General features: G+C 37.0%; 2 protein-coding genes and 2 long non-coding RNA genes across 4 annotated transcripts in view; 2 read left to right on the top strand and 2 right to left on the bottom strand.

The window, feature by feature from the left end:
* LOC110719400 (guard cell S-type anion channel SLAC1-like) overlaps window positions 1-1,192 on the bottom strand; it is a 3,770-nt gene extending 2,578 nt beyond the window's left edge. The window contains exons 1-2 of the mRNA XM_021898331.1: window positions 612-1,192; window positions 421-491 (exon numbers count right to left, since the gene is read on the bottom strand). Of these exons, the coding sequence (XP_021754023.1) occupies window positions 421-491; window positions 612-1,056 (516 nt within the window). The 5' untranslated portion in view covers window positions 1,057-1,192. The remainder of the gene's footprint in view (window positions 1-420; window positions 492-611) is intronic.
* Window positions 1,193-4,976: 3,784 nt separating this feature from the next.
* Window positions 4,977-7,183, top strand: LOC110719402 (probable sugar phosphate/phosphate translocator At1g12500). Its single transcript, XM_021898336.1, has one exon. It carries the CDS (start codon window positions 5,703-5,705, stop codon window positions 6,774-6,776), a length of 1,074 nt encoding a protein of 357 aa, XP_021754028.1. The 5' UTR covers window positions 4,977-5,702; the 3' UTR covers window positions 6,777-7,183.
* A 9,722-nt stretch (window positions 7,184-16,905) lies between these two features.
* LOC110719403 lies at window positions 16,906-18,747 on the top strand. The gene is made up of 2 exons (XR_002511086.1): window positions 16,906-17,738; window positions 18,552-18,747. It is a non-coding gene; the product is annotated as an uncharacterized LOC110719403 (long non-coding RNA).
* Window positions 18,748-31,732: 12,985 nt separating this feature from the next.
* Window positions 31,733-41,380, bottom strand: LOC110719404. The gene is made up of 7 exons (XR_002511087.1): window positions 40,288-41,380; window positions 40,056-40,096; window positions 35,068-35,304; window positions 34,852-34,975; window positions 34,469-34,761; window positions 34,247-34,363; window positions 31,733-32,245 (listed from the first exon to the last, which is right to left on the bottom strand). It is a non-coding gene; the product is annotated as an uncharacterized LOC110719404 (long non-coding RNA).
* Window positions 41,381-60,948: the final 19,568 nt, after the last annotated feature.

Consider the following 60,948-nt stretch of genomic DNA (forward strand, 5'->3'; position numbering starts at 1 on the left):
ATTGGATTGAAAGAACAAACATTCCATTTGGTAGGTAGTACTGAGTAATGGTAATGAGTACACATCAAAGAATTTAAAATCTTAACTATCGGTTTCTTTTGGAATGCCCTACACATATACCGTGCTAAACATACCATCTATGGGACGTATAGGACATACCACCTACACAATATAATCAACTTTAACATGTCTTTTGGAATGCCCTAGACATATACAGTGCTGAACTTACCTTCTATGGGTAGGACATACCGACATACCACCTACACAAACAACTTTAATATCGATATGATAAGAGGGCATCATTATGCAAATTTTATATATTATGGGTACACAATCTTTAAGATCAATGACATACTCTACAAGTTAACAATAATTAAAATATCATACAAAGATTGACAAAATAATGTGTGTAAACAATACCTTCACTTGATCTAGCTCAGGACCTCTGAGAGCAGCAAAGTATCTTCCTGCAGGAACAGAATCATCTGCACCTTGAGAGTGTTGAGACCCATTATTATTTTTATTGTTAATACTATTATTATTATTATTATTATTATTATTATTATTACTATTATTATTGACATTGTTATTATTATTAATATTGTTATTACTAACTTTAATCTTCTGATTATAATCCACCTCATTAGTACATTCCTTTTTCATGGGCATCAAAGAATTCTGCTTAGTAAGAGATGATTTTGTCTTAAACATGCTAAAATCACCCTTTTTAACTTCTCTAACAACAGCACCACTACTTTTTGCACCTAAACCTCCAAGACTTCTTCCACTCCTACTAAGAGCAACTCTCTCATTTTGTTGCGTCCCTTTTAAAACAGAGAATCCTGTTTCAAGAGATACTTGTCTACTTAGGCTACTCCTGTTTCCTGCCCTTCTTGCTGGTTCTTGATGCCTTACCGGCCTCGCCCTCCCTCGTTTCTCCGGTTTCTGAGCCGTTGTTCTATTCAACGTCGTTCCTTCATCTTCTTCTGACAATACTTCTTGTATATCTATCAAATGAGCATTGGAAGGTCTAGGATCAGGTGGAGTTTTGTCCATCTTAATCTCACAAAATTATTGGTTTTTGCTCATAAGTCAAAACCTTAATAAATTACATAAATTTTTTTTTTGGTATGTCCTTAAATTATATGTATGTAGTCTTGCATATATAATATAATTGCTTATTTGATAATGTGACTGTATGCAAAAGTTTGCTCTTTAAGTTGCTTTTTCAATATGGACCAAAATGTTGGTTTCTAAGCGTGAAGAAATTCACGGGAAAAGGTGAATAATTTTTTATTTTTTTTTAAATCAATTGGTATAACATGAATTTTGAACCATTAGTTTTAGTTTTTGGTTTTGGTAGATGAAATTGAAGGGTTTAAAGGATCACCTCGTGAAGCTTGGCGTGTTGAAGATCTATGGTGCCAACTTGAAAAGGGAAAAGGTCTTGATTGCTTAAAGAGGTTGATAGAACTCCATAGAAAAGATTTCACGAGCTGTGAGTTATTTGAAAATTAAAGGTTGACGACAAATGTTTCAAAAACCTAAAAATGGCTCCTTTTGTCGAATCAAAATCCTCTGTCCCATCTTGCTCGTCCTAAAAATAGGTCTGTTGTTAACAAATATAGTAAAGACATAAAGTATAAAAATAAGTTGTTTGATTTTCCTATAAAACAAGAATTTGTGAGTTTTGCATGCAACTAACCTTTATGTGTGATATCTCAGATCTATATTCCTAACATTTTTTCTACACAATAAATACTCCATATAAGAAAACAGTATAACCTATACTTGTAAATTTCATTCTCTGAACATTGTAGCTAGGATTTACCATATTTTGTTTTGTTTTGTTTTATGATGCAAGTAGAAGGCTATGTGGAGCTGACTTTGCACAGCTGCACAGATCCCACCCAACTCGGGTTAGCGGCGAGGCTTCTTAGAAGGGAAATGCTAACGTAATCCTCTTTCCCCAAATAGTCTTTGTACGGGATTTGATCTTACAAACTCGTCATGATTATGATGCAGCTAGAATAGGTTTATCTTTCTTTTATTTGGATAAAAGTTAAATTTACCGATTGAATGACGATCAATATTCTTGCATTTGGTGTTTTCTACTCCTATATTTCCACATACTTGTTTAAATTAAATTTTTATCACAAAATCTAAGGAGCATTTGTACTTTGAAGGATACTCGAAGTCTCGAATGGACTCATGCATATACAACGAGGTTTTTTCAATTTACAATGAAACACTATGAGAGATTAATTAGTGGAGCAAATTGGGGTTTTAATGTGTAAGACCTTGTTCACTTCATCTTACAAAATTAATTTCAGTTCAGTATAAATAATTCCTGTTAAAAAAAAATAAGTTCAGTTCAGTAAAATTCAGTATCTTTAAAGAAGAAATACAATAGAAAATCAGTAAAATAATTTAAATTCAGCAAAAATAATTTAGGTTCAGTAAAATTAATTTCAATTCAGTAAAAGTAATTTAAGTTCACCAAAAATATTTTTTGTTGAGTAAAAATAATTTCAATTCAGCAAAAATAAGGTGAAGTGTACGGGGCCTAACAAAGGGATAATGGATTATGCAGGATTTCTATTTATTTTCAAATTCCTTGTATGGTTGTGTAACGAGGAAAAAGTTTGGTTATATAGGCCTGTTTTATATACCTTATTCAAATAATATTCAATAAAGGTAATTTAAGTTTAGAAAAAAATAAGTTTAGTTCAATAAGAATAAGTTTTAAGTTTAGTAAAAGTAAGTTAAGTTCAACAAAAGTAATTTAATTTCAAAAATAATTCCAATTAAATTAAATTAAAAAAATTTAAGTTCAGTAAACATAAGGTGAAGAGAACACGACCTTAGGGAATTGATCTATTAGAGATAGACTTAATAAATGATGAAATACACTTTAACAAATTTTAAACGATGTTTAAATTCTATTTTAGTGGATTGTTTGCAATTTTTATTGTTTAATTGGTTGTATGTAGTATGTAATGCCGAGGACATAGGAAATGAGGGATGGTTAGTCCCTTTATCTCCCCATAAGTGGTTGGGGGTTCGATCCTCATCCTCCCATTCTTGTGATAGGGTGGGGAACCCCGTATCTTACCATATAATGGTAATTTATTAACTCATTTGAAAGGTCTACAAATAAATAAAATAAGAATTGAAGTAAGCTAAATTTAGTTTTAGTTATACCATACACAATGTACAACAAGTCTATACCATAGTCGAAAGATATCTTAATTGGTTTATCGCCCAAGATTGGCGGGTGTAGGATTTGGTGTGTTGAAATAAATAAAATATCATTTAATTTGTGACCAAATCTATCATTGCAAGCTTAGATTTAGAATAATAATGTAGGTGTGGGAGTCAACTAGTTGTTTGCAACTAGAAGTGATAAATGAGATCTTAAGCTTCGCCACTTGACATGGGTTTCGGATTTTAATTTAGCTGTGTGCAGTAGACTGTGGAGTATACACCACTCACCCAATAATTAAACTAAACTTTACATCTGTTTATCATGCAAAGATTCCTTGTCACACTTGATAGTTGATACACATTATTTCATATACTCAATTTAAATTAGAAAATATTAGTCTTGAATTATTACTAGTTTGAAAAAGAGTCATAAAATTTCATAAGAGAAGTACGTATTTGACTTCAAACTTTTTTAGGTTTATTTATGGATATGGATCTACTATGATAGATAATTTTTACACGAAGAGAGTACCGATATACGACGTATAGTAAGTAAAGTTCGGCTAAACAAAGAATATTTTTTTTATATATATTTAATTGTCATAATATACAGATTATTATACAGAGTATCTAATAGAATGTATAATACAGGACTAAAGTTTAAAGAAAGAAATAATTGCCCAAAAAAAAAAAAAAAAAAAAAAAAAAATTAAAGAAAGAAATAGTTAAAGTAAGATAAGCTAAAAACCGATGAAAGGAATAAGATGTGATCTGTAAATGCGGAAGAGCCTGAACACACCAAAAAAAAAAATGAATTTTCAGCATAATCATGATTCATGACTATTAAAATATGTACAAAAGTCAACCGTACACAATAACACACTACTACAATACTCTACTAGTTTGTTTGTTTGTTTTTTTTTTTTTTTTTTTAATTTTTTTTTAAGATAAGATGAAGGACCCTACTGAACCAACACCTCTCACAAGTTTAGCTAGTCCAGCTCCGTAGGTTTGAGAGTAAAGGGGGAAGATAAAGGAATCCCCCTACTTCCAAGCATTTTGTAGTTAGTGAGGCTTGAACTTGTGACCTCAAAGTCACAAGGTGAGTTCTCCACCAACTCCACCAAGCTACACTGAATTCTCTCACTCTATTTCATGCGAGTACAAAGTATTCGCTACTTTATAATTTTTGGGTCTATAGAGAAGTGCACCTTGTTCATAATTTACTACCTTACAAATATTACTTTTTTGATGTAACTAATAAGAAACAGATGTAATGTTTTATATCCCACTATCCCAGTGTACCTACTACCTAGTGGTACGTAGTAAGTGGCTAAATGCACTAAGAGGTCCTTTTTTTTTTCATTTGATAAATAAAGCGCAATCCAAAAGAAAGAAAATTGGTTAAATGTGTCAATTATTAACTTATTATAAATTTAAGCAAACATTAAGAGGTATTTTTAAAAGATAAGTTGTATATGTATTGAGTAATGATATACTCGGGTATATGATTGTCTTTATACAAGGCGAGGTCGGGCCTTAGCATTAAATCTCATGTCCAAACCTGTAAAAAAAGTAATGGGCTTGTCAGGCTAAAGCGGATTTTTTCAAGCTAGATTCTGGTTTTTAACTAAAATGTGTTATCTGGCTTGCCTAAACCAACACTTTTTTTAGGCCGGGCCAAGTCGGGCTAATGGGCAAGGCCATAGACCCATAGTTAATCACACCTCTAATTAAGAGTAGTTTTTCACCACTTAGTAATTTTTTTTAATTAGGAGTAATATAAGAGAATTAGATGAGTAGTGCAAAAAGTCAAAACGTACGAAGGGAGTTTAGTTCTAAATGTACAACCATTTGTTTGAAGATACAAAGTTACATTTCCAAAGAAATGACAAATGTCATAAGAATCCAATTCTTGGAAACATAGTAGAATAAGAATAACCCATTTGGTTGACTTCAAGACTACCAATTAAATGATCTATAGTGAATATGTAGAAAGAAAAAAAATTACAAATAATTCTTCAAAATTTTAAACTTATTTCAACCAACCAAACCATTAGGCATGAGAAGAGTCTCCAAATTTCCCTTCCCAAAATCAGCTTATACCAAAGTCTTGTATATATACACAAATAAAACTAAAAAAGATTCACACTACATACATTTTGACAAGAGCAAATTTCTACTACTACTACAAAGCAGTGAGAGACTGAGAGAGCTGAGAGACAAAGACAGAACACAAATTCAATATCTTAGATCAGATCAAGTGTATGTCAAATAAATAATCATCATCTCTTTATTTTTATTCTTCTTAAAATAAAAATAAATAAAATAATAATTAGAAAGCCACCTTCATCTACAAGCCTACTTCACCGACAATCAATCCCCCACAAAATACCAACAAATTTTATCCCCAATCCAATCACTCCTCTCCACCCCACTTTATCCCTCCCCTCATACCCTCATTCCATCTCCCTACAATCTGATCGCCACCACAAATGGTGGTCGAACCTCCCACAAAATGGACACCCCGGCGCAACAGCAACCCAAAACTCGACACCTCCCCGGACCAAATCCTCCTCGAAATGCCCCAAACGCCACCATCCGACGCTCGTAACAACATCCACCACATCGCCGCCGTGTCCGCCACCACATCAATCACAACCCTGACAATAGTCCTCGCTTGGTACTCCTCCAACATCGGCGTCCTCCTCTTAAACAAATACCTCTTAACCATTTACGGTTACCGTTACCCTATCTTCCTGACCACGATCCACATGATTGCATGCACCTTCTACTCCTCCTTCGCCATCCACTCCCTCCGCCTCGTCCCCGCTCAGTACATCCAGTCTCGCAAACAACTCCTTAAAATCTTCTCCCTGTCCGTCATCTTCTGCTTCTCAGTAGTATGCGGTAATGCGTCACTCAAGTACATACCCGTATCCTTCAATCAGGCTATTGGCGCAACCACCCCTTTCTTCACAGCCATCTTCGCATTCGTAATCACTTGCAAGAAAGAAGCACCAATAGTATACTTCTCCCTCCTCCCTGTCGTACTCGGCATTGTCGTTGCTTCCAATAGCGAACCCCTATTTCACCTCTTCGGATTCTTCCTCTGCGTGGGGTCCACTTCTGGGCGAGCCCTGAAGTCTGTAGTACAAGGATTACTTCTCACATCGGATTCCGAGAAACTCAACTCAATGAACTTGTTAATGTATATGGCCCCTATGGCTGCTGCTGTTCTGCTTCCGTTTTCGCTTTACATCGAAGGGAATGTAGCTGGGATAACAATCCAGAAGGCGAAACAAGATTGGTTCATTGTTTTTCTGTTAGTTGGGAATGCTACTGTGGCGTATCTAGTAAACCTCACTAACTTCCTGGTCACAAAACATACGAGTGCGCTCACGTTGCAGGTGTTGGGGAATGCGAAAGCGGCGGTTGCGGCGGTGGTGTCGGTCTTCATATTTAGGAATCCGGTCACGGCGATGGGAATGGTTGGATTTGGGGTTACTGTCATGGGTGTTGTGCTTTACACCCAAGTTAAAAGGAGATCTAAACTTACAGCTCATTGAATTGTTTTTTTTTTTTTTGGGTAAATAATAAAGATACCAAAGACAATAACAAAAAAAATAGAAAAAAGAGGAAGAATTATTCTTTGTGTTTTTAGGAGTATTTTTTTTTAAAGGGAGAAAAATTAACTCCATTTACCATCATAGTGTTATTATTATTATTACTCTCCATACTTCAAAGTTGATTAAATTTGTTTTTGTTAAATTATTATATTATATTTGTGATTTTTTTTATTTGATAGGGATATTGTTGTTATTCCAAAGGGAGAAACAACTTGTGATGAGCATTAATAGAAAGGAAAAGGAGATTCCATTTTTTTTTTGCTAGTACTTGTATTTTGTATAAGGACCAATAAAAAAAAAGTTAGCCAAAAAGAAGAATGGCATTAATGTCTTCTTCCTTTTTTCTTTAATTTTTGTTCAATATATATGTTGTTTTTAGCTTGTTGTTTCCATTTCTTTGTTGCTTCATTATTCAAGATTTATTTTCGGTTGTTGAATGATTAGAGAACAAGAGCACAATCTAAAACTATGGAAATTGCATAAACCTATATCATGTATAGATTATTAGAGAATTAATTAGTTGTTGAATGGAAATTATTCTAATTAAAATTGTGTGTTAGGTTGTACTTTTATAATTTTAAATCTAAAAACACCAAAACTTCATATGTTTAATTTGCTTGTAAAGGAGTAAACTTTTTTTTTTTTTTTTTTTTTTTTTTTTTTTTTTGTATTTTCGCTTTTCTAGTAAATGACTTAAATCAAAGTAATTTTTCAGGAAAAATGAGAAACATATCCTTAGAGAAAGTTAGTTGATAGCATTTTCTTTTCAATCACTTACAATCCTCATTTCTCTTAACTAGTGTGACACACCACAAACAAGAACAACTAATACAGTAAAGTAAAAGAAAATTTATAAACTAAGATCATACATTTTCACTAAAAGTGAATTTGAATTTGATTATTAAAAAAAAGAAACAATTAACCATTTAAACTTTAATCACACTATTTAGTAATCTTCCAAAAAGGTCCATGTTAATATTATCCATACTATTATCCAATAAGTTTATTCTCCTACAAGGTTTATTTATCAAAAAATAAAAATAATAATTTTTTTAAAAAAAAGGGTTAACTCATTATGAGCCTACCAAACAAAGGGAAAATAAAGTATGGAATAGTTGAGTGGATGAGATTGGTAGCATTTAATAGGGCCATTTGGGACCTACACCTACTATCAAGTGGCGGCCGTCTTAGTGTTAATCTAGCAGCTTAGTTGTCATTGTATTGACAGAGCAGAGTGATAGAAGATCAATGGACAATTAGTTGGCAATTTCACAATTTAATTACCCTTTTTTTGTTGTTATTTTAATTAAATTACTAGAAAGTGTAATATTTTCATATTGGTTTCATGTTTGTATAGATAGAATAAGAAACATCCAAACTTGTAGCATAGTGTATTCAGCATAAGTAATAGTGGCATCTTTTTATGGTAAAAAGCCAATGTTTGTGTTCAATTTGTCGGCAAGCAAAAGACTAGGTAATGGCCGGATATATAAATTATTGTGCATGAATTAGAATTGACGTTAACGCCATGGGACAATTCGTATTTAATGTAGTATGGTATAGCACTACATGATTGCAAATTTGTCACGCCTCGTTCTTTATAGTTCATACCTATATTCAATTACGAAAATTAAATAATTTTTAAGATAGTATTTAAACTTTGTTTTTTCGTTTATATGTATGTAGGATTGTGGGGTTTTGAATCTGAATTTTGTTATTAACACATTATTAGATGCATTACTAATCTGAATGTTGAATGTGAAAAGTTAACATTTAATTGATTTGAAAATCTTATTATATAAATATTACAATGGTAAGATAGTACACCCTATAGTTTCATTGATTTTAACTATAGATGCCATGGTTATATGCTGAAAGAGTGGAATCGTACTTTTCTGGTCTTGCTTCCCAAAGTAGAATGTCCTGAGGCAGTGTCTCAATTTCGCCCCATTGGCCTTTGTAATGTCCAGTATAAGTGCATAGCTAAGTGTCTTATCAGTCGTCTTCGTTTGGTGCTTCCCTCGTTGGTTTTAGATTTCCAGAATGCCTTTGTTTCGGGGAGGCTTTTATCCGACAATGGCTTAATAGCTCACAAGCTTCTTGCTTTTATGAATGCTTCGAAAGCTAGAAAACGCTTTTATGTAGCTTTGAAGTTGGACACGAACAAAGCTTATGACCATGTCCGTTGGGATTTCTTATTTCGGGTTTTGCGATTGTTTGGTTTTTCTTCTATTGGATTCACATTATTCAACAATGTGTTTCCACAGTGTCGTATCAGGTTTTGGTCAACGGGAATCCTTCGCCTAGCTTCAAGCCTCAATGTGGTCTTCGGCAAGGCGATCCTCTTTCTTCATACCTGTTTGTTCTTTGTATGGAATTTCTTTCTGCTATGTTGTGTAAGGCGGAGGAGCAAGCACTTTTTAAGGAGATTCATATCTCCCGGGAGCTCCTTCCATCTCACACTTGTTCTTTGCAGATAATTCGTTGTTGTTTTTTCAGGTTTCTCCTTCGGCTTGTGATCAGGTTCTAGGTTTTTTGTAGGAGTTTTGTGCTATGTCTGGTCAAATGATTAATTTGCAGAAGTCTTTTGTCAAGTTTAGTCCAAATACTCTTTCTGATTACCGAGATCATCTAGCTAGCTGCTTACATCTTCGGAACACTGACAATCTTGGATCCTATCTCGGTCTTCCAGTAGATTTGGGACGTAAAAAGGTTTCGGACTTTCAATTTCTGGTGGACAAGGTGTCTCAGCGGCTTTCGGTTTTTAATGCTCTCTGCCTTTCGGTTGCCGCAAAATTAGTCATCATCAATTCAGTTTTAGTTGCCTCCTTCAATCACATTTTGTCAGTTTTCAAGGTTCCGTCGTCGATTTGTCATCATGTTGATAACATACTAGCTCGTTTTTGGTAGTGTTCCTCGACTGCGACCAAGGGTTTAGCTCTACGGTTTGCTTCTTTGCTTCATCTCCCTAAGGGACTAGGAGGTCTAGGTATTCGCAGTTTGGAGTGTTTTAACTCGGCCATGTTAGCTAGGCAGTGTTGGCGCATTCATCATTATCCCCAGGCCAACTCTTAGTTTTGAAGGTTTTATTGACCAAGTATCCATCTCTTTTCTCCTTACCTTCAAGTAGGATTCCTAGATCCTCTTGGGGTTGTCATGGATTGCTGATTGGAATGGACACTATTGCCAAGGGTATCGCTTGGAAAGTTGGCTCTGGCTCTCAGGTTCGCATAGTTAAAGATGATTGGGCTCTGGGGGGGGCTAGTATAATTCAAACATTCTTATGGTGGGTCGGATGTTCCGACTCATGTTTCCTCTATTATTAATTCGCGTTCTTACGCGTGAGATCCTTCACTGGTTCACTGGTTCTTTGATAACAAGACGACATTCCAGATTCTTTCAGCAGAACGCCCTTTAAAGCTGATGGACGACTTTATGCACTGGAAGTTTACTCGGGATGGCCAGTTTTCAACCAAGTCTACCTACGCTTTGTTAACCCGTCAAGTAGCGGCTTTGAGTATCAGTGGGCAGGCTTCTAATTCATGGTGGAAATTTTTCTAGGGTTTACCACTTCTTCCGAAGCTGAAGGTTTTTTGTTGGAAGATGATTCGCAATGCTTTGTCGCTTTCGGATTGTCTCTATCGGCGTGGTTTACCAATTAATCCAACGTGTGTGTTCTGTCGTAGGGAACCAGAAACGCCATCTCATCTCTTTCAGGACTGTGCTTTCGTTAGTACCTTCTTAGTTTCTCGACCCTTAGGCTCGGATGGTAGTAGTTTGGGTTTTCCGCCGTTTGAGGTTTGGTTTATGGAGTTGATTTCGGGTTTTAAAAGGTCTAAGGATTGGAAAGGTTTAACTTCTTTGGTTTGCATTCTTTGGGCTATTTTGCTGGCTCGAAATCAAATCATTTTCACTCAAGCTCTTCACTTTTCGGCTTCAATTTTCCACATTTCGGAGGATTGGGTGATGCGTTGCGAGAAAGCTGGGGTATTTGCTTACCGACATTTTGTTCCGCGTCAACCTCGCTTTTCTTCCTTAGTTCTTGTCTCTGGGTGCTTGTGTGGTTCCACTACTAATTCTCTGGATTTCTGCTTAATTTTCGATGGTGCTTGGGATTCTCAAGATAACGTTGTAGGGATAGGCTGGATTTTTCGGGATATTCAGTCCTCAGAGGTTTTAGGGGGTGGCTCAAGAGCTTGTCGGTCTTCGTGTGCTCTTCAGGCGGAACTTCAGGCGTGTTTATGGGCTCTTCAGGCTGCCAGTCGTCGGGATACCTCCGTCTTCTGATTTACACAAACAACACTACTCTTGTTTGCCTTCTCTGCCGCACTTGCTCGGATGATATCTCGTGCGCTTGGTTTTTGTGGGATACTCGTACTCCTTTTTTAACTTGTCATATCCGGAAGGTTCCTCGGCATTGGGTCTCTCCTGCTCATTTCTGTTTTGGTCTTTCTAGTTTTCTTTTTGTTGTTGCTTTTGTTTTTGTAGTTCCTCTTGTAAAAATAAAAAATAAAAAAAAATATGCCATCTACGTGACTACATCTACAAGCTTGAAAAAGAAATGAAAACTAGGTGACATTTTATGGTCACCAAATGTTTTTCAAGCATCGACGTACCAAACATTAAGATGGTATGTGTCTATATCTCCTTTGTTATATCATTGATTAAGAATTTTATTGTTCATGTATTTGACTGATTGTTATACAATGTAAGAACAAATAAAACCTCTAGCCTCTTAGGCTAAACATACAAAACCTCTCTTTATTTTGTCATTTTTTGCTTTAAAATTAGTTTTTCTTTTATTATTTTAATACAAGTTATCTTTCCAGTTAGAAAATTAAAGCTTTTAAGTTAGCTTTTAGAGATTTTCATCTTAAAGAAAGGACCTGAAATTGGGAACTAAGCTATAACTTTGACTAATGTTAATTTAGAAACCTCTAATATCGTTAACTTGTACTTCGTACTCCGTAGTAAGTTAAAGACAAAAGTTAACGAACGTCTTGAGGGCGTTGGATAAAAGTAGAAATATAAAATTAAAATGAACCTTAATTATACCGATTGACGCATAATTTTGACATGCATTCTCAAATTAATACCACTTTGGGAAGTATTTTAAATACTACCTCCGTTATATATTAGTTGCAACTTTTGAATATTTTATATCACACAAATAATACCCCAAAGTTACAACTAATACGTAATGGAGGTAGTACTTATCTAATAATATCTAGGGGTGTTCGTTCCTTAAGCTAATTAAACTATATGAGCTGCCCCGCATCTAACTGACTAGTCAGGTGGTGAGAAGTCACAAGTGAGTTTGGGCATATTTCATGGCGTAGGGCGTAGGTCATCCATCGATCTCAAGGCCGTAGTTCCTTCCTTTCTTTCCGTGCAGCAGATAAGTTTTTGGCCAATCAGAATTAATTTGCAAGTCAAACATAACATTTTGGGATATGGTTAATTTTTGGTAACTGAGATTTCATCAAATTACTTTCTGTCACGTATGTAATTATAATAATTTGGGTATTAATTACTGGAGTATTTACATTAGCAAGTGAATTCTCATACTACAGTAATAATTTAATTCCTATTTCAATTCCCGTTGATAATCTCATAACTCATAAACAATCAAGGAATAATGCTCCTTTTTGTGATTCCCATACCTACCTCTTATTCCTCTAAAGTCTAAACAAACTATAGGTAACAAATCTATGTTTATGTTGTGACTAGCAATTATTTCCGTGGGTTATTAACGAGCATGCTTAGTGAAGATAGTTATCACAAATTCGAGCTCTACCATTTACATATGCTTAGGAGTAGGCTGTTTTTTTTAACCTCTTTCTATACCCTCAAGCACTCAGTTACACTTGTGTAACTAGACTACTTGTGTAACTGGACTGATTGGCCTAGAAAAAAAATATTTCCATCTTAAATTTAGTTTAAGTAGGTACTATGCTAATTTTGGTAAATAAAAAATTGTTGCAACTAAATAATGTTGGGCTTTGATGACCCACTTTGTCAAACCGCATGCACATTCCATTCCACATTAGTATAATATTGTCCAATTTAGATTTTTAGGACTAATCTGTACGGATTTGTTTTTACACAAACTATTGGGTGTGGCAGTTCGCACACAATATTTAGTGCGGAAAATACTTTCCTTGTTCCTAACACCTCCAATAGCAGAAAAACACTCTCATCTTCTTCATCACTTTCTCACAAACTCATCTCCACCTCCTCTGTCGTCTTCTATGGGTGTCAAGATTTGCACAAACCTAGAAATCAAAATCAAATCAAACATTCAAAAACCCAAATAAAAACCTACAAAAAAAAGGGAAAAACCAATTAACTCAACAGAAACATCGAAATCATCAGTGAATCGAAATCAATTTGCTGAACTCAACGGTGAATCGAAATCAACAGAGTTAACAAGGATCGCCGGACTCAACTTGCTGAACTCAATGATGAATCGAAATCAACATTGGGCTGTTTTGCGGGGGACGTGGTGGCGATGTGGGCTGATTTGTTGGCTGATATGGTTTGGTGTGGTGATTAATGGAGGCGACGCAGGTGAGTTGCAGTGTGGCTGGTAGGGTGCTCACAGCAGGTCTGGCCCGGTGTTTAGGGGAGAGGTGGTGGGTGGACGGTGCAGCGGTGGTGCCCTGCTGGGTTGGTGGTTTGGTTGGTGGGTTCGGTGAAGTTGTGTGAGTGGAGTTTTTCTTTGGGGCAACAGGGGAGTTGCGTGAGTGGAGAGAGAAAATGGAGTAAAATAAAACTAATGATGCATATAAGCCAAAAAGTCAACATATCAGCTAATAAATGTCTGATATGAGTTAATATTAGGGAAATATTAAACATTAATAAAAACGTATCAGCCAATAAAAGGAATCTATCAGCCAATAAGAGGAATATCTCAGCCAACAAAAGGTACTTATCAGCCAAGATACGGAATATATCAGCTAACAAATGAAGCATATCAGCCAACAAAAGGATGAAATCAGCAAACAAAAGCAACAAGTAAGCCAACAAAATAAACACATCAGCCAACACATTGAAACATATAAGCCAACAATTAAAATTTACATATCAACCAACAAAATAAAGATATCAGCCAACCAAAGAAATATATCAGCCAACTGATGTCAGATAGCAACCAACGAAAGAAACATATCAAAAATAAATAAAAAAACACCTTCCCTAAATGAAAAGGAATTTATTAGCCAACACAAAAACCATATCAGCCAACAAATGAAACGTATCAGTTAGCCTGCCGCACGCATAATTTGCGTGCGGCAGTCCGCACCCAATAGCTTCTTTGTTTTTAAACACCTTCCCTAAATGCCTTATACTAAATGAAGTGTGCACCCACTTATAAGGAAGTCCTTTCTTCCTTATTTCTTCTATGTGAGATTTGGGATGAACAACCCCAACAAATACCAAAGTAGAAAGTTTATGATTAGGTATTTAAGGAGAAACTACAATTTGGATGATTCTTATCAACCCTTATACGAATGTATCTAAATTTAATATTTTAAAATTTATCTTAACTATGGAGTAAAATTTATTAAATCTATTTGGACTTTTTTTTCATTTAAAAAAGCTTTTGATTTAGAAATTCATAAAAAGTTCACGTGTTAATGACTTGGTGTGAAATTATCCGCTTTAAAACTAACCCGCACAGATTTGTTTTTTAACACTTTTTCAAAACTTCTCACACAGTTATACTAATGAAGTAGGTGGATATTTTTTAAGGAATGCAACCCTTCCAGCATTCTTTATTCTTTCCATGTGACAAATGGATTGCATACCCGAATACTTGTATATATCACAATTTTTTTTATTTCTGACGGAGTGAATTTTTAATACAAGCTTGTATCTTTCTTTCCGATCCTCTTCCTTAGTTCCTATGTTTACCTCGATACTACAAAATACCAAGAGCTTGAAATGTTGTAGAGTTGCTCGGGCTCCACATACGGGCGAGCACCATATAAGAGCCTGTACGTGCGGCCAGCAAAAGAGATCATGTTATGTATATCAAATAAAATCATCTCGTTAATTATAACGTGATATACTTTTGGAAATAATATAAGAAAAAATGGAAAAATTAAAAAATATAAAGTGAAAAATAATCTGGAAATTTAGTTAGGTGAGTCGTAGATAACTTTCAACTCTCCTCAAGGCGATTCACGCCTTCCAATACAAATCACAAGGAGTTAACAGCGCGTCGTCTTATACACTTCCTAATCTGTATATTAAGAAGTAGAAGCTTATATAATAACCAAATACCTGACTTAGCTTTTGTATATTATCCAAGTATGTGGGGGAATATTTTATTTTTGGTTTTTGAAAACGTATATATATATAAAACTAATACTCAAAAAACATTTTTATACACCACCAATCAATATTTTAACGTTAGAATAATCAGCTAGCAAAATGCTATATTTTAACTCCAAGCATAATCTAACCCCTTATCAAATATTATGACATTAAGTGAAAACCTTTAAAATCCTTTTTAACGGCAACTGTATTAACTTATGGTCAAAATTCACTTCTTATAGCTAGTTAATGCATTGTGCATGCATAATACTCCAAACAAGGTTGTATTCCACTAACCATTGTACTGTAAAGCTAAACGTCTCTTTGCTTTAAAGATGAATATCAAAATATTCAATGAGTAAAACAGTTGTTACAAAATTTAAACTTTATATTTAGATGTAAATAAATATACCATTATTAAAAACAAATTAAAAGTAGAGTAAAACTTGTAATTAGTTTAGTAACCGAAATATTTAAAATTTGAATGTAATAATATGATATTAATATTAATTATTAAATAATTTTTTTAGTTAAAATATCCAACATATACTAACATCTTACTAATACACTTTTAGAAATATAGATCATACATGCTAGATTTTTAACTTAATTTTGTATTGACCATTTAAAACTATAATGTACACCATAAACACAGTGAGATGTGGGAAGCACACATCTAGTGAAGGATCGAATAGGATTTTAAAGTAGCATTTACTCCAGCACATGTATTGTTCTGTTGACAATGTCTTTTTTTTTTTTCAAAAAAAAAAAAAAATCATAATTTAATATTAGGGGATTTCAAGAGTAAAGGAGAAAGTGGACTTTTCAATTATGCAGAAGAATTTTTCGTAACGAGGACCTATCATTTGTAATTTAAAGTGATAGAAGTTACTTCATTTTTTCACGAATATCACAATATTTCCATCGTTTATAATATATAACATAGTTTACTTTGATTTTTGCATAACTTTGATAATTTTTTTTCGCTTTTATTAATTCCTCAATTTCATAATAATCGTAACACTTTTCCTTTTTATTCATATCATAATAATTGCAACACTTTCTTATTTGGTAAGGACCCACAACTACTTTATTATTTCTCTCACACATTTTTTGTATGCGGCCTGCTGTATCATGCGACCAGCTTATATTACGGGTCCAGCCTTATGTAAGGCCCAAAAAAATAATGGACCCCCATTTCTAATCCCGTTTTCCGTTATTTTTAAAACAACCGTTTAATTTGAATTTCCGATCCCAAACTCTTTTTTCCAGTTTCCTTCCTCTTTTTCTAAACCGCCATTACTTCTGTGATTCTGTCACTTCAACTCTTTATTTCCTCTCTGCAATTCTCTTTCTTCTCACTTCTTTCTTTAATTTTGTCTGCAATTTTGTTCTTTCTCTCTCTAAATTTTTTTCTCTCTCCTCTAAATTTCCTTCTTTTTTCATCTCAATATTATCAACAATGGTTAAAATCAAGAAGGTCGTTTGTAAGGAAAAGAAAGGATTTTCTACATGATCTGTCGTTGATGATTCCGGTACTTTTGAAACCCTAATTTTTTTCGTTTTTACAATATTTTTATGATTGTTCTTTCTTTACTTGAATTCATCTCTAGTTTTTGGTTTTTTGATAATTTTCTTGTATTTGTAATTTATTGTAATTTTTTTTACATAAATCGTTGTTTTTTGTGAACTTTCAGCTTCAATTTCTTTGTTACTGTAATTTTTTACATTATTTGTTGTTTTTCTTTTTTAGTTTTACTGTTGAATTTCTTTTTTTGTTCACTTGATTTTGATTTTATTTATTCCCTAGTTTTGACCTAAGTTTCGAATTTGTTGATTATGAGTTATTATATTATAATCTTGTCAATTTTAGTAAATATATGTAATTTCTCATATATTTGATGTTATTATTAATAGTCATTTATGTAGGGGTTACTTGTTTTGTATTTTTGTCATGTTCAGTACTTGTTTATGTAGGTGTCACCTATCTAATGGTTTTCTTAGGGTTAATTGGTTCTTTTTAGAGTAACATAGTTTTAGTTTGATCTACGTTGTTGTTTTTTATGGTTGTGGTTGGTGATTAGAGTAACATAGTTAATTGTGGTTTTTTTTTTTTTTTTTTTTGGTTTGTTTAATGAAGATGCTAAGGATGTGAATGATTTGCATGGTTGTTCTTGCTGATTAGAGTAATGTAGTTGATTGAGGTTTTTCATTAGATTCTAAGGATGGAAATAATTTGCAACCTACTGAGGATTATATTTCTGCTGAGGATGTGAATGCTAAGGATGTAAATGTTTTGCAACGTACTGAGGATTAGAAATTTGTTGAGGTTGCTGAGGATGTAAATGATTTGCAACTTACTGAGGATTTGAAATATGTTGAGGCTATTGAGGATGTGAAATTTGTCAATGCGAAGAAACGAAAAGGTCGACGTGCTGCTGAATCTAGTCAAGAAGTTGATGTCAAGCCTGATGTTGAGGATGTGAAACCTGTCATTGCAAAGAAACGAAGAGGTCGTAAAGCTGCTGCTGGTTCTAGTCAAGTAGTTGAAGTTGTAAAAGTTGAAGGGTAAGGTGAAGAGTGGTATGTTTACATTTCTTCTTTCATAATATTGGTTTACTTGTTCTTGTTTTGTTTTATTTTAATCGTGCTTTGAATTTCTTGTTTATGTGTTACTTTTTGCATTATCGGGTTAGTTCTAAGGGGTTACTTATTATATTGGTTCTTTGTTTTTGTATTTCGTTTTGGTGTGTTACAATATTAGTTCCTTGTTTTTGTATTCTATTTTGGTGTGTTACAATATTGGTTTCTTGTTTTTGTATTCTGTTTTGTTGTGATATAAAATGGGTTAATTGAAATTAGAGGTTACCTATAATATGGGTTACTTGAAATTAGGTAATACCCATAATATGGGTTACTTACTTGGAAATATGGGTTAGTTTTTGGTAATATGGGTTACTTGGAATCAGAGGTTACTTGAAATTAATTTTTACTTATAATATGGGTTACTTGAAATTATGGGTTACTTGAATTTTGGTTTATATGGATTACTTGAAATTAGGGGTGAATTTTGGTTTTAATGGATTGCTTGAAATTAGGGATTACTTGAAATTATTGGTTATATGGGTTGCTTGAAATTAATTAAGGGGTTACTTAAAATATGTGCTACTTAAAATTAGGGGTTACTTGGAATCATGGGTTAGTTTTTGATAATATGGGTTACTTGGAATCAGGATTTACTTATAATATGGGTTACTTGAAATTTTGGGTTATATGGGTTGCTTGAAATTAATTAAGGGATTACTTGAAATTAAGGGTTACTTGTTTTTTGTGTTCCTTTTTGGTTAAGTTTTTGTTTAGGATGACTTATTTATATTTTATGTTTTTTTGGTTCAGGGATGATGAAGTTATCATGCGATGCAGACAAGCTGGTGTTGTTCAATTTTTGAAAAAATCAACTGAAACACAAAAGACAATTGTTACGTCTATTAGGTTTGGTAGTTTGGCATCAATAAAGTTAGAAATCTGTCTAAGGCAAATAATTTGCTGGCTTTGTGAACACTTTGATGCAAAGTCTTGTTCTTTTAAGCTACCTTCTGGACAAAGTTATAAGCTAACAATAGCTGATGTGCATGATGTTTTTAACATACCTATGGGTCCTTTTGATGTTTCCACTTCTGGTAGACAACAAGATTCTGAGTTGAAGGCTTCTTGGAAGAAAAAGTAAACCGGTGGTAATAAAGACATTACTGTTCCAGTTTTGGTTAACAAGATGAAAAGTGACAAGGGTATGTTAGAAAGGCAATGATGAATTCAAAAGATGTTTTGTGATGTTTGCCATGGTTACGTTATTTACCCCTACAACAAATAGACAAGATGATTTGAAACTAGTTCTAGCTTTAGAGGATGTTCTGAAAATCAGTAGGTATAATTGGTGTCAGTATGTTTCGGATGGTCTATGTGATAAGTTGTCAGGTTACAATGATTCAGTGAAATATGCGTTGCTGGGTGTGTACTTTTTCTACATATTTGTTATTTCCATAGGGTTTAAATTCAAGGGAATGTACTAGCTAGTTCCTTGCCATTGATTGAGCATTAGACTGATGAGTTAATCAAAGCTAGGATAAGCCTTGAAAATGGAAATTATGGTCAAGGTGTGTTAGATGAACTAACATACCCTATTACTAAGGTTAGGAATGCTGGTAAGATTAAAATGGGGAAAAATAAGGAAAAAAATTAGTTTAGGAGAAAAAAGAAGAGAAAAAAGAAGGGAAAGATGAAGAGAGAAAGAAGATAAAGGAAATCAAGAAAAAAAAAGGGAAAGAAGATAAAAAGGAAGGGAAGGAATCAGGGGAAAAAGAAAAGAGTTAGAAAAGGATGAGGAAAAGGAAGAGAAGGTAGAAAAGATAAAAAAGAGCAGTAAAAAGGATTCCTCAAAGAAGGAAACGGAGGAAAAAGAAGAGAGTTTGGAGGGAAAAAATGAGGAGAAGGAAACAGAGGAAAAAGAAGAGAGTGGAATCTGTTTTGAATGTCGTTCCTAATGTTGATGCTATTGTTTTTAATGCTGATGCTAAAGTGGTAGCTAATTTTAATGTTGTTGATAATGCTGGTGCTACTGTTCCTAGTTCGTCGGGTGTTACTGTTGCTTGTCCATCATGAGTTGTTTCATTTGAACTTCCTGCTGAAGTTCAAACTAATGAAGAAATTCGTCAAATTGCGAATAATGTGAGTTATTTTTTTGTGTTTATTTATTTATTTATTTATTTTAAATCTTTAACATGTTTTAATTTTTTTCAAGTTATTTAAGATCGGGGGTTACTTGTAGAGTTAAACTTGGGTCTTATACTTGGGAGTTAAACTTGGGTGTTATACTTGGGTTACTTGTATCTTGTAAACTTATTTAATTAAGTTATAAAGGGTTAAGAGGTTACTTAAGAAATAAGTTATAAAGGGTTAAGGGGTTACTTAAGTTATATAGGGGTAAGGGGTTACTTAAGTTATAATTATGGGGTTACTTAAGTTATAAAGTGTTTCGGGGTTTTTGGAGTCCCTCGGGAGAGTTACAATTCCAAGAATGCGCGTCGACCGTTTGTACCTGCAAAACCACAAAAACTCCGGTTGGGTGGAGTTCCGCCTCCGACAATCAAGTTAGAACGTATCCGGATGTATAAAAGTGCGGAATGTAAAGGTTTTTCTCTCGGATTTCGAGAGAATTCTGCAATTAATATTGCTCGAGTTTTGTGTGTATATTTATGAATGTGCAATAAATGAGGATTTTCCTCTATTTATAGTGTATATTTATAGTGTAAAGGGATAAATTCCCCTTTCATGGGTTGGAGTGCCATGTGTCACCAGAGGGTTGGTTCTCTCAAGACCTCTCTGATGCTGACAAGTGTTAGCACGTGATTGGTCCACGTGGACAGGGTTTATTTTTACCCTAAACATTTGCCCCTCACAGGTGTGACGTGGCTTGCCACGTGGCACCTGTGATAGGTGTCATGCTCTGAGAAGGTGACGTTTTGTCTCCTTCTCTCTCTATCTGTTTTTTTTTTTTAATTTGAATTTAGAAGGTGATGGTTCGCCTTCTGGGGTTCTCTATAAGTAACGACCCCTTCCCCTCATTTTCACACTTTGCAATTTTTGAGAATTTTTCTGAGAGAAAAGAGCTCTTATACCGGCTGCTATTTCTTGCGCAACCGTCTTCCTTTTCCTCACTCAACTGGTTATCATCTGAGTGCTCATCACCTAAAACACATTAGAACCGCCCGGGGGTCCTTTGACTGATTCCCTTTGCTTTCAATATACCCACAACCGGTTAACCGTCTGGGGTATCATCAAGCAACGCTTCAAAGGAACGTTTGGGTTGTTCAACAATTTTCAGTTGCTCTTCAAGTGGGTACATCCGGGCAACCGTCTGGGTATCTAGCAAGCAACACAGAGATTTCTGGCTGCTGATCCAGATAACTAACTTTCCCCACACTCAAAGCATCTTTAAGGTACCGTCTCTACCCCTTGCAACTTTTTGAGTTTTTCTGGTTGTATAACTTGTAAAGAATAATGGACTCACCCAACACACACACGGCACGACTTAGGACAATTGTCAGCCGGTCATCGGATACGGTTGAGTCTAGGACTGGGGATGCCGTCTGGGGGTGTTTAGACCACCCTTACTCTTCTGCGAATCCGACCGTCTCTGTTCATGTGCAAGACAGAATGGCTCGGACGAGACGGACGACTGTAGAACCCGATTACCAATTAGATGGCTCAACTGAACCTCTGGTTGACATTGTACATTATGACCATCCGGGTGTACCTAGCACGCCCAGTGATGATATCTTGGAAGAGTCCGAGGATATAGGCGATGAAGAAACCGTCCAACAATCAAACTCTTCAGAGTCCACCTTGGAACTGGATGCCCCCCAAGGGGATGAGGAGGCGTATAAATGGCCCTTCATCAATAATCCAACAGAGGCGTACATGATCGATAGGTATGTGGTCACTCTAAACACTACCTTACCCGAATTTTTACAGAAGCACCCGGTTGGGGTAGGATGGGAAATTGTGGTGCCGCTTGTAGAGGCAACCGTCGTCTGGGATGACGACCTTGATCACGCCGACAACTATTTTGGCTGTTATGAGGCGGCATTCAAAGCCGGCCTCCGGTTCCCTCTCCATAATACAATAAAAGCCCTTCTAAGAGGCTACGACCTTGGCATTTGGGAGTTAACACCCAATTCTTTCCCTGGTCACCTCTATTCTCAGCCTCCTTTAACACTTTTAACACCGTTTCTTTCAATCCAAGGCTGCAACTCTTTACTCTTTCTTTGGAAATATTATATTCCTCATCACTATTGTCAGATTCAACACCTAACCCCTCATCATCATCATCATCACATATTTCTTTCTCCAATTCTTCTCCTAATAAATTTGCACCCTCTTACTCACCCTTTAAATGCTCATCCCCTTCGACCTTACCTTCAAATTCATCATTGTTATACTCATCATCATACTCAAAAACATCACCATCACTCTCTAGCTCATACACACAATCATCCTCATAACTTGAATCAGAAAAGTCACCAATCAACTCATTCAAGGGAATTGGACTTTCAGGTCTATCATCTTCCCATTCATACTAATCACTAGATTCATGTTGTACAACGGGTTGTGAAATTGGTTTTAGCTCAATTTGTGATAGTATGGTTGGTGTTGAAAGATTTTGTGTTTCTAAAGTTAATAATTGTAGACACCTAATTGTGTCTCCCCAAAAAACAAATCTAGTGATGAGTATCTTTCACGTTTTTGATTATCGAGTAAGGTTAAGAGTTGAAGAGTCTCGTGAAATTCCCTTAAGACTTGACCATTTCTAACCTTTCCTTAAATGTTTTAAACCAAAATCATTCATTTCCTCGTGTGCTCTTTATAAAACGTCCAAAGCAGTCTATTTTGGTCCATGATTCTGGTCAAATTATTATGTAGTTGGATGAGGTTTGAAAAGATCTTTCCAATTATATATTATAAGCCCAAATCCGACTTATAACGAAGAAGTTATGGCCAAAATACTAAACCGAGCTCGGACAAAGCCTTGCCTGCGGCCCAATGATCATGTGGAGGGTCCATTAACCTTAACCTCATTCGTAAACCAATTAGGATTTATTAAAAGCTTCTAGAATCATCTAGAAGGTTGTTTTCGATCCTAAATCCATTAAGATTTTGTTAATCTGTCGCGCCGCGATGAGAAGCGTTTTACTCCGAGTCGGATTCTGATTCTTTTCTGATCATTAGACCCTTTTTTTTTCCTTATAAATAGAGGTCGTTTCACCCCGTTTTCAATCACCAACAATCATCATCTAATACCCTCTCTAATACTTTCTTTCTCTCTTGATTCTTTTCTAAGCCTTAGCCTAAATACGGCCTAACACAAATTCTTGATACATTTCCCAAGCAAACACCATACTTTCCTCACGAGCTTTGAATACTCCTAGCCAATCTCGAAGTTGCCTTTGACCTTGACGTGAAAGGTTGATAGTTTTGAGGGTTTGGTCCAAAATCTATATTTTAATTCTTATTTGATTTAATCTTTCTTGAAGTTTACTAACGTGTGTATTGTTTTGATAGAAAGAGATACGAGGCATCAAAGTAAGTAATTCGATTACTTAATTATTCTTTTGATATAGAAATCATGCTTAAGATCTTGTGTTAATTCCTAGTATCATGTTAGGATGTTTTTATGATTCTCAGTACATGTTAGGATGCTTTTATGATTTCTAGTATCATGTTTAGGCCAAAGCTTTGATCTTTGTTAGTGACATGCTAGGATTTTTTATTAATTCGTTTAGTATCATGCCTAGGATCTTACTAATAATACTTTGTTGATGATTTTGATTAGGATGATGATTGTTATGTCAATTATTACATTGCTTGATTATTCATGATTGATTGTTATTGCTTGATCACGCCCCTTCTTGCATGTTTAAAGGGAATTTGTACCTGAAATCATGCCTAATAAGATAATTGATAATTTGAATTTAGGCTAATATGATTTTAATTCAAGTGATCACCAATACTAGATTTGATTGTGCATTAATAATCAACCAACGCACATTAAATATGCTTAGGATTAATTTATATTGTATGTATGTTGATCAAAAAGCGCACATGAATATCATAAGAATTAAGTAGAGGCCAATTTAAAACTGGTTCAATCTCTTTTAGGTTGGATTCGTACCATCATCCCCGAATATCCAGTCATGGTTCCGGACCACTATGGAGTTAGTGATCTCCGTGATCGTGAATGGGGTGTAACCTTCACAACCGTGAATAATTTACAAGTTTCTAAAACTTGTTGGCGACTCTTTTATCTCTAGCTTCCTTCCCTTTGGATGCCACCATGCTTAAAAGCGTGATCACAGTGGGGCTCAAAAGGTTGAGTTTGAAAAATTCCCTACAGTTTTTGGCGACTCCACTGGGGAGGATTTCTAATTTTAATTCCTAAAATTTATTTTGGCAATTGATTTAGAATGAGTGGATGAGACTTGAAAGATTCTAGATATTCATTGTGCGTAATTTTGATTAACATTGTGGCATAAGCATAAAAAGGTTTACATTGGAAAGACCATCCGTAATGCGTCAAAAATATAGGATTTTTACATGTAGGAAAAGCTAGAAATATCTTTCACAACTAAAATCGAATAAACACTGCAAAAAACCGAAAAAAAAAATCGAATTCCAGAATTGCCGCGACGCGCTGGAACTGTCACGAGACGGTAGCGACTGTCGCCAAACGACAGCTTTAACACGGTGCGATAGAGTTGTCGCTGCGCGACAGTCTCTGTTTTCTTGCGTTGAGTTCTCGCGACATTGCGCCAATTTTCTGCTTTCGTGTTTTGACTGGTTCTAGTATGTTTTGCCGATTTTACTTCCTGATTGAGTTTTTTCGACTTTTCTGAACCCATATGTGTTCTACATATGGTGTTAGCCCTTGGGAATTCACGCTCCATCCACCGTAATGAACGCTTCGTGCAACAATGGGTGCATCAGAGATTGTGAATTCACCAAACCATGGAAGCAAGTTTAACTTGCAGGGTCCCATCCATCGTGCCAACCTTTCTAAGGTAAGGCTTCCGCGCGATACATTCGGTCTCATAACCATGGACCCTCTTGGACACCATAATCCTTGAATTTAGAGAACTCGAGCCATGGTTAGGTTGCAAACTCATTGCATCATGTTGTGACTACTTGACTACTTGTGCATCTCTTACTTGTGCAAACTTTATTTGTGATTAAACTAACCTTTTGTGTTGACTTGTTTTTGTAAATAAAGTCTTAACAAACTAACCAAGGACTAAAAAGGACTTTGCTTAATTAATTGGTTAATTAATTTGAACCTATGAAGTCTAAACATACTCGACCTAGCAGTCCATAGGCTTAAACTTTCGAAAGGATCACCAAAAACAAACTAGATTGACGTTCTATTATTGGTGTGAACATTTGGTCTGTGCCGCAGAACGCCAGGTCCATTGCGCCGCGGCAGCCTTGTCACGCCGCGATGGAACCAACATTCCGTAACAGTTCTATCGCCACGCGATGGTTCGGTTCTTTCTTTTCCGAGTCTTCATGTCGAGTCTAATTTCCATAATTAACTGATTTAATGTATAAACGAGGTCTTAACTTAGTCTTTAATTGAGTCTAACCACATACTTAATTAGTCCCATGGTCATTACACGAGTCTTGCATATATCACTTTCACTCACGAGTCATCGCACACACTTTTTACACACCGTAACCATGTCTTAGGTTCATGCATGAGTCGTCCTTTCCGTCGTTTGAGTTAAGGGTCTATTATATTCCCGGATTTTTCCATATCATTCCACAAATAAATTCTTTCCCTTTACATCACATTCCATACATATCATTCCCTTCATACACTATGATCTTTTCCCATCTATGCATGTTGAATCGAGTTTGAGTCAAGTAATTGACAATGAGTGTCCATGATTTCCCTTTCCACAACGTTTGGTCAATGAAAGAAGGACTCTTAATCAAAGATAGTACTTTCGTACAAGTACTCCTTTTTGATACACCAGTTCAAACAAAAAGAAAGATAAGAATGGCAGCTAGTCAAGAAGATTTTGAGAAACTTCAAGAAACTGTGAATGGACTTGCTGAAATGCTCAAGGGACTCACCACCCGAGTCGAAGACGTTAACAAGCAAATATCAATTGAGACAATCAAGCGTATGGAGGGTAGCTTGAGTCAAATCTACAAGTACTTTAATATAAGCTTTAAGGGGGTCTCAATGGACATAGATCTTCTTCCACAGAAGTTCTCTGCCAATGACATCCCTAAATTTAAAGCTACTGACGACCCTTACTTCCACTTAAGGGATTTTGAGACAATCATGGAGATCAAGGGGATTGACAAGAAGGTTTTCCCCTCGCTCTTCTCTCTCTCCTTGGAACCAGTATGCCAACAATGGTTCTTTTCCATAGGCATTGAGAAAATTGCTACTTGGGATGCTATTACACATGCTTTCATTGATAGATACAAATGTAATATTCAAGTAGAAACCGATCATAGGGAACTTGAAATTCTTAAACAAAAAGAGAATGAAGGTTTTACTGCATTTTGTAATAGATGGAAGGAAACTACCGCTAGAATGATTGAAGTTCCAAGTGAAAAGGAATCTATAAGGATGTTCATTAGAATCTCCAAGAGAAATATCAAAAACACTTGAAATATCAATGCAACTTGAATACTTTCAAAGTTGTTTCTAATATAGGCATTGTAATCGAAGATGACCTTGAAAAATTGAAAGCTGCTAACAATAGTAACAACAGGAAAGGGAAGAAGAGCGACAACCCTTCTTCTTCCAAAAACACCTACTCTAGTAACAATGTTAGCACCTACGATCTTAATGATGTCTTAGCCATAGACAATCAATGACCAAGAAGACAACAAAAGAGAGAGTTCACCCCTATTGGTATGAGCTATGACACCGTCTTCGATCGTCTCCATGCCAAGGGGCTCATCACTCCTATTGGACCTATTCAAGATCCAGCGCCTGAAATAGATCATCCAACTGGAATCCTAATGCCAATTGTAAGTACCATCAAGGTAGGGGCCATACTACCGAGAGTTGTTGGAAACTAAAGGAGGCCATCCAATATTTGATTGATAATAACAAGCTTCCCATTCCTTCAGTCGGCAAGAAGACCGAGTGATGATAAGCACAAAGCACGAGGCGGGCTTCAATGACAAGATTTCATGATTCCTTTCTTATTTTTGATTTACCATTCCCCAATAAGTCTAGCATAGGCACCCTTCATCTTCTTTAAATTTATTTCATAAGTTTGATTTTTTTTTCCCCTCTCCATTGTCAATAAAATGAGCATTTTATTTATTTGCCTATGAACATTGCATTGCATTTCAAAAAAAATCCACGACGAGCTAAGCACAAGGTATACCAATGATTTAAGGCACCCTTTTTAGCCACATCATATCACCTTTACCCCTTTCGAATATACAATCCTTTCTTGATAAAACACTCTAAGCCTCGTCTAACGATTGACCTTTCTTTTTTCAACCCTCATCTACCTAACCTTGGGATGGGACGGTGTGCAACCTATGCGATTTTCAAAGCCAAGTAAAAAGTTTAAAAGTGTGCAAAAGGTCAAGTGTTCCAATGTCTTTAATATGAACACGTCTTGGATTACGTCTCTTATCGAGTGCTCGGCATAGTGCTTGAGAAACATGAATTCCAAGTGAGTGATAGACCGCATGATCGGGATTGTCTACACTTATCCAAAGAAAATTCAAATACAAATTTCAAATGCAAAATCAAATAAAAGAGAATTCAAAAGTGAGAAAACCTCAAGCATACAAATACCAAGATTCAAATGCAAGGTTGCACACTTTGGGGGCTTGTTTTGGGTCTTGAGCCTTTATCCCCTCTTCTTCAAACCTTTAGCCAAATCCCATTACAACCCTTAAAAGACCTCCTTGAGGTGTACACACACTTGTGCGAGGTTTGGCTAGAGCCACGTTTGGCCTGATTCCTAACGGATACGTAGACAATCTCACATTGGGGTGCAACCGTAATAAAAATGCATTCAATCATGCGTAATCATATCAAGAATCTCTAATGCTCATCCCTATCCATTTAGAGCTAGACTTGGGGGCTTGATCCTTACTTCATTAGCCTACCCAGCCTAAGAGTCACCATCATTTGATTCTTTTCAAAATATTTTTCCACACCCTTAGCCTTTGCAGCCTAATTTTAGTGTCACTTTCACACACATCACACATACATAGCCAAATAATCCTTCCCTTAGGAACCCTTTGTCATGAAATCTTGATACAACCTTGAAGCATGCCTTGTCAAGATACATAGCCAAATATACTCATTATCATAATCATCATCGAATCACAAAGTATGAAGTACTAAGCCTTCGCGCCTTTACCCAAATACTTTCATTATCAAGTCATCAATAGGGGTAGTCTAGGATGCGACAATCCTTGCACCATGAGATAAAACATCAACGCATACACTTAATTAAGCTCACTCAACATGCTCCATCGCTTGCTTGATTCATCTTGAGGAAGTTCGAAAACTTCTCCCTTTTGATTTTCACCTACATTCTACCTCTTTTCCTTTTCACGTCTTTCTTTTTCGGGAGAAAGTCAGTACCCTCCACAAAAATGACGATTTTTTTTTTCTATTTTGTATTTTTGAGTTGGACGAGCACAATCACAACACAATCATCACATCGAGTTGATTATACACATTGAGTCACATCACATCGAGGTGAGTCATGCACATTGGGTTGTCATCACGTTGAGTTGAGTTTGCACACATCAAGTCATAGCCCATCGAGTCAAGTTGAGTATATTGAGTCACACAATGAGTCAAGAACACTAAGCCTTGGGTCAACCTCAAGAAAGCTATAAATACGAGCAAAGTCATATAGTCCAAAATATAGATGCAGGTACACTAAGTCCCTAACGGACGAGTAACCTTTACAAGAGATTTGAGGCGATTTGATTGACACTACTAGAAAACAGGCCATTTCTGACGGAAAAATTCCGTCGAAATCACCCTGAATTCCGTCGAAAAACCCATTTTCGACGGAATTTTCGTCGGAATCGGTTATCGGAAGCCCTTTTGTAGGAAAAATGACCTTTTTGACGGAATTTCCGTTGGAACATTTTTTCCGACTGAATTTTTTGTCGGAAGAGGTTTTCCGGCACCGAAAAGTCCGTCGGAATTTTTCGACAGAATACAAATCCGCCGAAAAATTCCGACGGAAATTCTGTTGGAAATTGCTGCAAAAAAAAAAAAAAAAAAAAAAAAAAACCAGCACCACCGCTACCATCCCCAACCACCCTAATCCACCTACCCCTTACCCCTATACCGACCCACCACCGTACTTAACCCTCCCTCTTAACCCTAACCCACCCACCACCGTACTTAACCCTCCCCCTTAACCTTTGCCCACCCACCCACCACCACCCTTAGCCACCACCACCGAATCCTAACCCAGATTCACCAACCACCACCGAAACCACCCACACCAGCCCTTATCCCATCTTCACACACCACCACACCAAAAATTAACCCCAAAAAATCGAAAATTAACCCCAAAAAAACATAAATTAGCCCAAAAATACGAAAATTAACACAATAAAATCGAAAAATACCACACAAAAATATCAAAACCAGTAGATCTACAAATTTTGATCGAATTTCATAAAAAAATGTTAAAAAAACGATAATTAAACAACAAAAATTAAAGGAAATATATAAACATACAATTATCTAATCAAATTTATAATTAACATTACAATTACATAAAAAGTTAACTAGATCTACAATCTAACCTAAATTAAAACTAGATCTACAAAACAAAAACCCCTTGAGGGTGGGTGGCGCCGTTGTTGTTGGTGTTGATGTTGGTCAATGGTGGTTGTGGTTGTTGTTGTTGACGGTGGTTGTTGTTGTTGGGTGGCTCGCTACGGTGCTGATGTAGCCGTTGTTGTTGCGCCGTGGTTGTTGCGCCGTGGTTGTTGTTGGGTGGCGCCGGTTTTGATGAGAGAACAGAAAGGGGGAAAGGAAGAAGACGAACAGAGAAAGGGGGAAAAGAAGAGGAACAGACAAAGGGGGAAAGTAAGAAGACGAACAGAGAAAGGGTGATAAGAAGGGGAACAAAGAAGAAGCAGAAGAAAGAGGAAAGAAGAGGAAAGAGAAAGGGAAGAGGAGGAAAGAGACAGAGAAGTGGGAAGAGAAAAAGAAGAGGATCCGGGAAAAAAAAGAGAAAGAGGCGGAAAGAGAAAAAGAAGAGGAGGAAAGAGAAAGAGAAGAGGAAAGAGAAAAAGAAGAGGAGGAAAGAGAAAGAGAAGAGGAAAGAGAAAATGGGGCGGAAAGGGGATTTTTTTTTTTTTTTTTTTTTAATTAAATATTCCAACGGATTTATTTTCCGTCAGAAATTTAGCTTTTTGACGGAATATTCTGTCGAAAATTACAAATATTCCGACAAAATTATATTCCGCCGGAAATTTCTATTTTTCCGACGGAATTACCTGTTCGTCGGAAATAGCCTACTTCCTAGTAGTGTAAGCAAAAAGGCACAAGCAACAACAACAAAGCCGAACGGGCAGAATGAGTTTTTTTAAAAAAAAAAACTCTAACATTGATTCTAGCGCAGCGCGATACACACTAACGCAGCGCGACAACACTATTGCCACGCGATGAAACCTGACATGGCACGTCGGACTTGAATTCTTGCAGATTGATTTGCTGGACGACAATTATCTACTCAAGCCTCGTGATGAACAATTGATTCTTTCCAGAGCAGATGATTATGCATTGAGCCTCTTGATGAGCATTTGAGCCTTTTGAGCATCGTGATGAGCGATCATTGATTTGATTTGATTTGATTAGTAGTCAGCCCGATTACAACTTGATTGATGATCGGCCTGTTGACGATCACATTTTGGTTACATATTGAATGAACACCTTTGAAATCACACTTGTGATTAGTAATTGGCCTAATTACAATTTTAATTGATGATCGGCTTGATGGCGATCATCTTACTGATTAATTGAGTATGCCTAAGCATTGGCAAAGCATATTTGAGAACGCCTAAGCATTGGCTAAGCACATTTGAGTAACACCTAAGCATTGGTTGAGCACATTTCAGTACACGTAAGCATTAGTTGAGTCCGCCTAACCATTGGTGGAGTACATTGATTGAGTAGTGATTGAGCATAATCACAAAGAATTCCTAAGATGGAAGATTTCTACGAAAATCAATTTGAAGCTCGGTACGACCTTGAGAGATGAGGTTTTTTTACGGTAGATTTTCCAAAGATGGAGGTGATACCACTTCTAGGAGTGAAGGCGAGAAGATTTAAACACTACTAGAAAATACCTCATTTACGACGGAAAAAATCCGTCGAAAAAGGCAGTTTCCGACGGAATTCCGTCGGAAACCGTTGTCGGAATTCACTTTGTAGGAATTTTGGCCAATACCGAGGATTTTTCCGTCGGAAATGACCATGCCGACGGATTTTCCAACAGATTTTTATTTTCCGGAGCCTATGTTTGACCTGAATGGGAAGTTCGTCGCAAGCTTCCGACGGACTGTATTCCATCAGAACGTTTCTCAGATTCCGACGGAATATTCCATCGGAACTGTTTATAAGTCCGACAGAATATTCCGTTGGAAGCTAAGCTCGTTCCAACGGATATTTCCGTAGGAAGCAGGCAACGTTCCTACGGAATTTTCCGTCGCAAACTTCCTATGGATATATTTCCGTCGCAACCTACCGACGGAAAAGTCCGTCGGAAACTTATACCCATTGCGACAGATTTTAAATCCGTAGGAACTTTGCGACGGAAATAACGACGGAACTTTTTCGAGTTTGACTTTTCCTACGGCACATTGCTACCCTTTGATACATGCACTTCTTGCTTCTTATATTAACGACAAAACAAAATTAATGGTTTTTGTGCAAATATATATATATATATATATATATATATATATATATATATATATATATATATATATATATATACTAATTCTAATCTGTAAAGCCAAGTAATGTAATCTAAAATTAGTACTAATAAACACTACGTTAATTACAGCTAAGCAACTGCGGGAGTGCATGCTCCACCACTACCCGGGTCGTCGTCCCTGGGATCTCGAAATGGAGGTCGCACGGTGGAACAAGGGTCGTTGTGGTAACGACTCATCATCCTCTCTTCCAACCTCTTCTCCATTTCTTCCATTTGGGCTCTTACTGAGACTTGAACTCGGGCTTGCATCTCGAGTTCTATTTCTTCCCGAAGAGCCTACACCTTTATTTCCACCTGATCTTGCATCTGAGAAACAAGGGAGGGCGTGTACTACATGGAAGATGTGGAAAGTCGACCCATCTGACTGCCATAGTAAAGGTCAGCACTTCCGCCAAGTCCCTTCACACGTCCTTTTTTGTTCTGACCACCCACTGTCTCCTAGTACAGCTCATTCGGACTCTTCTGAGTCCTTTGAGTGCTAGCCTCCTCAACCCTCTTTCGGTAGGCCTCCTACAAGATAAACATATGAAAAGGAACAAACGAGTTAGTTAGTTATATAAATAAGTTTTGGGTACCATATTCATGAAAAAATAAACCAAGTAACATGACATAGGTGACTTCTACTTAGCCCAATTACTTCTTTTCTTAGGAAATGAGCTCTTTTTTTCTCATTCAATATCAATTAAACATAGTTTTAGGTCTAAAGTCCTTGAATTGACAAAAAAAAACAAAGTAACAAAGTTTTACATACAATATTCATGAAAAACGCACCGAGTATGGCCTAAGTGACTTCTATGTTGCCCATTTTCTTTATTTCTTAGTTAATGTTCTCATTTCTCATCCAAACATGTCAAACGTACATAGTTTTAGGTGTCTAGGGATTGAAATGACAAAAAAACAACACTTTAAGTTTTGGGACGCATTTGGAGCGAAAATGAACCAACTATGGCCTATATGACCTATTCTGTGCCCATTTTCTTCATTTTCGACCAAATGAACTATTTCTTTCTCTAAACATGTAAATTATGGTTATTCTAAGGAGTAAATGCCTTGAAATGAAAAAAAAAAAAACAAACAAGTCCCTAAGGTTCGGGACGCATTTGGAGCGAAAAAGAACCAACTATGGCCTATATGACCTATTCTTTTCCCATTTTCTTCATTTTCGACCAAATGAACTATTTCTTTCTCTAAATATGTCAATTATGGTTATTCTAAGGATTAAATGCCTTGAAATGCCAAAAAAAACAACACATTAAGTTTTGGGACGCATTTGGAGCGAAAATGAACCAACTAAGGCCTATTGACCTATTCTTTGCCCATTTTCTTCATTTTTGACCAAATGAACTATTTCTTTCCCTAAACATGTCAATTATGATTATTATAAGGATTTAATGCCTTGAAATCACAAAAAAAACAACACATTAAGTTTTGGGACGCATTTGGAGCGAAAATGAACCAACTATGGCCTATATGACCTATTCTTTGCCCATTTTCTTCATTTTCAACCAAATGAACTATTTCTTTCTCTAAACATGTCAATTATTGTTATTTTAAGGAGTAAATGCCTTGAAATGCCAAAAAAAACAAGTCCCTAAGTTTTGAGACGCATTTGGAGCGAAAATGAACCAACTATGGTCTATATGACCTATTCTTTTCCCATTTTCTTCATTTTCGACCAAATGAACTATTTCTTTCTCTAAAAATGTCAATTATGGTTATTATAAGGATTACATGCCTTGAAATGTCAAAAAAAACAACACATTAAGTTTTGGGACGCATTTGGAGCGAAAATGAACCAACTATGGCCTATATGACCTATTCTTTGCCCATTTTCTTCATTTTCGACCAAATGAACTATTTATTTCTCTAAAAATTTCAATTATGGTTATTATAAGGAGTAAATTCCTTTAAATTCCAAAAAAAAAACAACGCATTAAGTTTTGGGACGCATTTGGAGCGAAAATGAACCAACTATGGCCTATATGACCTATTCTTTGCCCATTTTCTTCATTTTCGACCAAATAAACTATTTATTTCTCTAAAAATGTCAATTATGGTTATTCTAAGGAGTACATGCCTTGAAATGCCAAAAAAAACAAGTCCCTAAGGTTTGAGACGCATTTGGAGCGAAAATGAACCAACTTTGGCCTATATGACCTATTCTTTTCCCATTTTCTTCATTTTCGACCAAATGAACTATTTATTTCTCTAAACATGTCAATTATGGTTATTCTAAGGAGTACATGCCTTGAATTGCCAAAAAAAAACAACACATTAAGTTTTGGGACGCATTTGGAGCGAAAATGAACCAACTATGGCCTATATGACCTATTCTTTGCCCATTTTCTTCATTTTCGACCAAATGAACTATTTTTTTCTCTAAACATGTCAATTATGGTTATTCTAAGGAGTACATGCCTTGAAATCACAAAAAAAAAAACAAGTCCCTAAGGTTTCAGTACCATATTCATGAAAAATGAACCAATGAACTAAGTTTAGGGAATTTGTTACCGCAATTTCCTAAGCTGTGGGGTTTACTGCCACTGTGGCTTTCCCAGGCAACTCCTTGAAGTGTGTCTTCAGAAACAGCTCAGGAGCTGTTGGCAGCTGGCCCTTGTTCTTCGCCGCCTTTGATACAAAAAAATAGGAATAAACGTTAAACAAGTCACACCCTTGTTACATTGAAATACACAAAAATGCCTTCTAATATAAGATCTTTTTAAATAAACTTACCATCCTTTTTGCATGTTGGGTCGCTGACAATGAACCCTGAAAGTGGGTCCCTCAGACGGGATTTTCCATAGAACCGCCCCTTCTGTTCTTGTTTTGCGCCGACCTCTCCTTGTAAGTTGGATCCGATGCAACAATGTTCATCATCTCCTTGTGGATCTCCTCACTCAGCCAACTTGGCTTGGCGCCATTCATCTTTTGCGTGATGGTGTGGAACATGTCAGGCGTGTTGCTACCCTCCTCCGAAATGTGAGCTTCACTAGCTCGTTCATCTGGGGTGCCCATCTGAATTGTGCCTGCAAATGATAAAATACAGAAGTTATACACAAAACTAAATCAATACAATATCTAAAACATGTATTAACCAAGACCCAAAAATATCATACGCTGAACAATTTCCACCAGTGTTCCTTCGTAGCTGCAGGAACTTCTCCAAAGTTCCTCCAAGGGCCTCGGTAGTATCCAGTAATCGTACCGGATACCGCACTCCGAACCTTAGGATCATCAAACCTATAACAAACGGGAAACAACAATGTTAAACAAGTTCGAAAATAGTAATATAAGCCTTGTATCTTATCATCCATATCATGATATGTACGTACCACAACATAGTATGGTCCAAACACGGGAGCTGTGACTCATCTTGTGACTCGTCCTGTGACTCATCCCGTGGCCCATCTTCTGGAGGAGTGGATGTGGGCGTCTAATCCTCACCCAAATCGGCTGCCTTCGAACATCTCCTCATCCTGGCCGTCGTTGAAAAGGGCGCGGGCGGTCATTTTCTCTTTCCCCTTTACTTTCTTCGACGATTGCCCACTTTTTCCACCCGCCATGACTACCTGAATCAGATGTTAGTAAAATGACAAGATATTATAAATAACAAGTGCAGTGCAACGTAATATGGCTTTTATACAAACACTAAAAAGTTTTACATAAGCCTAATTAATATTTTGATTTTACAATAAGAAGCATACTTTTAAACGAGATTAACATATTCTCCTACTCAGTACTCTCATCACTACTTTCACTACTATCATCTAATACTACATCGATGTCATCATCATCGTCACTATCACTAGAGCCGATACTAGATTCATCGTCTTCATCGCTTGAGATCACAAAGCCATCGTCATCGTCTTCATCTTCATCATCCCTGCCGTAGTCCGGAATGTCATTCAGTGGGCAAAGTGTTGCATGTACTGTTGGGGATGGTGATTGTAGAAACTCTAAGTCCACCGGAGCATCAACCACTGACCGTGCTTGTGTTTTAAACACAAACCACCATTGAACATGGTCCTGTTTCAGGCTAGGGTATGATGCGTAGTACACTTGAGCCACTTGGTAAGATAAGACAAATGGATCATATTTGGGGTATTTCTTAGTATGATTTACTTCGATTAGCCTATATTGTTCGTGTATGTTCATTCCCCTACCACAATCCATCCAATTGCACTTAAACAAAATTGTCTTGTACTGTCTCTTGGGTCCCGTGTAGACAAGTTCAATTATGTTGTCTAAAATGCCGAAGTAATCTCCGCCATCCTCACTTGATACACACACCATAATTCATGGTGAATTTATGCTTGCCATGGGCATGTGTATGGAAATTAAATCCACCTATAAAAATCTCGCCCCAAGTACGAACTCGCCTGAAGGGACGCATGCACAACGCTCGCAGGACATCCGAATTTGGCTTCTCTTCGACCACCTATAAAGTGGTTGAATATCAATATCACGGTTCCTGAATTCAATGAATTGAAATGCAAGATGTAAAATACAGAATTATTTCACGGTTACACCGCGTATATCACCTTGTGATATGAAACCAATTAGAAAATTCAGCTTCGAATTTCTCCATGACTTCTTCTCTACGCAAGAAAGGTCGAGTACTAAGAATGTAGTCCTCAAACTTCCTACGAGGCCAAACACACAATGTAAATCTACAAAGTCATCATTGTAAATGATCATAAATACGAATACGCTGAATACCTAGGCCTAATATACCTTTCGTATTCGCCAAGAATGCCGGTGTTTCATAACACGAACAAATGTGCACACTCGAGTTCTTTGTCATCTAAGAACCGAGTTCTACCCTCATTTGACACACGACCACTGTCCTCTTTGAACAACTCTGGTATATCAGCGACGTCCAATGTGGACTAAACGTCGGCATTCACATTTCGACCAAGATCTCGAGTTTTAGTGTCAATTGTCGACTGAAAGTAATTGGAGCAGAAGTTTGCTATCTCTTCAGTGAGATAAGCATTGCATATGGACCCTTCAACTCGAGCCTTGTTCCCAATTTTTCGTTTCAAATGATTGAGGAACCTGCAATTACAGTTGTTATGTAACTGTATGAACAAGTGATTAGGATGTAAAACAAAGGATGTGAAACAAGGGTATTTGATTTACCTTTCGAAGGGATACATCCATTTGTATTGTACAGAACCACATAACTTCCCCTCGTACGACAAATGTATTGGCAAATTCTCCATGGAGTTAAAGAATGCAGGAGGGAAGATCTTCTAAAGCTTGCAGAGGATCTCGAGTATGTTTTTCTCCAATCGCTCCATGTCACTAACTGATGTTGTATAGCAACACAAGTCGCGGAAGAATTGGCTGATCTCTGTAATTGCATTCTAAATATGGCTAGAAGCAATTCCCTCAAAACTGTGGGCAACATCCTCTCCATGTACACGTGACAGTCATGGCTTTTCATTCCATGGAGCTTACACGCTTGCAAATCTACGCATCTGCTCAAATTGGAGGCGTAACCATAAGGGAACCGCAACTACTTAACCCACTCACACAAAACTTTTCTCTGAGCCTTGTCAAGAGAGAATGGAGCCTTTGGCATGACCTCTTTTCCTCTATCATCCTCTTGAAGATGAAATAATCATGTCATTCCGAGCAGATGGCGTGTCACACGTATGCTTTTTCACATCCATTACAGTGTGAATTAACTGATCGAAGAAGTTCTTCTCAATGTGCATGACATCTAATTTGTGACGAATGAGGAGATGCTTCCAATGTGGGAGCTCCCACAAGGTGCTTTTCTTGAACCACCCCTTCTTTTCATTTTTCAGCCTCTTAATTGAATCGGGTCCATCTGTAGCCTTCGGGAGGTCCTGCACACATTTCCACAGCTCTTCTCCTGACATGATGTGTGGAGGGGCACCTTTCTGTACTTTGTTTTTACAGAATGCAGTTTTACTGTTCCGAAAAGGGTGATCTGTCGGAAGGAATTGTCGGTGGCAATCAAACCAAGTAACTTTACCACCATGTTCGAGCCAAAATGCTTTGCTCTTCTCCATGCAATGTAGACAAGCTTTCTTACCAGTTGTGGCCCAACCAGACAACATGCCATAAGCCGGGAAGTCACTAACGATCCATAGGATGCTTGCTCGAAGATTGAAATTTTGTTTCTTCGAAATATCATAAGTTGCCGCGCCAACTTCCCACAACAGTTTCAACTCCTTTATCAACGGTTGCATGTAAAGATCCAAGTTGCCCTTAGGGTTTTTAGGACCGGGAACGAGTAACGAAAGGAACATGAATTGTCTTTTCATGCACATTGAGGGAGGCAAGTTATAAGGGGTCAAAATGACAGGCCAACAAGAATATTGTCCCCCAAACTTACCATGAGGAGCAAAACCATCTGTACACAAGCCAAGTCTCACATTACGAGGCTCGAGAGTAAATTCTGGAAACCGACAATCGAGGTGTTTCCAAGCTACATTGTCACTAGGGTGTGCCATTGTGCCTTGAACTCGGGGATTTTTCGAATGCCATGTCATTTCCTCCGAAATGTTCTTCGTTGCAAACAGTCTTTGCAACCTGGGTGTGATCGGGAAATAAAACAAAACATTCAAAGGCACTAGGCTACCTTTGGAAGTCTGCTTGTATCGGTCGCTGCCATACACCCTGCATGCAGACAACTGAGCATCATCCTTCCAAAACAACATACACCCTTTCGGGCATGCATAAATCTTTTGATGGGACAATTCCAACCCCTTCACAATCTTCTTCACCTCGTAGAAAGTGTCAGCCATATGGCTGTTGTTCGGAATCGCCTCACTTAACAAAGAAGCAAACCCATCGACACATCTGTGAGGCAAATTATACTCACATTTTAGACTAGTGATTCTAGCGGCCATCTCTAACACAGAAAAAGAACTCCCTTCGTATAATGGCCTTTCAGAAGCCTTCAACAAATCCAGAAAATGCTTAGCAGTTGCATTAGGCTCTTCCTCTGATGAAACACTAGCCTCCTCGGAGTGCCCCTGATCTTGACTATGACCAAAAGCATCCAAAACCATGTCACGATATTCATTGGACCGCCGTTCGGGAACTCCCGGATACCCTTTCCCGTGACACATCCACTCATAGTAGTTAGGTGTGAAACCCTTGCGATACAGATGAATTTTAACCGTATCCGCATCCCAAAAGCGTTTGTTCTTACATTTTACACATGGACACCTAACTTCATTCGGGTTGATCTGTGACGTACTGAATGAATTCATCAACCCCTTTCACGAACTCTGGATTAATACTTTGCCCAACCATCCTTTCATACATCCACCTACGTTGTCTTCGTTTCATGATTACAGCTTCTACACAGCTCACGTATATGTACAATCACATTAGTCATAAACCGTATTTCGCAGTCATTATCCACCAAAGCATTATGGAAATGCAAATGAGATTTGAAATGCTTCCAAAGAGTCCTTATTACTCCAACCTAACCCATCCTTGTACGTTTATTCTCACTAGCGAATGTAACCTAGGTTTTCAATTCTATGGAAAATCCGCAAGCATTTCCCTACAGTTCTCCAAGTACACGATGTAGGCGATTAAACACACCTACATATGTACCCAGAGAACACGGTAGAGAAATGCATGAAAAGGCAGGATTTTCCCTATAATAAAATACAAGGCTTACATTCACCACCTAAGTGAGAATAAGCGTACAAGGACAGTCCCAACCGGGGACTATTCAAGACATACTCCTAATGTGTATGCCTTGAACGGGTATATAGGCATATGATTATGCAAATGATTCATTTATTATATATATATATATATATATAAAGTGAAGGACACATGCATTTTACTAAACAGAGATATATCATAATTAAACTAAACTAAGCAAATAAATAAGAACGCTTATTAAATATTATATTAAACGTTATATCAAACAAAAATATTAAACTAAATACACTAGCATACACTTTATTAAATAAAACTAAACCAAGTTTAACTAAACTAAACTAAATTAAAAAAAACTAAACTAAATTAAACTAAAATAGACTAAACTAACATATTAAATTACCCTAAACTAAACAAAACTAAACTAACATGTTATAATACAATAATTAAAAACTAAACTTAAATAAACTAAACTAATCTAACATATCATAACACAAACACATTCATTTCAAATATTTCAACAAATTAAAATATAAATACAACAAATTGTAAATACAATAACTAAAAACAATAATAAACTAACATATATCTACACATCATTAGGATCTAACTGCCAAGTATAAACTAAATTTATAAATTTAGCTTTAAAATACTCTCTAACCTGTAGATCTGTAGATGTTATTGCCAAAGAACCAATTCAATCTACAAATCATAAAAATATTCAAATTACAAACAAAAAATAAACAAAAAAAAAAGTTTAAACTATATTTATAATTTTAGCTTTTAAGTTTATGCTTGCATTTTGTATAAAAAAATGAATAATCATAGATGTGAACTTTAATTAAAAAATAAACAAAAAAAAAGAAAGAAAAAAAAGGAAAACTGGACATTACCTGCTGGCAGCGGCTGGTGGGCGGTGTGGTTGTGGACCGGCCGGAGAGTGAGGCTTTGGGGTTGGTGGTTGTTAGGGTTTTCCGGTAAGCCCTAGGTGACATGGAGGTTAGGGTTTTCCGGAAAAAAAATAAAAAAAAATAAAACCACAACTTACCGGCGGCGGTGCAACAGCGAAGGGGCGGTTCGGCGTCTGCGTGGCCCTCTCTCTCTTCCTCTTTCTCCTTCTCCCTTTCTCTCTCTTCCTCTTCCTCTTCCTCTGTCTCGCTCTCCGTTTCTCTGTCTGCATTTTTGTGTTTCTGTTCTGTTCTGTAAAACGCGTGTTTTTTTTAATGTTCTAAGCTTCTGACGGAAATTATTCCCTCGAAAAACTCAGTTTCCAACAGAATTTTCCGTCGGAACCTGAATTTTCCGAGGGAATAATTTCCGTCGGAAGCGTTTCCGAGGGAATATTATGTCGGAACCAGAATATTCCGAGGGAAATAAAATCTGTCGGAACGTTACCGAGGGAATTTTCCGTCGGTATGCAACTATTCCGACGGATTTTTCCTACAACTACAATTTCCGCCTGAATTTTTGAATTTTCCTGGGAATTATATTCCGTCGGAACATTTCCCTTGGAAATAAGCCTATTTCTAGTAGTGAAAGATGGCTAAGCATTGCGATCTTCACAACATTCCCTAAGATGTGGAGGTTGTCTTTCTTTGACTTGAAGATGGCTAAGCATTGAGATCTTCGAAAACATTCCCTAAGATGTGGAGGTTGTCTTTCTTTGACTTGAAGATGGCTAAGCACTGCAATCTTCGACAACATTCCCTAAGATGTGGAGGTTGTCACTTTGATTTGAAGATGGTTAAGCACAACGATCTTCGATGACATTCCCTAAAATGTGGAGGTTGTCACTTGAATTTGAAGATGGCAAAGCATTGCGATCTTCGATGGCGCTCCCTAAGATGTGGAATTTGCCACGCAAAGAAAATTTGATTCAGCAAATTGATGTCGCGCTAAGACGTGTACCCGATGGTGCAAGATACACGTTTCTTACCTCCTTTATTTGTAGAATTAATGCTTTTTGCAGGTATCGGCGTTAAAAAGAATGATTTAGGATCCCAGAACATTCTGAATCATTCTCCGTCCCTATCAATCTACTTTGACTTTTGTTTTCGAAACTTACGATTCTCAAACTCAATCAAAATGGGGGCTTCTGTAGACACCTGATTGTGTCTCCCCAAAAATCAAACCCGGTGATGAATATCTTTCACGTCTTTGATTATCGAGTTAGTTGAAAATTTGAAGAGTCTCGTGAAATTCCCTTAAGCCTTGACCATTTCTAACCTTTCCTTAAATGTTTTAAACCAAAATCATTTATTTTGTGTCCTCTTTATAAAACGTCCAAACCATTCTATTTTGGTCCATGATTCTGGTCTAATTATTATGTAGTTGGATGAGGATTGAAAAGAGCTTTCCAACGATATATTATAAGCCCAAATCCGACTTATAACGAAGAAGTTATGGCCAAAATACTAAATCGAGCCCAACCAAAGCCTTACCTACGAGCCAATGATTATGTGGAGGGTCCATTAACCTTAACCTCATTCCTAAACCAATTATGATTTATTACAAGCTTCTAGAATCATCTAGAAGGTTATTTTCGATCCTAAATCTATTAGGATTTATTGTGAGCTTCTAGAATCCTCTAGAAGGTTCTAATTTATCATGTTTACATCGAATAAAACATCTGTTTTTCAATGATCCTAATCCAGGTCAAAATAGAATACGTACGGAAATTTTGTCAATCTGTCGTGCCGCGATGAGAAGCGTTTTACTCCGAGTCGGATTCTGATTCTTTTCGGATCCTTCGACCCTCTTTTTTCTTTATAAATATCGGTCGTTTTACCCCGTTTTCAATCACCAAAAATCATCATCTAATACCCTCTCTAATACTTTCTCTCTCTCTTGATTCTTTTCTAATCCTTAGCCTAAATACGTCCTAACACACATTCTTGATACTTTTCCCAAGCAAACACCATACTTTTCTCACGAGCTTTGAATACTCCTAGCTAATCTCGAAGTTGTCTTCGACCTCGACGTGAAACACTATTAGAAAATAGCTAATCAACGACGGAAATAATCCCTCGGAATAGCCTGAAATTCCGTCGGAAATGTCAATTTCTGACGGAATTCCGTCGGAACGCACCGTCATATTACATTTTGTAGGAATTTTGCTATATTCCAAGGTCCATTTCGACGGATTTTCCGACGGAATTATTGTTGTCGGAGTCAGGATTGACTTAAATAGGAAATCCGTCGCAACATTCCACAGACTGAATTCTGTCATTGTTACACCCTTCCGACGGAATATTCCGTCGGAAACAACTATGTTTCCGACGGAATTTCCGTCGGAAAATTTAATAAAAAAAATAAAAATAAAACAGCCCCACCCCTAACCCACTACCCACAACCCAAACCCACCAGTACGTACTACTGCTCACCACCCCAACCCACCCCACCGCCACCACCTAACCAACCACCCCCACCCATCAGAACGTACCACCGTAACCCCGGCCACCCCCTAACCCACCCCACCATCGTAACCAAACACCCCACCCCACCCCACCACCGTAACCCCATTAGCCACCCCTTAACCCACCAGATTCCCCACCTAACCCAAACCCACCCAATCCAGATCTATCACCCATCATAAGCACCCACAACCCCCACCCAACCACGTCCAACCACTTTTCCCACACCACCCACCACGTCAAACCCTTACCCTTATCCCATTCACCACCAAACGAACCCACAAATGTGAAAATATCCAAAAAAAACATCGAAAAAACAACCCACAAATATCTAGAAAATCCGAAAAACAAAGAATTTAGCAAAAAAAAAATCCGAAAAAACAACCAACAATTTAAAATAATAAAAAAAAAGATGCATACCTTGATTCCACCGCACAAAACCTCAAAATTGGGTTTACAAGGCCAAATTCGACCATGAAAACCCTAGATCTAGGGTTTTTATGGTCGAATTTGACCCGAAAACCTTCGTTTTAACCATCAAAAAACGTTTCATTGTCGAAGTTGTTGTTGACGGTTACAGTTGATGTAATTCATTGTTGTTAACGGTGCGAGAGAGTGAAAGAGAAGAAGAGCAGCGAGACAGAGAAGAGAGGAAAGAAGGAGAAGAAAATAGAGGAAAGATGGAGAAGAAAGAGGCGGACAAAGAAGAGAGGAAAGAAGGAGAAGAAAACTGAGGAAGAAGGAGAAGAAAATAGGCGACCAGCAGAAGAGAGAAAGAGAAGAGAGGAGAGAGAAAGAGAAAGAGAGAAAATAAGAGGCGCAGGAGAGAGAAAGAGAAGAGAAGAGAGGAAAAAAAAGAAAAGGGCGGAAGAGAAAAGGGTTAGAGTTAGGGTTTGGTTTTTTTTTTTTTTGTTTTTTTTTTCTGACGGATTTTTTCCCTCGCAATTTACAGCTTCCAACGGAATATTCTATCAGAATCTGTAAATTTCGAGGGGAAAAAAATCCGTCGGAATATTTCCGAGGGATTTTCCGTCGTAACTTACCTTTTTCGACGGAATTTTCTGACAGATCCAAATTCTGTCGAAAATTTTGAAATTTCCAACGAATTTAAGTATGTCGGAATCCGACCTATTTCTTGTAGTGAAAGGTTGATAATTCTGAGGGTTTGGTCCCAAATCTATATTTTAATTCTTATTTGATTTAATCTTTCTTGAAGTTTACTAACGTGTGTATTTTTTTGATAGAAAGAGATTCGAGGCACCAAAGTAAGTAATTCGATTACTTAATTATTCTTTTGATATAGAAATCATGCTTAAGATCTTGTGTTAATTCCTAGTATCATGTTAGGATATTTTTATGATTCTTAGTATCATGTTAGGATGCTTTTATGATTTCTAGTATCATGTTTAGGCCAAAACTTTGATCTTTGTTAGTGACATGCTAGATAGGATTCGTTATCAATCTGTTTAGTATCATGCCTAGAATCTTACTAATATAATATTTTGTTGATGATTTTGATTAGGATGATGATTGTTATGTCAATTATTACATTGCTTGATTATTCATGATTGATTGTTATTACTTGATCACACCCATTCTTGCAAGTTTTAAAGGAATTGTACTTGAAATCACGCCTAATAAGATAATTTGAATTTAGGCTAATATGATTTTAATTCAAGTGATCACCAATACTAGATTTGATTGTGCATTAATAATCAACCAACGTAGATTAAATATGCTTATGATTAATTTATATTGTATGTATGTTGATCAAAAAGCGCACATGACACTACAAGAAAACAACTTGATTCCGACGGAAAAAATCCGTCGATAACATCGGAAATTTCGTCAGAAAATGGTCTTCCGACGGAATTTCCGACGGATCTACGTCTGTCGGTGCCTTTTTTGACTTTAATTGAAATTCTGTCGCAATTTTCCGTAGGAAATTTCCGTAGGAAGAGGTGTATTCCGAAGGAAATTTACATCGGAAAAGTCAATAAAAAAAAAAACTTGCCCCACCCCTAACCCTTACCCCACCCAGATCCACCACTTCCCACACCCCTGCTCACCACCCCAACCCACCCCACTGCCACCCCCTAACCCACCACCCCCACCCACCAGAACGTACCATCGTAACCCCATTAGCCACCCCCTAACCCACCACGACCAGCACTGAACCCTAACCCACCACCAGCTTCTCCACCCAACCCAAACCCACCCAATCCAGATCTACCACCCAACCCAAACCCACTCAATCCAGATCTACCACCCAAACCACCCCACCACCCACCTAAAACCACCGCCGCAGCCGCCGAAACAAATCCACCCACCCACCACCACCCCACCCCACTTAACACCGTACCCACCCTCCACCACCCCACCTCACCTAACACCGTACCCACCCTCCACCACGTAAAAAAAAAAATTAAAACACAAAAATAAATCCGAAAAATGAGAAATAAAAAAAAAAGAAAAAAAAACTAAACAACCACTGACACACTACCATCATCCACAATTAAAAAAAAATCCGAAAGAGTAAGAAACAAAAACAGAAAAAAAATCTAAATAATTTTTTTTTGCAAACTAGATCTAAAAAAAATCAAACCAAATTAATAGACTGAAAATGAAGACATACCTTCAATTCCACCGAAAAAACGTCGAATTTGGGCTTTAAAGGTCAAATTCGACCATGAAAACTCTAGATCTAGAGTTTTCATGGTTGAATTTGATCATAAACACCATAATTATTCGCTTTTTGACGAAAATCAAAAAACCCATAGTAATTTGTTGTCGAAAATCGAGGGAAAAAAACCAAGAAGAAACAGAGAACGAAAATGAAGAGGAAAGAGAATAAGGAGAAAGGAAAGAGAAAAGAAAGAAAAGAAGGAGAAAGGTGATGGATAAAGGAAAGAGAAACGGAAAAGAAGAAGGAGGAGAGAGGAGAGAGAAGGAAAAGAGAGGCGAAGAGAAGAGGAGAGGAGAGAGAAATGAGAAATAAAAGGGGGGGGGGGGAATCCGGGTTTTTTAGGAGATTTAAGGGTTTGTTTTTTTTTTATTTAATTATATTCCGACGGAATATTCCGTTGGAAATTTTCGACGGATTTTATTTCAGTCGGAAGTTAATATTCCGACGGATTTTATTTCAGTCGGAAATTTAATGTTCCGACGGAATATTCCGTCGGAAAGCCCATAAATTCTGACATATTTTTATTCCGTAAGAAATCCGTCGGAAATTTCCGACAGAATATAAATCCATCGGAATACATAGGATTTCCGACGGAAATTCATGTCCGTCGGAAGATGTCCGTCAGAAATAGGCCTATTTCTTGTAGTGTGAATATCATAAGAATTAAGTAGAGGCCGATTTAGAACTGGTTCAATCTCTTTTAGGTTGGATTCGCGCCATCATCCTCGAATATCCTGTCATGGTTCCGGACCACTATGAAGTTAGTGATCTCCGTGATCGTGAATGGGGTGTAACCTTCACACCCGTGAACAGTTTACAAGTTCCTAAAACTTGTTGGCGACTGTTTTATCTCTAGCTTCCTTCCCTTTGGACGCCACCATGCTTAAAAGCGTGATGACAGTGGGGCTCAAAAGGTTGAGTTTGAAAAATTCCCTACAATAATGTTGTGTGTTTAGGGGTTGGTTGTATTGTTGGCTGACTAGTGTGAGTAAAAGAAGAGTTGGCATCATCTTTTTTAGGGTTTGCTTTTGACCTTGGACTGAATCTGGTTGGCAAAAGATGGTGTTGTGGTATCTTTTCTGGTGTTAATTTTTTAATAGATTGGCTGGATTGTGGTATGGATAATAACTTTTGTTGTGGTTGTTCTTTTGGATCAAGGTCTAGGTCATTATTAACATGTAGGCATGTAGCACATACACATCTACACACCTATACTTCACTGCTACTTCTACAATATCCAACGCATCTTTATCATTAACTACTCTCAATAAACTCAACCCTTGTATCAAATAAAAAAAATCCCACAAATATGCTTATAACTCCCACACTCACACTCCTTAGCTAATTCAACTAAATACCAGTAACATATTTCATCTGGATCAACATCAAAAGTCTTACCCTCTCCTCTCATATACAACATATCTCCATCAACAACACGTTGAAAACCACCCCGTGGCAAATATGCACAATACATCTATTAAAAGTTGTCATTTCTCTTTCTTGAAATTTACAAATAATCCAACTTAACAATTGCAACAAACCCATTACATACAAATTCAATCACACAAATAAACATATGATATGATCAACTAAACATAAAAATTGCATCAATTACTCTAAAACCTATCTATTTCCCAGTTCATTATTTATTTATTTATTTATTTATTATATTCCTTATTATTATTATTGGTATACATTAAATTTATATTAAGAAAGGGTTGTAGTTAAGATTAGTGGGAGATTGAATATTATTATCTTAGCAGAGTAGTACTACGTCTTTGGATTTTGCGTGAATTTCAATGCGGAGTAATCAACAATACTCCCACTTATTTTCTTCTGCTCTTTAGTTCTTTATGACTATTATCATATTATATACCCAAATTACTCTACACACCCTACAATTTATAATTCTTGTAAAAACAACACCCAAAAAATAAAAATAATTTGCATAAAATCCATAATATCATACCCAAATGTACTCTACACGCCCTATAATTGAGAATTCTTGTAAAACCCCTAAAATTCGTATAATAAAAAACCCCCAATTGAATTCGTGTATTGAAACTAGGGTTTCAAATTCGTACCTGAAATTAGCTATAAGATTATGCTCATAGAATTTCGAATTCTTACATCATTAATAGGTAGCTCCTTTATCTTGATGATTAAGAATTGTAGGCTAGTTGCTGCAATTTGTTTAGGAGTTAGGAGTTGAATTATGGGGTTTAAACTTTGTAGAGTTGTTCGTGAATGGCAGAGAAGAAAAGGGTAATTTATTTTATTTTATTATTTTTTTTTTACTCTAGATAATAATGACTCAGCAATTAGTTAACTTTTGGGAGGGAAGCAGGTCAATTGTTACCTGTTGACTTTAACGGTACACATTACCGATAAACTTACCTATTTTAAGTGAAATGAGGGTAAATGTTGTATTATAAATAATAACACAAAGGTTGTATTATTTTGAGCGGGTAGAACAAAAATTGAATTATTTTTAATAAATTAAACAGAAATAATTCTTAAAAACAAAGTTGTAGCATGCAGCAAGTCTTCTTAAGTCCATTAAATCCTCCATTTCATACAATAGCACTAGAAATTCTCCATTTCGTCATCAACTTCAACATCAAGATTATATAATATAAGAACCAGACCCGACCCATTGAACTTAAACCCAAATCTATTGGGTCTAAAATTTATGGACCCAAACCCTAAAATGTGGGTCGAGTCTAATCGGGTCTAGGTCGAGTCGTAGACCATTACCATCCCTAATCAACCCTATTGTTACGATTATTATGAAACTGCGGGAGTAATATTAACTCTACTTTCTATTAATTGTAAATTTACAGGGATATTATTTGTGAGACCGAGACCCTCCTTCTCCAAATACAAGCCCACAACAAACACACCCAACCTTCTTTTTCCAAGCCCAAGCCCACAAATACCAACTACACCTAACCCCACTCCATCAATCAATCTTCTTTATTTGAAGAGCCCAATACAAACACATTTAACCCAAATTCATCTCCCTCCCACACTACCTCAATTACAAGTTAGGTAAGTGCTCGTTCCCCCACATAATTAATGTGGTCATGTGGGTTTAAGATCTACTCGGTAAAATGCAAGAGTTCAAATGTCAAGCACCTCAATCATTATTGTGATAACTAAAGATCTACCTTCATGTTCATCCAATTGAAATAATTGATCAATCTTCAAAACATACTAACTAAATCCTAGACTGTAGCTTGGTTACTAAGCCAAGGGAGAACTAAGAAAATGCAAAGGAAAGCATGTAAAGAAAAATGAAATGCTTTGTTGGTTGATTTTCTACTACTTTTCTCTGTAATCCTTCGCCTATTTATAGGCGAAGTCCTTGCAAACCTGCCCTGATCTTCCCTTAATACCCTTATAATCATTCAACGGTTTCCCTTCTCTTAGCGCCAAACTATTGCTAAAATTCCAAAAACCATCGTAATAGACTAATTTTACGATGTTTGGTGTTACGACAACCAAATTACGACGGAATATCGCCATTGGTATTTTTTACAACGGTTTTTGTATTTTCAACGACGGTTTTTTGACCGTCGAAAAATGCCTGTTTTGTTTTGTAGTGTTGTCTATCTCTTACATCATCTTATTTGAACTTATAGCAAGTTTAATTAATAGGTTCAAGAGTTACTTCTTGTTTAGGTATATGATTTGGCATAACATTAACACTAAATAGGGTAGTCTTCACCGATATGTATATTGGTCCTGTGTAAAAGAGTTTGAAAAGGTTTTTGATTAAATATTCACAGAGGAAGGCAACCAAATATATAGTACAAGAGTTAACCTAACTTAGCTTAATTAAGCCAAGATACTAGCCTAAGATTATGGTTAAATAATAGGAACTAACTTAGGTAAGTTGACTATGTAAAACAACCAATATAAGACTGTACATAACAGAAGGGAAGAAGATAACTATGCATTATTTCCTAACAGTGTGCAACTTCTTTCTCCTTGATACCTAGATCTATAATTAACATTGTTTACATTGATAATTTCTTGTCTTATTTCGTTACTATCCATCACCATTTTTCATAGCTTATTATCTTATTTTTGTTGGATAATTTCAATAGGTATGAACTCTAGATTAATCAGTTTTCCATTTGTTGATATAAATCTTTTTCTAAAGAAACATAGAGTTATATTCTTTTATTTCATTATCAAATACAACTTGTTTCTCTGAAATTATTTTCATAATTTCGTTTAAAATCGGGATCTTTTTCTATATATCATATAAGGATTGTAACTCCTCAATTGTCTTCTCCTGAAAATTAATTCCTGCTCATCTTTTGTTCCTTTGTTCTTGCTTTGTTCACTAGAAGACTTCTTGAAAAGTTCTACATAAAGCTTTTTAATCTTATCTAAATTTTGGAAAGGAACTATATCCTAAGAAGTTTTCTACAAACATTGTTTTGCCCTTTATTGGATGTACAAACTATAAGCCAAAACTAACGAGAAACACGATGGTCCGGAAATTTTGCTTTCAATACAGTAAGAAATTTCTTTTGTTTTTGTTCCTAAGGACAAAAATAATAGAAAAACAAATGTATGTTAGTATAATTAGTTTATTCCTCGTAGATCTTTCTAATTTAATTGTACTCCGCACGTAATATTTAGAGTTTTATGCTTTTCAGTGTACGACATATGTTAGGGTGTAAATGAAATAAATTTTCCACTATTTTTAATAAAAAAACTTAGCAACACTAGAGAAAATAAAGACCATGGAAACTTTGACAATCTTCCATTTAATTAGAAAATTCAATTTCACTTTTTGTATAGTTTTTAATGCATGTATGGTACCGTCGATCTTATTTGTGGTTGCCTCATCTTCAGCGACCGTAGATGTCGTAGATGTGGTATTGTGGTGGTTTAGATTCCCCATTTTGGTTATTAGCTTCTTTAAGAACCCTTGTGAATAGTTTTTTGAGACGTCTTTTATTTTTATTTTTATTTTTATTTTTGTAAAAGTAGTGGTGTATTTATGATCTATCAATCTTGTAATAGGGAGATATTCAGATTCTAATGGTTCTTCCCTGTGATAGGAGGGTTATTAGGTTGTGAATCTTACGTTATTAGTTTTTTTTGAAAAAAAAAAGAAATTAACATAACGTACAAATATTACAATAGATAATTCTAGCTGCCGGCCTTGATTAAATTATTGACATTATAACTACACATACGCACTTAGTTATATAGCAAATTACACTATCACTAATTACGTGCTTATTTAATACAATATTTAATTTAAAACAAGGCTATTGAGTCATACATATATCACATAAACATAGAGATGCCATATTGTTATATATATATGACCTTAAGCAGCTAGCTAGCTAGCATTATTAAGCTTGAGCATAACGTGCAGCAAATCCAGGGTCGTAAGATTGCCGGTTACCTTTCTTGTTATCGACGGAGACATCAGTAGGAAACGGCAGTCGTCCATTCAACAAGTCGTCATATTGTCCACCATCGTCAATGCGATAAGCATTGTCAAGAAATGCCACCATGATTCCACCAACTGTTTTTATCATCTTATCATCAGATTCTGAACAATGTGCACAAGCTTGTTTAATGATCCAGGGTGTATCATCATCCAACATTTGCAAATGACCATACTTTGTTATAACAAAATGCGAACTTTTCTTGCACTCGTTGTAGAATTCCTGGTGGTTTAGACCGTCTGGGGCGCATGGAAAGAGGCCGTGATTACCCAAACCGGAGACAATTACCGTGATTGGAATCAATAAACTGAAAGAGTTGGGTTTTGTTGTGCGACAGCGGAAGCAAAGATTGAAAAAAACAATAAAGAAAACAATAAAGAAATTCAATGCAAACAATAAGAACAACACACCAAGAATTAACGTGGTTCACTATCAATGTGATAGCTACGTCCACGGGCACCGAGATCAAAGATTTCACTATAAACTGCAAAGATTACAAAGATGAATCAAGTATCTCTCTTGAATGGCTCTCACTCTGTCTCTCTTAACCCTAATACTAATATTAGGGAGTTTTTATATTAATCCCTAATTAAAAGATACTTGGGCAAAAAGATAATAAATAAAAGATAACTTAAAACCGCAAAAAACGCGTCTCCGTACTTTTCCTTCTCCGCCCGGTCAGACCGGGCAAGGTTGCCCGATTGGGCGCGAGAAGCAGAACACCAACCAAAATTTTGACGAAGTCTACCCCCCACCGCCCGGTCAGACCGGGCACGGCCTGCCCGATCGGGCGCGTGGGGTTTGCTTGTTTGTTTGCAACGCCTATCTCTCTACCCTTATCGCTCGGTCAGACCGGGCATTGGCTGCCCGATTGGGCAGTGAGGATTTGCACGATTCAAGTCATCTACATTCATCAACAATCTCCACCTTGACGAGAACTCGTAGTCAGCAACACAATCTCATCAACCACATAGTGAAAAACATCTCAAGCCTAACCCGATGCAAAGCTCATGCATAAGCCATACATCCCGATAAGTCTCCAACCAAGACCCATCCCGATAAGTCTCCAACCAAAACCCATCACATACTCGTCTCCAAGTATAACAACTCATAATGCTCTACCTGCATCACAAGGCCCGAGCAAGCTCCAACTTAAGGTCAACATACCTACACCAGGAGCTCCCCAACACCTCCCCTAAGGGCGTACTACATCACATATTAATCGATATTTAGCAAGTCCAAGCAATGTTTGAACTTACTAAATGGAATAGGCTTAGTGAAGAAATCAGTCGGGTTGTCAGCAATCCCAATCTTCTTCACCTTAATCCTCTAGTCAATACGTAAGAAATGATACCTGACATCAATGTGCTTGGTCCGATCATGGTGCACTTGATCTCTTGCTAAGCAAATGGCACTTAGACTATCACAATACACCGTAGCAAAATCCTGTGCAATACCCTGTTCACCTACAAGGCCTTTGAGCCAAATAGACTCCTGAGCTGCAGAAGTTAAAGCCATGTACTCAGCTTCAGTAGTAGACAACGTAACTGAAGACTGTAATGTTGACTTCCAACTAACCACAGAACCACCCAAAGTGAACACATACCCTGTCACGGACCTCCTGGTATCCACATCAGCTGCATAATCAGAATCACTGTACCCAGTCACCAAACACTCCTTACCATTCCCATACACAAGACTAATATCAGCTGTCCCTCTCAAATAGCGAAAAATCCTTTTCACCCCCTGCCAGTGTTCTCTTCCAGGCCGAGCCATAAACCTACTTACAACACTAACAGCATGCGCAATATCCGGCCTAGTACAGACCATAGCATACATCAAACGGCCAATCGCGTTTGCATATGGAACTCTAGACATATAAGTCAACTCCTCCTCTGTCTGAGGTGACATAGACAAAGACAACTTACAGCTTACAGTAGTTGGTGTACTTATAGGCTTTGATTTTTCCATCCCAAAACGAGACAAAATCTTTTCAATGTAGCTTTTCTGAGTCAAGAAAAGCTTACCTCTAGCTCGATCCCGATAGATCTCCATACCCAAAATCTTCCTAGCTGCACCTAAGTCTTTCATGTCAAATTCTGAGTTAAGCAACTCCCACTACTAAAAATAGGCCAATTTACGACGGACCAGTTTCAACGGACATGAAATCCGTCGGAACGTTTCGACGGAATTAAAATTTGTCGGAAATTTCCGACGGAATTCCTATGGAATACAAATCCGTTGGAATTTATGGGTTTTTCGAAGGAAATTAAATCCGTCGGAAATTTCCGAGGGAATTTTTCCGTCAGAAATAAAATCCGTCGGAAATTTCCGACGGGAAATTCTGTCGAAAAAGTAATTAAATAATAAAAAAATAACACAAACTTAAAAAACCCTAACCTCCCTCATTTAGGTTGTGCGCCTCTTTTGCAGCCTTCTCCCTCATTTTTCTTTCTCTCTCCTCCCTCATTTCTCTTTCTCTCTCCTCTCCTCCCTCATTTCTCAGAAACATCAACAAGCCTCTTCTATTTCTTTCCCCCTTCTTCTATTGCAACATCAACAACATCAACAAGCCTTCAAATAAAAAAAAAATCCCCAACATCAACAACCGCCGCTGCTCAACAACACCTTCAACCACCAATCGTCCACCGTCAAGCACCGTAGAAGGCCGAAAGTGTAGGTTTGTAGATCTAGGTTTTTATTGGTTAGTTTGTAGATCTAGGTTTTTTTTTCACAAATTTATGATTATAATTATTTTTTTGATGAAATTGTAATATAATTATTTAAATTTTGTAATGTTAGTTTGTAATTTTTCGGATTTTTAGAGAATGTAATATATAAATTGTTTTTTTGATTTTGTGGTTTTTGTTTGGATTTCGTTTTTTTGGTTGTGGTTTCGATTTTGTTTAGATTTTGTGGTTTTTGTTTGGATTTTATTTTTTTGGTTGTGTGGTTTTTGTTTCTGGGTGTGGGTGGGGCTGCGTGTGGGTGGGGGTTTTTCTGGGCACACGGGGGTGGGTGGGGCTGGGTGAGGGTGGGGTTTTTTTCTGGGAAGGCTGGGATGGGTGGGGCTGCGTGTGGGTGGGGGTTTTTCTAGGAAGGCTGGGATGGGTGGGGCTGCGTGTGGGTGGGGGTTTTCTGGGCAGGCAGGGGTGGGTAGGGCTGCGTGTTGGTTGGGTTGGTTTGGGATAAAGGGGGTGGTTATGCGTGGGTTAGGTGGGTGTGGGTGGTGGTGCCGGAGGTGGCAGGGATTTTTTTTAATTTTGTTTTTGCAGATTCCGACGGAAAGTTTCCGGCGGATTTGAATTCCGTCGGAATTTTCCGACGGACTTCCCGGTGACCGGAATTCCTCTTCCGACGAAGAAATTCCGTCGGAACAGTGTTTTCCGACGGAATTCCGACGGAAAAGGCCGTTTTTCCGACAAAAGAGTTTCCGACAACCTGTTCCGACGGAATTCAGGGGGTTTCAGACGGAATTTTTCCGTCGTAAATCACCTGTTTTCTAGTAGTGTCCTTCAATCTAGTAATATTAGATTTATTCTTTGTGGCAACCATCATGTCATCAACATATAACAACAGATAAATCATGGAACCATTTTCCAGCTTACTATGATACACACAGCAATCATATGAATTCCTATCAAAATCATGTGAAACCATAAAAGAATAAAACCTCTTGTACCACTGTCGGGGGAATTGCTTAAGTCCATACAATGACTTTAGCAATCTGCAGGCATAGTGTTTCTTTCCAGGAACCTCGAATCCCTCGGGATGCTTCATCAGAATCTCCTCCTCCAAATCACCATGAAGGAAAGCCGTTTTAACATCCAACTGCTCCAACTCAAGATCAAAGTGTGCTACAATTGACAATAACACACGAATAGAAGTGTGTCGAACCACAGGTGAGAATATCTCCACAAAGTCAACCCCTTCTACCTGACTGAACCCCTTAGCAACTAGTCTAGCCTTAAAACGCACTTGCTCAGTTTCTGATAACCCTTCTTTTTTCTTATAAATCCACTTACACCCCACAAGCTTCCTCCCTTCCAGTACCTTGACCAGTTCCCACACTCTGTTCTTGTAAAGAGACTGCATCTCTTCACCAATTGCAGCAAGCCATTGCGCCGACTCACTACAACTAATTGCTTGTTTGTATGTGGCAGGTTCAAATGACTCTACATCATCAGCTACACTCAATGCATAACATGTCAACTCATCAACACAGCAAGTCCTTCCTTCCATCTCTTCAATCAATCTAACAGGCTTCTTGATAGCTCATTTAGGCATCTCAAGAATGGTGTCAGGTTGACTAGATGACCCCTGATTTGATTGCTCCACCTCCTCCCCAGAGTTAGAATGAGTTGGAGTACTCTCAGGTTCAGGAGTACCTGGCACTAGAACATCAGCATCATCATCAATATATTGTACCCGAGGTAAATCAACAATGGTAGACTGATGTACCTCAAGCACCCCATCTGTCTGTAATAAGTTCTCCCCTTCCTTTCTCAAATCAGAACTCTCCGTGTTCTTAGTTGAATACATGGTGTTCTCATCAAAAGTAACATCCCTACTAAGAATGACCCGACCCTCCGAAGGTGAATAGATCCTAAACCCCTTCACACCATCGCCGTACCCAACAAAACACCCCCTCTTGTCCCGTAGATCCATCTTACTCTCACTAACATGATAATAAGCAACACAACCAAAAATCTTCAAATTTGAAAAATTAGGCAACTTACCACTCCAGATCTCAAAAGGAATCTTGAAATCAATTCCCGAATGAGGACCCCTATTAATGACATAATAAGATGTCAACACAGCTTCACTCCAGTACCTCCTCCCAAGACCAGCATTAGAGAGCATGCATCGAACTCTCTCTAGCAGTGTCTGATTAACCTATTCTGCAATACCGTTCTGCTGTGGTGTCTTCCTGACGGTATGATGCCAACCTATACCCTCATTTGCACAGAACTGATTAAACTCGTCTTTGCAAAACTCTAGCCCATTGTCCGTTCGTAGCTTCTTTATCTTCTTTCCTTGTCGATTTTCCACCAAAGCTTTCCATTGCTTGAAAGCTTTGAAGGCCTCATCCTTTGACTTAAGCAACCTAAGCCATGTGTATCGGGACTTGTCATCAACAAATGACACAAAGTAGTGGTAACCTCCCATACCTTCAACTCTAGATGGACCCCAACAATCTGAATGGATGTAATCGAGCAAAGCATCAGTAATGTGAGCACCCTTGCTGAACTTTGACCTGTGTTTCTTACCAAACACACAATTCTCACAAAATTCAAGGTTGGCAACCTTGACTCCGGATAGAAGACCCCTCTTGGACAATAGCTGCATCCCCTTCTCCCCCATATGGCCAAGCCTCATGTGCCAAATCTTAGTCATCTCCTGGTGAGATACGGATGCACAAACCGCAGAACTAGACAGTGTAACACCCTCAAACACATAGAGGGTGTTCTTTTTGATACCCTTAAGTACCAACTCAGAAGCTCTGTAAATACACAACTCCCCATCCGGAAACACACCATTGTACCCCAAATCATCCAGGGTACCCAATGAAATCAGACTCTTTCCTAAAGCAGGAACATGCCGCACCCTAGTCAAAGTTAACCTCCGCCCATCAACAGCCCTCAAACTCATGGACCCAATACCTGTGACCTTACAAGGAGCATTGTTACCAACTATAACCATACCCCCATTGCGAGGCTCATATGTATCAAACCAATCTCGATGTGGACTCATATGGAACGAACACCCTAAATCTTGAACCCATTTTTTAGATAAATCACCAGACCTAGCAGAACTGACTAATACTAAGTCTTCCTCTGAATTATAGCTCTCTTTCGGTTTTTTCTTCGACTACAGCAGCTTGGGGCTTGTTTTTCCTCACTGGACAATTAGCCCTATAGTGACACGATTCTTTACAGTAATAACAGGTCTTAGTAGCAGTTTTACCAGATCCCTCCATGCCGTTTCCAGCACCCGACCCAGCATTGTTACTCTTGTTAAACCCCTTTTTCTTTTTTAGATTTCCCGGACTTAACAAACAACCCACTACCAATATCCCCAATATCACCTATAGCTTTCTGACGAAGTTCCCTAGTATGAAGTGCTGCCTTCACTTCTTCTAAGGTCAGTGAGACTTTACCAACAACAAAAGACTCTACAAAATTCTCAAAGCTAAACGGTAGAGAAACAAGTAAAATCAACGCAACATCCTCATCATCAATTTTAACATCTAAATTGCGTAAATCAAGCAAAATAGAGTTAAGTTTTTCTAGATGTTCCCGTAGGGGAGTACCTGACTGCATTCGGAGGCTAAACAACCGGTGCTTCAACAATAATTTGTTGGTCAACGACTTTATCATGTACAATGACTCCAGCTTCATCCACAATTCAGCCGTCGTTCCCTGATCAGCAACCTCCGTGATGATGTGATCATCAAGGCTAAGTAATATGGTAGAGTGAGCCTTCTCTTCCATAACTTCTAATTGCAAGTCAGTCAATCCATCTCCTGACCCCGAAGTAGTACTCTTTGGAGCCAACGGACGCCATATCTGCTGTTGTTTTAACAAAGCCCTCATCTTAATTTGCCATAGCCCGAAACTATTTTTCCCTGTAAACTTCTCAATTCTTATTGTTGAATCTCCTGCTATTGTTTCCCTCAAAGAACTCTCCAAGGATTAAACCTGGCTCTGATACCAATTGTTGTGCGACAGCGAAAGCAAAGATCGAAAAAACAATAAAGAAAACAATAAAGAAATTCAATGCAAACAATAAGAACAACACACCAAGAATTAACGTGGTTCACTATCAATATGATAGCTACGTCCACGGGCACCGAGATCAAAGATTTCACTATAAACTGCAAAGATTACAAAGATGAATCAAGTATCTCTCTTGAATGGCTCTCACTTTGTCTCTCTTAACCCTAATACTAATATTAGGGAGTTTTTATATTAATCCCTAATTAAAAGATACTTGGGCAAAAAGATAATAAATAAAAGATAACTTAAAACCGTAAAAAACGCGTCTCCGTAATTTTCCTTCTCCGCCCGGTCAGACTGGGCAAGGCTTGCCCGATCGGGTACGAGAAGCAGAACACCAACCAAAACCTTGACGAAGTCTACCCCCCACCACCGGTCAGACCGGGCACAGCCTGCCCGATCAGGTTCGTGGGGTTTTCTTGTTTGTTAGCAACGCATATCTCTCTACCCTCATCGCCTGGTCAGACCGGGCACTGGCTGCCCGATCGGGCAGTGAGGATTTGCACGATTCGAGTCATCTACATTCATCAACAGGTTTATTAGTTAGAACATAAGGATATGTTTGCCAATTTTGATAGAATAATGATATTCCAGCAACCGGGTCTACGCCAATTAGTGCTGAAAATGTAACATCTAGTTTGATATTGGAGAAACCTAGTGTAAGAGCAAATGCCGATTTTCCTCCTCTACTATGACCGGATATTGCGAGCTTGTCGAGGTCACCTCAACTCCGGTAACGTAATTTTGCAACACCATTGGTAGATGTATAGGCATCCAGTTTGCCACTTTCGCTGCCATATCTATCTAAGGTTGTTGACTGACTGAAATTGATGACAATAATGGTATCTGAAAATCATTATTTCCTCGTATTTAGTTCTTATATCTTCATAAAACATATTGAGTAATTAATAAAAATAATAATTTGACAAAAATTAAAACGTTGATGTACTTGTGTATATACAATCTTCTGTTGTTTTATTAGTTGCAAAGAAATAAGCTAATTACTTAAGCCCATATATAATCAGGTCGCATCAAATTTAATATACAAATTGGATGTTTTTATAGTGGTTGTTTAAAATAGGACTATTATAGTATTTTAATGATTAAATAATATGATCCGTTCATTTTTTTTTCACACTATAATCCACCATAATAAAAATATTTTTGAGAAATTATAAAATCAAAATTAAAATTACGTAAATAAAACAAAAAATTGGATAAATAAAAAAAACAATGATGATACTATTTTCGGTTTTTTCACCATATACTCCTGAGTTTTTTGTTTATTCACCATATATCCCTACACTTTTTTAAATCTATCATATACCCCCGAGTTTTCACAAAAATACACCATATACCCTTGATGACTAATGATTGTTAATTTCGTCAGTCATTAGGGTTAATTATGACCCAAAACCACCCTAAATACATTCCCCTACACCCGAAACATCTTACGTTCCTTTTTCCCACCCCCAAAATACCTCAAATTTCCTTTTCTCATCCTCAAAATCAATCATATAGATATGATTATGGAGAATTGGAGTGGTTTCGGAGGTTGGAGAAAGGAGAGGAGTGGTTTCGGGGAATGGGGGGGGAGATCTAAGGTGGTTTCAATGCATAATTAACCAAATTCCACTCATCTTACTGTCATTAGGGGTATATGGTGAATTTTTGTAACAACTCAGGAGTATACGGTGAATTTGAAAATTTTTAGGAGTATATGATAAATAAACAAAAAAACTCAGGCGTATATGGTGAAAAATCCGAAAAAAAATGTAACAAGGATCTCACACAATGACATTAGTTTTAATCCTTGTATAAATCATAAAAAAAAATTAAATAAAAAAAAAATGTGAATGATACAAGCATAAAATTTCAAATGTTGCAATTATGACGGAGTAAGGTTCTTGTCATTATATCAATGCTAAATAATTTCAATGTGAACTCTATCTCTTACTCTCCGGTCCTGCAACCGTGATGCACTCACTGATGCTTGTCTCACTGTCCGTTAGAACAACAAAACCGTGATTCTCGCGGCCGGTGGCCTACCAATTCTACGAAAGATAGTAAACGTACAAATTATCTAAACAATAAAAATTTATGGTTTTTTCATCGGCAAAGAAAAAAATCTGAAAAAGGGACCAGTTTTAAATGTGTATGCATGCTTATTCAGAAGCGTCTTTTTCAAATTTTGTTTCTTGTGTCTGATGGGCCCAAATCAGCCAACTTGTTGGACAACACACACCACATTAATATGATATTGCTTGTTTTGGGTCTGACTCTTATGGATTGTTTTTAACAAATTCTTGGGAACACTCTATTTTTACACATATATAAAGATTCACCTCCTATATTTTAATTTATGCCTTCTCTAATGTGGATCATCACCCAAGTTGAGTATAGGGCAGTTGCCCATACCACCACAAAATTAATGTGGGTTCAAGATCTACGCACTGAAATGCCAGTTCAAATATCAAGCACCCCCAGTCATCTATTGTGACAACTAAAGTGCTACTTAAGTGCAAATCTGGTGTTCCATTCTAAAATGAAACATGTTGCACTAACATTTTACTTCATGTGTGAACAAGGGTGCTCTTCGTGTTACTCATGTCTCAACGGATGACTAGCGGACTTCCTAACTAACAAAACCAGTTCAAAAGTTGGATGCAATAATCACCAATATCAGACTTTCCGATCCGTCTTTGGTCTTGCGGGGCATGTAGAGAATGATATCACATCATGATATTATTCTTGATATGCAAATCATAGGTTAATATCATACTCCAGGCCATCTCCTTGATTAAAGTGATTAAACTAACAATTTACTGAGCTATAGTCTATTTCAAAAAAAAAAAAAAAAAAAAAAAAAAAAAAAAAAAAAAACCAAACTAAGCTATAGGTCTATAGTCTATATTTGTGAAGTATATTACCTTGACTTTGTATTGAGGATATATTTTGTGAAGTATATTTTGGCTAGAATATATTTTGGTTATCTTTTGTTAGTTTCCTAATTCTATCTCAATTGGGTAAACTTGTATTATATATTTGTCATGGTAACCATCAATGAGATTTAAGCAATTATGTTCATTCAATTTAGCATATTTTGGGAAATTATAGGATATATTTTGTGACCATATTTTATGGCTAAAATATCTTTTGGTTATCTTTTGTTAGTTTCCTAATTCTATCTCATTAG

Source organism: Chenopodium quinoa, unplaced genomic scaffold (genome assembly GCF_001683475.1).
Source record: "Chenopodium quinoa cultivar QQ74 unplaced genomic scaffold, ASM168347v1, whole genome shotgun sequence".
NCBI lineage: Eukaryota > Viridiplantae > Streptophyta > Magnoliopsida > Caryophyllales > Amaranthaceae > Chenopodium > Chenopodium quinoa.

Bases quoted from the DNA above. Each gene is read 5' to 3' on its own strand.
- LOC110719402 (XM_021898336.1), top strand. From the start codon at position 5,703: ATGGTGGTCGAACCTCCCACAAAATGGACACCCCGGCGCAACAGCAAC.